The 72,089-nt window shown below is 36.6% G+C and overlaps 1 long non-coding RNA gene across 1 annotated transcript; it reads right to left on the bottom strand.

The window, feature by feature from the left end:
* Positions 1 to 41,382: 41,382 nt before the first annotated feature.
* On the bottom strand, positions 41,383 to 59,526 carry LOC118732208. Its single transcript, XR_004992088.1, has 3 exons — positions 59,516 to 59,526; positions 43,708 to 43,713; positions 41,383 to 41,477 (listed from the first exon to the last, which is right to left on the bottom strand). It is a non-coding gene; the product is annotated as an uncharacterized LOC118732208 (long non-coding RNA).
* Positions 59,527 to 72,089: the final 12,563 nt, after the last annotated feature.

Below are 72,089 nucleotides of genomic sequence, written 5' to 3'. Positions count from 1 at the left end.
TTGACTTTGGTTGGTGGGCAGAAATGTAATATATAGATCATGCACACTTGAAATTTACATAATCTTAATAACCAATTTCACCCCAATAAATTTAATCAAAAATCTCTTAGAATTTAAAAAGCTATGAATATTTAATAAACGATATTCATTTGAAAAGAAAAAACAGCTACAATTAATTTAAAAAATGGAAATGTGGATCACTTGCTGATGCACCATACTCAATGAATCTATATGCATACATTTTTAAGTCTAAAATGCCAACACACACATATACACAGTTTCTTTGCTTTTTTAGTCTTAATTCTTTTCCATCTGGGATTCCTATTCTAATTTATTGCTTACTGATGATTATTATAATATAAAAAGAAAAAACAATTTAGATAATTACTTTTCACTGATAGACCATTCAAAAATGCATATTTTAGGTTTACATATATAAATTATAAATATGCATATTTATAACAAATTTTTTTTGAAGATTTATAAATCTTGTTTGTCCAGGGAGTTCATTTTCTTTTCTGCATTAGCGAGGAAAACTCAGTTGGGTAGGGTTAAACCAGCTTTCTGAGAGACACCAAGGCTTTAGAACGAGGATAACATTCTGAACATGCAAGGTGGATCCCAGCCATCCTCCATTTATAAAACTAAATCCTCAATATGGAAAACTCTCTATTTAGTTCCTATACTGAAAGCATAGGTATACATTTTTTGAATCACATAGAATCTTGGTGTTAGTTCCCTTGGTGTTAGGCCAACCTCTACATAAAACAAAGTGTTTGAGTGAGGCCCTTTCTTTTGGTGTGCTCTTCAGTCTCAACTGGGAGGCCCCCGCCTCCTAGAACCTTGGACGACATCCATATAGAACATCTATGCCCATGTTTTAATACCTTATATAATAAAAGGCCAGAGGTCATAAGTGTCAAGACCACAACGACCAGAGATCAAACCACCACGGCCCCTCACTAGGCTGGCCCTGCCATCAAGCAAGCAGTTAGGGGTGATCAGACAGGCAGTCAGAGTGGTTAGGGATGATCAGGTAGGCAGGCCAGCAGTTAGGGGCAATCAGGTAGGCAGGCCAGAAGTTAGGGGTGATCACTAGGCAGATGCCCCTCATAGGGCTGGCCCCGCCACCCAGCAAAAAAGAGGGAGGCCAAGGCCAGCCAAGCCATTCCACCACAGCCTGTTGCCTGCAGAGGGAGGCCACCAGCATCCAGGGGAAGAAAAGCCCCATAGGCCCTGATCTCAAGCCAGGCCTTGGAACCTTACCCATAGGGTCTTGGATTGTGAGAGGGTGTAGGCCAGGCTGAGAGACCCCTCCAAGTGCACGCATTTTCATGCACCAGGCCTCTAGTGCAGTAATAAGAGTTTTGGGGTGAGCATGAGTCCTGTTGCTTTTCTGTTTGTACTGTCTCCAGTAAAACATATGTGGGCAGCTGGATAGAAATGAGCTGGGGGAGGTAGTTCAGGCCTGGAGGGGATATGAGAGAGATGTGATAAACCAAAACAAACAAGAGCTGCACCATGGGACACTACAGGATGGAATAACACTGTTACATTCCAATATTTACATATTCATATTTGGGGGGGAAACAAACATTTATGTATATATTTTTGGTTAGTTTTCCTACTCTGAGGCTACTATTTTTAAAACTTTCACAAAATAGCCAAAACCGGTTTGGCTCAGTGGATAGAGTGTCAGCCTGTGGACTGAAAGGTCCCGGGTTTGATTCTGGTCAAGGGCATATACCTTGGCTGTGGGCATATCCCCAGTAGGGGGTGTGCAAGAGGCAGCTGATCGATGATGCTCTCTCATCGATGTTTCTAACTCTTTATCCCTCTCTTTTCCTCTCTGTAAAAAATAAAATATTTAAAAAAAAACTTTCACAAAATAATGATAGCTAAGAGAGAGAGGTAAGATATTAATGATGGATCACTAAATTACCCCTTCTCTCTATTGCATTAAATATCAACAACAACAAAAAATCACTCTAGGTTCATATCACATTCTAAAAGACAAGCATGCTCACTTGCTTTATTTCATATGCAGAAATGTTTCAATAGTAACAAATTCTTTAGAGAATGGAAACCATGAGTCTAAAGTAGATGGAGCACTTTACTTTTCATTAGACCTGGGTCTCGCCTGATTGGATTTGTTTAGAACCTAAATAACTCTAGTGAGTTTTAGTTTCTTCATCTGTAAAAACAGAAAATAATTTATGTCACATAAATTAAAGTATAAAAATCATAAAAATAATTTATGGGAAATGTCAATAGTTCTTTGGCATACATAAAATGGTGCTCAGTAATCTATAGCCCTTTATTTTTCTGAATAAATATATGTCAACCAGAGGATTATGAATATAAAAATGTCCACCTAGAATACCTTTGGTATACTAATGCATTACATCCTAATTATTTCCAGCTTGATAATTAGCTTTTTTTCAATACCTGCATTCTAAGAAAGTAAAAAGCTACACAAAATTTTATACAGGTGCTTTGTTATATAATTATCTTGGAAATATATCTTTTTATTGCTTATTGGTATATAATAAGCAATAAATTTCATCAAATCCTAACATAAGGTAGAAAGTTCATTTATAAATGTAAATATGACTTTTAATTGAAATTTTCATTTATATATTTAGAAAATATTTACATCAGTTCTGGTCTTACTCAAGCAGAAGATACAGTGTCAGACTTTAAGAAAAACTTGGACTTTTGAGTAAGAGATGCATTAACTACTCAGTTCAACAAAGAAACCTTCCACTGTTCCTTTAGACTCCGAGTTCAGCTGCTCCAATCCTTCCTCTGATATGTAAAGGATTCAGTCTTAGCTCTACCATTATAGCTAAGAAGGTAGGAAAAATAACTCTGTTAAAGTAGGCAGCTTGATAGACATAAGCTGGGAGAGGTAGTCCAGGCCTGGAGGGGATACATGAGAGATGTGACAAATCAAAACTAACAAGAACTGCAGACTCAACAATGAGGGAGAGGGAGACTTAAAACATCCTCCAGGATGTGGTCTAGCTGTATTCAGGTAGGGTGGCCTTGGAGCTTAAGGAGATTTTTTTCTTTTCTTTTTTTTGAGACATGAGGGAGGGGGCGATTTATTTCTTGCCTAGGGACATTCTTGCCTAGAGGTATACATTTTAGAACCCCCAAACAAGTGGTGCACTGGGTTCAGCTTCTGCAGGCTGAGCTGCCTGCTTAGGCTATATCTGAGAGTATTCCTTTTCTGCAAATAAACAATCTCACCTGCTTTTGCTACTATTTGTTGTTGTCTTTTGTTTGAATTCATTCCTACAAGCAAAGCAAGAACTGGGGACACAGAAATCAACTCTGACATCTAGACCACTTCTGATGGTTTTCCCACCAAAGATGAGCAAGTTCTAATCTATAGATATAGTACACTACATTTAAATATAGCACACTACATTTAAAAAGTGAATTAAGGTTGCAGATAAAATAAAACTGCCAATAAGCTATCCTTGAAATTGGATTTCCCCCGTGAGCCCAATCTAATGACATGAGATTTTAAAAGTGGAAGGAAAGTCAGATATGTGACAAGAGGATAGCTTAGTCCTGGCTTCAAGGTTGTTTTTTGTTTGTTTGTTTTTTGGCTTTTTTTTTTTTTTTTTTTTTTTTTTTTTTGCAGATGGAGGAAAGGAGCAAGGCATAAAGGAGTGTCTGTGAGTCTATAAAGTGAACACGCCTCTTAGGATACAGTAAAGCAAGGAAGTGCGCATTTCATTCCTACAATTACAAGTAACACAGCCCAGATATGTATGAAAACAACTCCTGTAACAGAAAACAGGACTTTAAGGAAACAGGCTGCCCAGCTCTGACTCTCTCTAATTACAAGTTAGCAGTCTGAAGTCTGTGCACAGAAGTTTGAACGCACTTGAAGATTGGCCCTCAACCCATGTCATTTTTCATCCAGAAGATTCTGGGATAAGGCTATGCCACCTGACTGTTTATTCAGAGAATGCTAGTTGGGTTTAATCAGTCCCCTCTTCACCTTTCTCTGTGAAGTTCCCAGCTTGATTCCTTGTTACCTTGCAGCCTCCTTCAGCTACTTGAATAGTCATAAACAGACACTGTAGAAATCAAGGCCGTGAGAGAATTACTGAGCTCACGAATATAAAGTCTCCTCTGTGGCCAAGGAAAGATGGAAAGGATTTCTAGTAATCAGAAAAAAAAAGTTTTACTTCTTCCCTCCTAAGTCCCAGTTTTCTTCTTTAGAGGGCATTAACTGAGCTGCTAATTATAGCCAGGAAATGGTATTTTTTGCTAACTTTCTGTTTTGTGTTTTCTGTTTATCCATTTAGTCAATTCTCCGGAGACTAAGTTGATTTCCTCCAAATCCCATCAGTAAAACAAACTGTAACAAATTCTCCTCTTCCTCATCCTGCCTTCTCTGGCTGAAGTATGAATTATCAATTGTGACATGGGACTTAACAAAACACACCCAATGTTGTCACTAATCTGTGTGCACACCAGTGTTGGATTGTCAGTGTAATCATAGGGTCTTACATCTTGTCCCAAAACAAACCTTACTAGTGATTGAAAGGATACAAGCAAGAAGCAGACACATGAACCACTCCTTTCTGAAGGTGCAAGTCTAAAGATGCAGTTCCCTAACTGCCTTTTTTCCCTACACTGGGACTCTTGGGACTCTTTGGTTTAGGTGTAACTGTAAAACACATGGGCACACACACACACACACACACACACACACACACACACAAAAGAATTTCACTGTGCTTCTGGAGCATTTTTCTCAAAGCATTTTTTTGTTTTGTTTTATTAGTTTCAAGGCTTATATATTTGTCACATAGATATAAAAGTTCTTCATGAATAAGTTTTACTCTCCTCAGCTATCCCACATAAATCTAAAAATTGCCAAAACTTACTAAAGATTAACCAGAAATATGCTATTACATTTTCCCCAAAGACTTCTCAAATAGGAAATAGCATGGGCATGTTTTTAAGGAGAAAGATTTCCTAGGAGGTCCAATGGAGCTCAGCAACTCCCTCATATGATTCCAAAGAGACTAGGGTGTCCCAGGCCTGCTGTGGGCTAGTTACTCCCCACTGTGCTACAGAGAACCTACAGAGAACGTCAGTGACTTACCTAGATGGCCTGCGTAACCTTAACTTAGCACCTGTTCACTTTACTGTATATGTAGCTGCTGCTCATATTATATAGCTAATTTCCTAAAGAAACATCAAGAATGCCAAGATAATAAAGGCAGAGATATGTGTGTGGGGGGGAGTTGTATGAAGCAAGGAAGCATAAGAAACAATAGCTTTCTCAATTTTTCATTGCTAAAACCTAGAGAACTTTCATTTGTTATTACTACAACCCAGGAGAATTTAGGAAAGAGGCAAATCATAAAATGAATTTGAACATACAGGATAAGCCAAGATAATGACAAGTCATGTGTGATGTGCAAATAAATGTGGAACTTTATTCTGCAGGCAATTTAGAGCCATTAAAGCTAGGGAGTTAAATCTTTGCATTTTTATTTTAGAACAATAACCCTGATGGCATTATGGAATATTAATGGAGGAAAAGTAAAAATCAGAGAGGGAAATCAAATAGGAGGGTATTATTAAAGAAAAAAAAAATCTGTGCCATCAACAAAACTAGTGAGCTTATTATTTAGGAAAACAGAATCAATAGGTAATGTGTGAAAAAATATGATATTAAATGTCTGTTATGTTTGAAGAGAGTTTAGAACATACAAATAATGATGCCTAATCATTATTAGATGTATAAGAATGATACACTGAGTATAGGTTTGGGCTGTGCAAATATTTAGGATACCCAAAGGAACAAGAGTTAGGCAAGGTTACACCAATGGAAAATAAATTTGTAAAATTATTTAGAAAGTAATAGAGAACCCAAGGCCAGCATCATGAAGGAAAAGCATTTATTTGAGTGTCTGCCAGTATAACAGGGACCATAAAGAAAAGTCAGAAAAGAAGAAGATGGAACTTGTCCAAAAATAGTCATAAAAACTTGAAATTATCCTTAAAAAGACACCTGCTTTAGGATAGAAATAACTAGAAGAGTGGTGACATACTTTCCCTTGGAAATGGAATTAATACATAAATATAGGTGGGTTACAAACCATAGCACAAGTTGTTATGACTTGCTAACATTTGTTGAGGCATAGGGTGCCAAATGTAGAACTGTGTTTCAACAGAAGTCCACAGGGAAATTGAAATAAGAGTTTATTACTCATAAGTCCTGGAGAAAATATGCGATATGCCTTAATAGATACATGGGAACGCAAAGGCAGTGTATAAGCAGAGAGAGAGGCAGGACCTGGGCATATCTCTTTATTAGAGTCTAGGGGTGAAGTGCTTTGGGGCATCTGGGCTAAGACTGGATTGGTCATTTCAAACTCTAATGAGCAGGGTTTTGGTGAGCTCCACAGGGGTCTTTTTTAGGTATGAACAAGGGGAAGGCCTTGGGAAGAAAAGGAGACTGTTGATTACAAAGGTCCTTGGGGACATCACTTGGAGAACTTACATTTGCTTGTGTAATGCTTTGGTTGGGAGATAGACAGAGAAATGAGGAGTAACTGCCAATGGGTACAGGTTTTCTTTGGAGGTTGCTGACAATTTTCTAAAATGAGATTCTGGTAATAGTTTCACAACTCTGAACATGCTGAAAAACATTGAGTTGTACACTTTCATCTAATCAGTTATATGGTTTGTGAATTATCTCTAATAAAGCTGTTAAAAAGGGAGTGTGGAGAAGGGGGCAGATATCAGACCTGCCTCATACAAAAAAGGGTTAGAAAATGTGATGTCGATAGGAATTAAGATAGCACCTATCTCTTGAGTGTTATCAAGATTTTTAAAAAATTTAGGAATCATACCACACTGATATATATTCCGTATCCCAGAGGAGAGGCAAAAATATAGACCTAAAAGATTTGAAGATAATTGAAAGTAATTTTATTAGTTTTCTTAATACTGATATTTCCTTTTATTCACATACTTTTTATGGTTAAAACAATAGAATTAGAATTAGTATTTTCAAATAAAGTGTTTTATTCCTCTCTTTTACTATTTTTTAATTTACTTCTAGATTTTGATGACATATTTTCTAATGCATATACTTTTACTGTAACTTCTAAACCTACATATGTGAAACAATCATTTTCACAAACTAAATACTTATAACTTTTATTGATTTTAAAGAAGTTGGAAATATTATCTTGGAAATGCTTTTAATGATTCTGTACTGATTTTTTTTTTTTTTTTTAATCCTCACTTAAGGATATGTTCTCATTAGAAGGAGGGGAGGGAGGACAGAGAAAAAGAGAGTAAAACATCAGTTGCCTACCGTATTAGCCCTGACCGGGGATTGAACCAGCAACCTAGGTATGTGCCCTAACCAGGAATTGAACCTGCGACCTTCTGGTGTATCAGCAGATGCTCCAGCTAACTGAGCAACCCAGCCAGGCAATATGAGAGATTCTTCAGTCTTCCTTCTACTTCAGCATAGCATCTCCTACCTAACAACATTATAAGTACCATTTTGTTCTTTAGATGCAAGAGCATAACCAGCTGTAACAACATATTCATGGTCACGGACTCCTTAGGTGGTTTTGACTTTTAATCCGTACTCAGTGATCCTTTGAATTACATTATACACTGTCTTCCCAGTTAAGTTGATAGTATTAAAAGAGGCATTTTTAGGACTGCAAGGCTGCATTGTTACAGCATTAGTGAAACTTAAGATTGTAAATATAACGTGTGTGAGGGTGTAGAATTTAAGATTAATCAAATTTATCACAACATAATTTTGTGTCAAAAGAATCAAGGCACAGAGATATTGAATAGTCCACATTTGTAGACCAGCAGTTTCTAAGAGGGCGAGTATATGAGAGAAATGGAGCAATAGTATTAATAGGCTGAGAAACTGATAAAACAAATTTTTCAACATTCTAATTTTAAAAATCTGCACGTGTATGGATCTCCATTTATAGAATAAGTTCACAGGCTGCAGCATATCTATCTTGACCATCCACAAAATAAGCTGTTCTTTAAGTTTTAGGAAACAGCCAATATGTTTTTCTTGTAAATTAATGAAAATATATTCATAAAATCAAGGAATTACAAAGAACCTTAAAAATGAACTTAGTTACATAGTTTTATAGAATAGAAGCCAAGGTAACTAAATAGATTTTTAAAAGAAAAAGAAAAACTTATTTGCATATGTATGTATATAAAGCAAGTATACTGCTAAAACTGAATTCATAAAACCTATTTCAATCGCACCCATATTGTGATATAAATCTTCCAAAAATTTTTTTTTTGGAATTGGCAAAAGAAATTGCACTGACAAACAATTCTCACAATTTTTTTTTAACTTTGTAAAATAATGTAATCACATCCTATATAATAAAACCCTAATATGCAAATAAACTGAAAGGTGGAATCATCAGTTGCTATGATGCACACTGACCATCAGGGGGCAGACACTCAATGCAGGAGCAGCCCCCTGGTGGTCAGTGCGCTCACAAAGGGGAGACACAGCTCAGCCAGAAACTGGGCTCACTGCTGACAGGCACAGCAGAGGTGGTGGGAGCCTCTCCTGCTTCCATGGCAGTTGGACATCCTCCGAGGGCTCCTGGACTGCTAGAGAGCACAGGCCAGGCTGAGGGCCTCTAGTGTATATATATTAGTATATGGAGCAGCACAAATGCATTGAAAGTCCATTATGGTTGAGAGTTCTTCACAGTCAGTGTGCAAAATCACGGAATCTATTGTACATCAGGAGAAAAACCCAGCCTTTCCATTTAATGCAAAACAACATACAAAGTTTTATAAAAATCACTTCATTACAGTTTTTACCTAACAATCTAGAGGATAGTTTTGGATTTATTTGGAAACATCTACTATTTTACTTTATTTCTGGCGTGGATCAGATCATAGAATTGCCAGATTCTAGTCAAATGGCAACCCCTATAAATAGGAAATGCTCATTAATTTTTGCATGAACATAAAAATGGTTCAGAGCTTTAATGCTTTTGATCTAAGGAAACTTTTAATGTTCTAATAAAAATTCCTAAAATAGAATGAGCTTGGAAATGGTCTGCTAAATGGAATATGCATGACATATATTATTGTGTTTAAAAAATATTTGTTATATGAAACTGCCACATGTCTATTTGCTTTGTGTAAGGCAAAATAAGCAAAAAGTGTATTTTAACTGATATAAAACTATTTTTAGACATATGAGAATACTGCAAACATTCTGCATCACCAAATAGTATTTATATAAAATTAAGATGACTCATTTATTGGAAAAAATAGTTCAGATAAAATCAATGCAAATGTATAAAATGTAACATATTATAACCACTAGATTTTAAAAATAACATTACTATTACTGATTTAAAACATCACTTATAAACTATGAAGTTCAATACATAGAAGTAAAATACAAAAGAAAGTGTTGCTTAATTATAAACTGAGTTGCTATAAAACCTATTTTACCTGAAATAAATGGTTTAATATTTTGTACTTTATGTACCAGCAAATTATCAAATTAGGAGAAGCAAAATAGGTCTATCACTTTCAAATTTATTTTTTCTTATTATTTAATATAATGTAACTTGGCTTTGCAATTTAAAAATAGGTTAAATCTCAATATATATCAGTTAGGAGTTAAAAGAAGTAAATGGTGTAGTGTAGGAGAGTGTGAATTCCTTTAAAATGTATTCTGTCATGTCCAAAGGGAGAGATTTTTAATAGAAACATCAAGCTTACAAATTCAGATAGATTTTTAATTAGACATTAACATAGAACAAGAGTATGCAAATAAAGAATGCTAAGATAATAAAATTATTTGCCAAACTGTAATTATTATGTTTTATTATTGGGAAGATATAATGACGAGCATAATATTTGGAACAGAAAGACAAAGTGAAAGCTTTATGCCAGCTACAACCTCATAGATGACATAATTTTGTTGATTAAAGAGACAATGGAAAAACTTGGCCCTCAGTTGGTTAAAACATCATCCATCCCAATAATACCATGATTACATGTTTGATCCTGGCTGTCAGGGCATACGCAGGAATGAACCAATGAATGCACATATATAGCTGGAATATAAATACTTGTTTCTCTCTATATATTTGTCAGTCTCTTTCCCTTTCTCTCTTTAAAATCAGTTTTTTAAAATGTAAGTGACAACAGAAAAGTTACTGTGAATTTTGGTTCTGATTTGTGATAGGAAGGTATAGTGGATAAGGAATGATACTGAAAATATTGAGAGAAGCAAAAGCAAACAATGGATAAAGTGCTTCATAGAATTATCTGGATGGGATCTGTTATTAAGGAGAATGGAGGAAAGACAGCCATTTTAAGATTGATTTGCTGCTTATATGAATAGTTTAGGGTGTAGGACAAGACAGAAATTACAAAGAATAATTAGTATACTGTTATATCTCTTTTCATCAAAAGATAAAGAAAACCAAAGACTGTGATCTTGATGGAGGGGTAGAATGGGGGAAGAGGACACATCTTTTAAAGGAAGAAATTACTAATTTATAAACACATTAGGTGATGAAGAAAAGGAAACTTAAAATACCTTATATTCCTAGTTGAAGAGAGAGAATATCTGACTAATCTATGGCTCTATGTTTGTCTCACTTTACCATTTACTACCCTTACCTCCTTCCTTCTGGTAACCATCATACTATTGTATGATTTGACTTTGAGCGGTGGGGATATGATGCAATATACAAATGATGTATCATATAATTGTATACTTGAAACCTCTATAATTTTATTAGCCAATGTCATCTTGATAAATTTATTTTGTTTTAAGAAAAGAACATCTGATTAAAATGGTAAAGATTGGGTTTCTGTTCAAAGCTTTCTTCTTTTATGTGATATATTTCCAGCTGTAGATACACTCAATTTGAAAGTTTTTGCTAAAATGCATACATTTCAAACATTTTCAGGAACATTTACTAGTTCTTCAAAATTATTTTAGTAGGGAGAATTCCAAAACACATTATTCTACAAGGAGTTATATTTGTTCTACAATATCAAAATATAATTTTAGTTTAAACATCAGTCCATAGCAACAATTTCAAAACATTCAACAGCGCTTCTCCATAGAGTCAATAAAAAGGAAATGAATAAATAGTTAGCAAATAACTAGATAAGTTGCATATTTGATTTCCTTTCTGAAAAAAGACATAAAATTATGACTATTTTTCTAATTTTTAATATTACATTAACGTGAGCTTATAATGAAATATTATGTGTTACCTGAAATATTATGTGTTACCTGAAATATGGGTATAGATTATGTAGCTTATCTCTTATTTTTATATTTTCTTTCTTCTGATTGATTTGGATGTATTCTTTTCTTTAAAGGTAGATACATACCCCTAGCAAGTTTTGCTAAGTGGATAGAGTGTCAGCTTGCAGACCAAAGGATCTGGGTTTCGATTCAAATCAAGGGCATGTACTTAGCTGCAGGCTCCTTTATTCTCCCCATTTCTTAAATACAGTTATCTGAATATATGTTATATATACATTAAATACTACATTATGTGTCATCATTTGCTCCAACTATCAAATACAATTTAAGAAACTTATTAGAATGACTTATATTACTCTTCTAGTTACCATTTGCTCTTGCTTTATTTCTGCCATGTAAGTCTACTTATCTTATCATTACCTTTCTAATTGGAATCCTTCCTTTAGACATTCTTTAAGGGTAGGTCTGCTAGTGACAACTTATCATAGTTTTTGTTCTCCTGAGTGTCTTTATTTCTATTTTATTGCTGAAGGATATTTTTGTCAAGTAAATTTTTGGCCAGTTCAAAATTACTCTAACACCTCCTACTCATCTTCATGATTTCAAATCAGAAATCTACTGTTACTCAAATTGGTATGTCCTTACAAGTAATATGTTACCTTTTTCTGGTTGCTTGCAGCATTTTTTTGTGTGTTTAATCCAGAATTTTAATTATGATATGTACATTAGTCCTTCCTTATCTGCAGGGGATATATTCCAAGAACCCCAGTGGACTTCTGAAACCACAGATAATACTGAACCCTATATATATAGTACTAGAGGCCCAGTGCACGAAATTCATGCACTTGGGGTAGGAGGCCCTCACCCCAGCCTGTGCCCTCTCTCAGTCAGGGAGCCATCAGACATCCTTAGCACTTCAGTGGAGGTAGAAGAGGCTCCCACCACTACCTCAGTGCTCACCAATTGTGAGCCCAGCTTCTGGCACGGCACTCCCACTGATGGAGTGCACTGACCACCAGGGGGCAGTTCCTGCATTGAGTGTCTGCCTCCTGGTGGTCAGTGCACATCATAATAACGTCATTCCACTGTTCAGTCGATTTGCATGTTAGTCTTTTTATTTTATTTTATTTATTTATTTTAATATTTCCCCCCCTCCCTCCCTCCCTCCCACACATCTCCTCCCTCCCCAGAGTTTTGTGTCCATTGGTTGTACTTATATGCATGTATAAAAGTCCTTCGGTTGATCTATTATCTCCCCCAGATCTTCCTCTCCTCCCCGCTGTAATTTGACAGTCTACTTGTTGATATACTGTCTCTATATCTATCTTTTGGTTCATCAGTTTATAATGCTCTTTATTATCCACAAATGAGTGAGGTCATGTGGTGTTTCTCTTTCATTGATTGGCTTATTTCACTCAGCATGATGTTCTCCAATTCTATCCAGGTTGCTGCAAATGATGAGAATTCCTTCTTTTTTATGGCAGCATAGTATTCCATTGTGTAGATGTACCAAAGTTTTTTGATCCAATCATCTGCTGACGGACACTTAGGCTGTTTCCAAATTCTGGCTATTGTAGATTGTGCTGCTATGAACATAGGGGTGCATATATCCTTTCTGATTGGTGTTTCTAGTTTCTTGGGGTATATTCCTAGAAGTGGGATTACTGGGTCAAATGGGAGTTCCATTTTCAGTTTTTTGAGGAAACTCCATACTGTTCTCCACAGTGGTTGCACCAGTCTGCATTCCCACCAGCAGTGCACGAGGGTTCCTTTTTCTCCACAACCTTGCCAACACTTGTCGTTTGTTGATTTGTTGATGTTGGCCATTCTGACAGGTGTGAGATGGTACCGCATTGTTGTTTTGATTTGCATCTCTCGGACAATTAGTGACTTTGAGCATGTTTTCATGTGCCTTTTGGCCTTCCTTCTGTCTTCTTTTGAAAATGTTCTATTTAGGTCCATTTTTTAATTGGATTATTTATCTTCCTTTTATTTAGTTGTATAAGCTGTTTGTAGATATTGGAGATTAAACCTTTATCAGTGGTATCATTTGCAAATATGTTCTCCCACACTGTGGGCTTTCTTGTTGTTTTGTTGATAGTTTCTTTTGCTGTAAAAAAGCTTTTTATTTTGATGTAGTCCCATTTGTTTATTTTCTCTTTAGCTTCCATTGCCCTAGGGGAGTATCAGTGAAGAAGTTCTTTTGGCATATGTCTGAGATTTTGCTGCCTGTGGATGCTTCTAGTATTTTTATGGTTTCCCGTCTGATGTTTAAGTCCTGTATCCATTTTGAGTTTATTTTTATGAATGGTGTAAGTTGGTGATCTAGTTTCATTCTTTTGCATGTGTCTGTCCAATTTTCCCAACACCATTTATTGAAGAAACTGTCTTGACTCCATTGTATATTCGTGCCTCCTTTGTCAAATATTAATTGAGCATAGTGATTTGGGTTGATATCTGGGTTCTCGATTCGATTCCATTGATCTATATGTCTGTTCTTGTGCCAGTACCAGGCTGTTTTGAGAACAGTGGCTTTGTAATATAGTTTGAAGTCTGGTATTGAGATCCCTCCTACTTTACTCTTCTTTCTCAGGATTGCTGTGGCTATTTAGTCTTTTGTTATATAGGATTTCCCCCCCTATCCATGCATCCCTATACTAAACTTTAATTTACAAATTCACCAAAATAAGAAATTAACAACTAGTAATGAAAGAGGAAAATTACAATAATATACTGCTATAAAAGTTATGTGGAAGTGGTTTTCTCTCATACAGTGTCTTATTGTACTGTACTTACCCTTCTTAGGATGACACAATGCTTACATGATGAGATGCAGTGAGGTGAATTAGGTGACTTTGTGACATAGTGTTAGTCTCAAGATTTTGTCACAGTACTCCAAACAGTGCACAATTTAAAACAATGCTTAATGTAATATTACTCACCCATAAGAAAAGTTGAAATATTGCTATTTGTAACAAATAATGAATGAATGTTGAGAAAATCATGCTAAGCAAAATAAGTCAGATAAGAAAAGGTAAGAACATACGTGAAAAATAAAACTGAAACAAAGAACAAACAAGAAAAGCAGATAAACAAAAGCTCATATACAAAAATAGCAGTATGGTTGTTACCAGAGGGAAGGGGGTGGGGGAGTAGTAAAGGGGGTCAGATATATGGTGATTGAAGAAAAATTTACTTTGGGTGTTGGAAACACAATGCAATGTATAGATGATGTATCATATAATTGTATACTTGAAACCTATCCTATCTAATGAAAAAGTAATATGCAAATTGACCATCACTTCAACACACAAGATGGCTGCCCCCATGTGGACACAAGATGGCTGCCACAAGATGACCAGCAGGGGGCCTAAACAGGCAGTCAGACATCCCTTGAATGGTCCCATATTGGAGAGGGTGGAGGCTGGGCTGAGGGACACACCCCCATGCATGAATTTCATGCACCGGACCTCTAATATAATTTTATTAACCAATGTCACCCCAATAAATTTAATTAAAAAAATGAAAACAAACACTCGGTGAGACATTGTATTTTAGCAGGAGCTGTATCTATTTTATTGTTATAAGGAGAAAATGAAATAGCATGATAAAAATATGAGTCTTAATACAACCATCAAAATCAGAAAAATAAATCTTTATTTCTGGAGTTTTCTATTTAATATATTTCTAAATCTGTAGCTTCATGTCTTCCTCAAATTTGGGATTTTTTTAAGCTATTATTTCTTCAAATACTTTCTTCAGTCTCACATTTTGTCTCATTTCTTTCTGGAATTCCAATGTCCAACTGTTAATTCTTATGTTCCACAGGACCCAAGGCTCCGTTTATTGTATTGGCATTGTATTTTCTTTCTATTGCTCAGATTAAATAATGTATATTGATCTGTCATAAAGTTTATTGATTCTTCTATCTTCTGTACCCTGCAATAGAACCCATCTAACAAGATTTTTATTTTGCTGATGACAGGATGTCATCTTCAGTACTGTAAGCAGAGCTTTTCTTCTGCCCATGGATGTGAGATATGAGTTGGGTACTGTTACAGTTCCACTGTTGATGACATCTTGGGGCAAAGGTTGGCCCTTGTTCTTTAGGCAGATTCAAGACAATGATGACATAGATATAGGTCTGCTCATTAGCCTCTTCCTCAATTCCCCTTTCCTATTCTTTTGGCCCTTCCTTCCTTCCTTCCTTTCTTTCTTTTTTCCTCTTTTTTTTCTTCCTTTATCTCCATCCTTGTTTATTCATTTCTTTGTTCCTTCCTCCCTCCATCCCTTCCTCCCTCTCTCCTTTTTATCTGCCTATGCCTATTTGGACATTCATGTTTGCAGTCACTCAATTTAAGCTATATGGTAGATTTTTTTTAAAAAAAGAGCTCTGGGCAGTGTTTTTAAGTGGCCAGAGCATCAGCCCAAGTACTAAGGGGTCAAGAATTCGATTCCCAGCTGAAACCGGTTTGGTTTAGTGGACTGAAAGGTCCTGGGTTCGATTCCGGTCAGGGGCATGTACCTTGGTTGCAAGCATATCCCCAGTGGGGCGTGTGCAGGAGGCAGCTGGTCGATGTTTCTCTCTCATCGATGTTTCTAGCTTTCTATCCCTCTCCCTTCCTCTCTGTAAAAAATCAATAAAATATGTTAAAAAAAAAAAAAAAATTCGATTCCTGTTCAAGGTCATGTACCTGGGTTGCAGGTTCATTCCCTGTCTGGAGTTTGGGCACTTGTGGGAGGCAACCAGTGTACTGATATGTCTCCTCTCCCTCTCTCCTCTCTCCTCTCTCCTCTTTCCTCTCTCCTCTCTCCCCTCCCTCCCACTCTTTCTGAAAAGCAATGTAAAGAATATCCTCAGATGAGTATTAACAAAAACATAAAAATAAAAAAAAGAACTCACCATGTATTCTTCAATCCTAACATTCCTAGCCAGTCCACCATCTTTCTTTTCCACTTTCAGATTGTTTCCACCTAGACAGTCTCTATTCTGTGCTTGATGTCTGCTTTACTGGCAGGTGCTATGCTTGCTTGTCTTCAACCTGCATAAATCTAGACACAAAAAGCAGGTGTCAGTCTCTATGCTCATATATTTTTCCAAACTACAAAAGGTACATACTATTCTAATCCCCAAACTATTGTATTTCATTCTCCTCTGATCTTTCCTCTTAGTACAAAATGTTACGCTTGGAGAATCCATTTAAAAATGTTTTCTACATGAATCCCCCCACCAGGATTCTCTTTCATGTTCCTACCTTTGCAGTGTTTGTTTGCTTTTTTTTTTTTTTATAGACTATAATTGAGTTATTTCCTAATTGGTGGTGGTAATGTTGTTAGTTATATCAGCGTTTTTCAACCGCTGTTCCGCGGCACACTGATGTTGCCTGGTGTGCCGTAGGTGCAGACAAGACAAGAATTTTATAATTTTTCACTATTTTGTTTACTTAATATTTCATAATAAAGTAATTATAAAATACTTTCTTTGTGTTTATTTGATTCCTATTCAAGAGAATTACTTTATATATAGTCAATATAGGCACAGAGTTAATTTTTTTAACATTTTCTAATGGTGGTGTGCCTCGTGATTTTTTTCATGAAACAAGTGTGCCTTTGCCCAAAAAAGGTTGAAAAACACTGAGTTATATTATAGCAAAAAAAAAAAAAAAAAAGGGGGGGGGGTGAGGGGGGGGTGGAAATTCTGCCTTAATATTTGAAGCATATCTATATACTAATAATGTAATTGCACATATTTGATGGTAATTTTATCAATTGTGATTACTGGCTGGGACCTGGTTTTTTTCATCAACCCAGAAAAGATTTTAAGGTCAATAAAAATAAAAGTAAAGCAAAATGGGGCTTATTGAAGATAGACCTCCCAAAGGAGGAAAGGAACCAGTCTTGAGACAATGGCTTGGATGCTTTAGCTCACTGGGAAGTCAGAGAAAGGGGTACCTTGGAAACAGGTTCATGGGGTGTTCCTGGGACAAACTGCAGCTGCCCATTTCTCCTGTGGTGGCAAGTCTCAGGGGGGTGTTAGAGTTTGGGGAATACATGCCTGTGAGGGAAGAGAAAGGCAAAGGGAATCATAGAGCATGCACTAGAAAGAGCATGGCCCCCAACTCCTGGGCTTAAAAGAAGGATTTTCTGAGTGAAGCCTCTCATTTGAATTCAGGGATGGATGACAAAAACTATGATTCTTTTATAAATGTTCTTACACATAATGCACACAGAAAAACCCATGTGGAGTGGGGTTAAAACCGAAACACAAACTTTATCATAATTAGTCCAGAGCCCTAGTGAGGTCCCGTTGGCATTGAGGTTATGTCTTTTTCCTCTGAGTGTGCACCAACAAGAAGCCGCTAACTTGCCCACTGGCGATCTGCGACTGCTGGGCTGCCCATAGCGAGGTGGTCTGGAGGCAGTTGGTTCCATCCCTGTTCAGGACCTAGAGCAAGCCACCCCAACTGCTCATGTCTAACTGCCCACCTAACAGTAACTTTTTGGGTGTCCAATTTATAGCTTTAAAAACTTAAATTAACAAAAAATTCTGTCTGGGTCCTGGCCAGGAAGCTCAGTTGGTTATACATCATCCAGATATGCCAAATTTACAGGTTCAATTCCAGGTCAGAGAACATTAAAGAATCAAACAATGAATGCATAAATAAGTTGAACAACAAATCTCTCTCTCTCTCTCCCCCTCTCTCTCTCTCTCTCTCTCTCTCTCTCTCTCTCTCTCTCTCTCCTCTCTCTCTCTCTCTCTCTCTCTCTCTCTCTCTCTCTCTCTCTCTCTCTCTCATGAATATAAGCAATTAAAAAAAATCTGACACTTTTTTTGGTTAATAGGGCAGTAAGAAACACAAAGTTCAAATGATAAACTTCCAGGTTTTAATGAAGACTTTAACTTCAAAATGACTTACATTAATGTTTGAACCATCACATCTTAGAATTCCACTGGGAAATGTCTCTTTTTGAATGTCACAATGATTAAAATCCTCACCTGCTTCACCATTCCCATCCTTTATATATGCTTTGAAATGCAATTTTCTGTGACTTTCTTCAGCTATTCTGACTTAAATGGGTTAGATATATTTAATCACTACCTTACTATTAGTGCAAAATAGCAGACTCACTCCAAGCAAAGAATATATCTTTTGTTCTTTCAGTAAAATGTCCCATGGCAGCTGTCTGTTGGCACTAAAATTTACACAAGCTTAGAGCTACAATTGCCAAGAAAAGGAGTTTTCCAATAACTTACAGTCTCAGTTTCCATACAGAAATCAATGCCTTTATGTTAGGGTTAGTTCTTTTATTAAGTTCTGCATATTTAGGAGTTAACGATTTTCATAGTTATAGTACTACTATTTAAGTTTATTTCTGGTATAAACTCTAAAAAGCTGGTTTATGTAGAAGGAGAGATGTTTTTAGATGTTTTGATTTCCTTTCAGTAGGCTTTGTCTTACCTTTTTAACATTAAGGTTAATGCTTTTCTAAAAATATGTTTTCATTGATTTCAGAGAGGAAGTGAGAGGAAAAGAGAGAGAGAAATATCAATGAGGAGAGAGAATCATTGATCAGCTGCCTCCTGCATGCCCCACACCATGGATTGAGCCTACAACCAAGGCATGCAAATATGTTATTTACAAATATGTTATAAAATTGTTCTTACTCTGCCACTGGAAAATGGTATGTGCACAGTACACTTATGCATGATTTATAGCACTGTGCATTTCCAAATCTGGCAAGCATAACAAAGGAAATACCAGTGTTAATGCGTCATTTTTTCCTTTGTGAGCTAGAAGGTCACCTGTATAATTAGTGTTAGATAAATCCAGAGGATATGTGGTGCTAGTATAATCATTCTAGATACCTTCTGTGACTAACAAGCACACAGTTGAAGAAACTTATTTATGAATTATGAAATATTTTTATATATTTTATAGATATTTTGAACTTCCTTAAACTTCAGCACTCATTAAGGGAATGGATGTAGCCTCATTTGATAAACATCACAAAAATTTGAAAAAGGATTATGCGCATCAAATAACTTAAAGTTAGCGATAAGTATTATTAATAGTGTACTTAACGCTGGTATCCTCCAAAATAGAGATTTAAATGATGATTTTTAGTTTAAAATATCTCAGAAATTGTTTTGTTTTTTGCTTTTAATTTATTTAACTTGATGAATAGTCTGAGTAGAACTAAGGAGCTACCTTATTCAAGGTCATCAGTAAGCATTTACCACTCTCTTGAGTGAATTAAACTTAATTATACAATTTTTTCACTTGTATATTAATTTGTATATCATAGAACTATTTATAAATATTTATAGATTATCTAGATTATTTTAGGTACATAAACATAATTAGCATAGAAACCATAGCCAGTTTTGCTCAGTGGATAGAGTGTTGGCCTGTGGACTGAAGAGTCCCAAGTTTGATTCCATAATTGGGTTGCAGGCTTGATTCCCAGTGGGGGGTATTTCTTGTCACTCTCTTCTGACCTGCATAGTTTCTGTTGAGAAATCAGCGGACAGTCATATGGGTACTCCCTTGTAGGTAACTAATTGTTTTTCTCTTGCTGCTTTCAAGATTCTCTCTTTGTCTTTTGCCCTTGGTATTTTAATTATGATGTGTCTTGGTGTGGTCCTATTTGGATTCATCTTGTTTGGGGTTCTGTGCACTTCCTGAACTTATAAATCTATTTCTTTTACTAGGTGGGGAAAGTTTTCTATCATTATTTCTTCTAATATGTTTTTAATATTTTTCTCTCTCTCTTCTTCTTTCACCCCAAAATTTGGATGTTGATAAGCTTAAAAGTTGTCCCAGAGGCTTCTTACATTATCTTCATATTTTTGGATCCTTTTTTCTTTTTTTTCTTTCTGGTTGGGTTTTTTTCCCCCCTTGTATTTCAGATCTTTGGTTTGATTCTTTGGGCACATTGATCTACAGTTGAGTTTCTGCAAATTCTTTATTCCAGACAGTGTATTTTTTTTTTTTTATTCTCATTAAGGTCCTTGTTGGTCTCATCAAGTTTCTCAGCAGTTTTTAGAAAATTCTTGAGTAACCTTATAAATGTGGTACTGAACTCCATGTCGTCCCTTAGTTTGCTTTCTGCCATTGCCCCTTTAACTTAAATCTCATGCAAAACTCTGGATTCTTGTAAACTTCACTTTGTTTCAGGGTCTGCTTCCCACAACATGAAAATTCTCTAACTATATTTCCATGGCTATCTATCATTCCTGTTTCTCTCTTAGCTTCGGACCTTTTAACTATAATAAATTTGCAATGTTTCTTTGGGAATTTTGTATAGCTGGAGAATAATGTCTCCTATGGAAATGCTTGAGATTGGTGGAAGCTGATTTGGGGACTGGGAGTGATAAAGTGACTTGAGTTTGTTCATATTTCTAGAGTTTCATTCCCAAGTGAATAATTAGAATAGTTTGATTGTTTTTACTTTTCAGACTTTTGTCCTAATTTAAAGATTGTAAAAGCATTCAGTAGAGACAGAGGCCAGACTGGTTTAGAAATTTGGTTTCACTGGATTGACCAAACAAAAAGCATGGCTGTTTGTAACAAGCCAGCTCAAGGATAGCTAATAGTATTAGTAATTAACTTTTGCCAAAATGTATGTAATCAACATTAAAATCCTCTCAATCTCAGTGTTTTTCATCAAAAAGCACCTACATTCTATAATGATTAAATCTAGTAATTGAAACGGATCATTGCATGATGTCACACATTCTAAATCATCCCATATAATTTTGGAGCGAAGGGTAAATTCCCTGTGGTTCTGGAGTCTGCATATTAATTTTGTATCTGTCATCATTATGCTAACTTATTATAATTTGGTATAATTTTCTGAGTCCTGCTGTTAATGTTGTCTTCTTTTGGCTTTCCAAACAATCCAAATGCCTTCTCATTTAGGAGTAGATATTTTTCCCACACAGCCTCTTTTTAAAAATTTCTTATCTTGCGTAATAGAAAATTATAATAATTAAAACCAAATATAAACAGTCCAGATGATTGGCTAGAATCATCCTGGCTCTAATACTCTGCACTGAAGCTAGCTTGAGTGAGACATTCTGTGGGAACTACACTCACTGTGGGTTTCCAGAGAGATATTAGTGGCAGGTAGCTTCTATAAGCAATATATTATATGCCAGTAGGACTATAAGAACATAGACATGCAGAGTAGACATCCTTAAGGAACTGCTTCTCAAGTTTCAGTGTGCATACAAATTACTTGGGCTCTTGTTAAAATGCAAGTTTTGATTCAGCAGATCTGGGGTGGAGACCAAGATTGTGCATGTCTAATAAATTCCTAAGTGATATTAATGCTGCTTGCCTAAGGATTACCATATGCTGAAATATGCCTCACATGAAAATAAAGAAATAGTGCTAATTTCTTATCATTTCTTATCATTCTTATAATTTTTCAATCATATAGAAGTAAAATTTACTTTCATTATAATATGTATCCAACAATCTATATCTCAATAATTTATGGCATCTGTCTAAATTTCTGGTTCCTTAACCATCTTTAAACTATGTAGGGTTTATGCAAATTTGAGACTTTTCTCATGTGCTTCAAAAACCTTAAAAACAGTGACTTTGTCTTTACACCGAATGCTCTCATATCTTGTTATTGGGGTCCAGTGCACCATTCATGCACCTTGAAAGGAACTGTGGGCCATGAGGCTAAAGTGGGCACAGGAACATGTCTTGGCTAATCTTCCACGCCTCCCGCCTGATCCCTCCTGCTTCAGCTCCTGGGTCCCTGTGTTCAGGCAGCCTCGCTCCTGCTGCTACCACTCGCATGCACTGACGGTGGCTCGCTCACACCCACTGATGGCCTGGAGCAATTGAAGCCTCCACCAGCAGTGGGTGCAAGTGGAGCCAGTGCTATCAGCAGGTACAAGCAGCAGCTGCTGCTCTGATCAACCCTCAGGAGCAGGGGACGGTGGAGAAGCCCTCAGGGGTGATTCGGGCTGGCACTGGGTGCCAGCACCAGGTGCAAGCAGCGGCTCTGGAGCCACAGGTATCAGGTGCAAGCAGGACTGGTGCTGGCAGCAGGTGCAAGTACCAGCAGGATTCCAGCATGTGGGAGCAAAGAATTTTTAGTAACCATCAGAGGCTCATCCTGATGCTAGTGACTGGCACCCTGCGTTGGTCTGATTCCCCCACTCACCGGCTCCACCATCCTGCCATGTCTGATGCCTGCTGTGTTCCATTGGGGTTCAGTGTCTGATGCTTGCATGCCCCCTAGGGGTCAGTGCACATCATAGCAACTAGTTGTTTGGTTGGTCTGCCATTCAGTCTATTTGCATATTAGGGTTTTATATATCTTTATATATAAAAACCCAGGGTCTGTAATGTCCAAAACAACCTAAGTCTCAACTGAACACCAGAAGTTAGTCCTGCAGTCAGTGATGGGTTGTCATAGCAACCCAGCACTGAATACTGCCAGTTGTGGGTGCAGTGATTCAGTACTGATTGCCGAGTGGGCTATGGATGGGGCCCAGTGAGAGGCCCAGAGAGAAGCAGGGTCTGATCCACAGTCTCCATGACAGCTGTTATCAGATGTTGCCTCTTTTTTTCTCTCCTGGTTTTGCCAGCAGCCTTGCCTGTTTCTCTCAGGGGCTTTGAGGGGGCTGCTGATAAGCACTGCCTCTCTGGTCAGCCCAGAGATAGGCCTGGAGACACTGACTGGTATAGAAACTGACCAATCAGAACCAAATCTGGGTGAACTGTGAGGAGCCAATGGCTGCCTAGGAGGTGGAGCTTTTGATGCTGACTGACATAGAAACCAACCAATCAGAATTAAAGTTACCAACAGGGGAGACCAGTTGGGGGCAAGATCAGGCCAGCAAGGGAGGGCAGTTGGTGGTGAGATCAGGCCAGTAGGGGAATGCAGTTAGGGGTGATCAGGCAAGCAGAGGCAGTTGGGAGCAAGATCAGGCCAGCAGGTGAGAGCAGTTAGGGGAAATCAGGCAGGCAGGCAGAAATGTTAGGGGTGATCAGGCAGGTAGGCCTAGAGGTTAAGGGCAATCAGGAAGGCAGGCAGAGGAAGTTAGGGGTGGGCAGGCAGGCAGGTGAACAGTTTCCTAACTGCCAGCAATCCCAGATTGCAAGAAGGATGTCTGATTGGAGAGGGTGCAGGCTGGACTGAACCCCTCTTCCCTCCCCAGCTTCATGCATAAATTTCATGCACCAGCCCACTAATGCACCAGCCCACTAATACATATGCCTAAGAGCTGCTCAAGAAATTTTGGTTAAATGATAGGTAAATAAAGCAACAGGTGAATAATAAGTTAAAATATGTTTTCTTTGTTCTTATTTCATTTAATGATTGCACCTAAAATTAGTACCTTCTTTCAATTTCTTTCTAAAGTATAGTTAATAAAGTGGCAATATCCAGTGCAGAACATAATAGAATAGTGTAGCAGGAAGGCAGTATAGCTGTCCTTTGAGAGCACAGATTCTGAGACTAAGTTTCTAGGTTTCACCCCTAGTTCCAATAATTACTGGCAGTATGACCTTATGTCAGTAACAATTTGTTATTGTCCCAGATTCTTAATTTATAAAGTGAGAATAAAAGAAATCTATTCATAATTTATATTTAAACTAAATAATACACATAAAATACTTAAGAGAGTACCTGGCAATAGCACATAATTCATATTAACTATTTTTATAATTTAACTATCAATCCTTACATTTTGAAGTGTCTTAATTCTATTCAAGGTTAAGATAAAGTTCACAAGTTATATACCAGTCAATAATCTTCCAGCATTCCCATAGACTAATTATTTCTCTATAAAACTAATTACTATTTTTAGAATATATTTCATTTACAAAATTGTGCTGCCACTTTATTACTTAAAACACTCTAATACAGGGGTCAAAATGTCAAAAGTTAAAGATGCACACTCTTCAAAAGCATTGTAAACTATATTTCTATATCTTAAACATTCACTTTTGCATATACAATTAGTTCAATTAGAACATCTAGATGCTTTTGAATTTATACTGGACTATGTATATGGTCTTTATTTTATGAACTAATTGGCTAGATTTATTATGATGTATTTTTAAGATAGTTACCTGGTGCTGTAGTGCAGAATTTTTCTTTCTTGTGGAACAGTTATTGCAATGTCACAGTATATAACTTACCTGATTGAGCCTTTCTTATTTTCAATTTAATTTTAGCAAAATGCTCATGAGTGTATTATGGAAGAATTATATAACACTTGCAATTTTAAAAAGAAACTAAAGTCTAGCTTGCATTTCTGTTTTAAAATTGAAAAGGGAATGCCATATATAGAGAAGCTTGTGGTAGAAATACATTATTTTCATTTTATGTTTTTACTCCTTACCAATGGATATTATTTTTCCCATTGATTTTTCTTTTCAGAGAGAGTGGAGGGGAGGGCGGATGGGGGAGAAAGAGAGAGAAAAAGAGAGAGAGAGAGAGAGAGAGAGAGAGAGAGAGAGAGAGAGGGGACATTCCACAGGCACCCCAACCAAGGCTGGGGATCAAGCCTACAACTGAGGTACCTGCCCTTGACCAGGAATCAAATAACCACAGAGCCAAACTGCTCAGTGTAGAAATACATCACTTTTATGCATAAATAAAAATATCCTATATAATAAAAGCACAATATGCTAATTAGACCAGTCATCCTTCTGGGGGAAGCCAGGGTCTTGGGTGCCAGAGGGAAGCCTAACCAAGGGAAGGAAGGCCTACTCTTGCACAAATTTCGTGCATTGGGCCTCTAGTTTAGAAATAAGAGAATGAAGCAAACTGTTATGATGACTAAAGTGTCTAACTATTAAGATTATCTAATTTTGAGTAGTGATCATCTTGGCTTTATATATTTGGGCAATTTTTATAATCTCTTTGGATCTTTATGTTTGATTGATTAATGTAGTGATGAATTAATTAATCTAAGAGCTTTCTATAGTGTTTTCCTCTAATAATGTTCTTGAGTTTGCTAGCCCCACTACCTAGCCTTCCAAACCAATTATATCAAAATTCCTTCTGTCTCTAAAACTCCCAATTTGTCTCCTCTACTTTTTTTTTCCTACTACAACTTCAGTTCAACTTTCATCTTAGTTGTTATTCCAGCAACTCTCAATTAATTTTCCTTTACCCCTCTTAATTCAGAACAATTGTTATTCCACAAAACAGCTGGAGCCATTGTTTTAGTATTATTATTATTCTTTAGATATGATAACAGAAGAAGATTTGAATTTGGGTGGTAAACACACAGTGCAGTGTATAAAATTTTATACTTCAAATGTATAAATTTTATTAACCAAAGTCCACCTAATAAATTTAATAAAAATTGGAAAAAATAAAATAAAAGCTTCAAAATCCAGCTATATGCTAACAACAAATTCACTCTAAATATTAAGATTCTGAGCAAGTAAAATTAAAAGAATGAAAAAATATACCATCTAAATATTTCTAAACAAAAATAAAATAGCTATAATAATTTCAGACTTGATATTCATAAGTGGGACAATATTGAAATAAAGAGTAGAGCCTCATAATGAAAAAGGGGTCATTTCTCTACAAAAACATCATAAGTTTAAAATGTAACCACACTTAACAGAGCATCCAAGTATGTGAGGCAGAAACTAATACAACATAGAGAAATAGATCTTCAATCATAGTTGAAACATTGAAACTGTTTCCTATCAGCAATTGATAGATTACGGAGGAAGAAAATCAATCAGTATATAGTTGACAAAAACAGAAATATCAATGTGAAATAATTTATATTTATAGACTCTTCCATTCAATAACAGAGGAATGTACATTTTTCTCAAGCTCCCAAGGAACATTCATTCAACAAGAGAGTGCATATACTGAGCCACAAAACACACCTTAATAAATTTAAAAATAGAAATCATACAAAGTATGTTTTTAGAAAATAATGTAATTAAACTATTAATACCTAAAAGGTAGCTGGAAAAAAATCTCCAGATATTTGGAAGTTATACAAAACATTTATAAATTACCCATGGGTCAATGAATTATCAAGTGAAGTTAAAAAACACTTCACTTAAATGAAAAACTAATTTGTGAGATGCAGATAAAAACCACACACACCTAAAACAATTCTTAGAAATTTATAGTATTAAATATATGTCCTGTAAAATATCTGAAATCATTAAGCTAATTGTAATCCTATGTAATAAAAGCCTAATATGTTTTATTTTTTGTTTTTATCTTGAATCCTTAATTATTTACTCTAGGCATTTAGTTACCACAATTATATAACTTCTCCCAATTCAATCCCAGTCCCAAAACCTTCAGAGCTCACAAGTCAAACGTCTCCAACATCTCCCCATTAATAAACCTTTATATTTTCAAGAACAAATTCCAAAATCCAACAATTAACTTTAAACCCTATTTTGTTTTGTTTTGTTTTGTTTTGTTTTGTTTTGTTTTTCTGTCTGGGGAAACTGAGAAGCAACCTTGTAGCTATTCATATGTAAACTTGTCTGTGGGCTAGCAAAGGTGTAGCCATTCAAATGCAAATGAACACATTCTTTAAAGTTAGCTGCTTGAGGAAATTGGATTAGGTGTTCTGGGGAAGGGGGGAGAAGAGGGGCATGTCCACCCCTTCCATTAAAAAAACTGTAGAGCTTTAAAACCTCTCCTGGCAAGAGACCTTAAACTTTCAGAACTTTAAATTTTTTAGGTAGCAAATCAAATAGCATTTCCCAAATCAATAATACTTTTACATTTTTAAAGATATATTTCAAATAAAACATAAAGCATATTTAATTAATAGGTTAACTTCAATTATCTAGACTTCAAGAAAGGCACATTAGATCAACACTTCAATATCATAACAATTCAACACATTTAGATTTAAGTTTTTACCATTTGATTATGATACTTTCTGCTGGTTACTTGCCTCAGGGCGGGAAATTTCAAAAGCTTCTTTAAAAGCCTTGGGAAACTAGCTTGTGCTGCATGGCATGTGCAGGAAGGCCCTACCAGTGACCACAGAAACGAGGTCCCTCTCGAGTGCTAGACCCATGAGGTTCTCGCAGCGCGTGCAGCAGCAGCAGGTCCCTGTGCCTTGCCCATTCGCACTCCAGGGCGCCCAGGCCCTCCTTGCCCACCGTGAAGCGCACCAACGCGTCACCCCGGCCACCAACGCGTCACCCGGCCACTGCGCCCCGCCGCTGCCAGCCACTTGCCATAGACCACGCTGCACCGCTAGGCTGCCCGTGGCATGGAGGCCACCAGCAATGCCAGGAAGGCGGTGCCTCGAATAGGACTGGCTGCTGGGGGTCCAGGGCCATGGCCGAGCGGCGGGAGAGTAAAGCAATCCACTGAAGAATATAATTTAATCTGACTATTTTCTGTATCCACTATTTTAATAATATTGAGTGAATATTGTAAACTGCACAATTTGTCCTATTATTATACAATAATTACTTGACTTCTATATGTAGGTGTATTTCTTTCTTACTTTCACAGGAATTTTACTTTTTATTTTCTCCCTATCCCAGTCTCAGTTGGTATCTGGAATGCTCGTTGCAGAAGTATACAGACAGACTGAAATTTTGCAGGGGGCATCAAATGCTGCATATGGCTGAAGAAATAAAGCCTCCAGGGAGCAAGCAGAAGCTCTGCCAAATACAAAGCTCTAGTTATGATCCTATTATGAAATTTGTCTATTATATACAGATTTGGTAAGGGGTAAAACAACAACAAAACTCAAACTGCACATTCAACAAAACTCTCTTGAATGTTCTCCCTGATTTTTAATGCTGTTGTATGACTTAAGTGATCAATAGGATTGATGCAGCTCAAGTTATAGCTCCCACTCTTGGCTGACTAAGCATTAATTACAAAGAAACACATTGAAAAATGTTCTGCACTGCCCTGGGTTTTGTGTTTACCTCTTCCAAAACCTTCCTCAAGTACGTTCTATAGATTCAGTAGAGAAGTGTATCTAATTCTTTATATCTGTCATAAAAATTTATCTTAGGTTTTAAGCTGTCATTACTTCCAGGATATTACTGTGGAAGAAACTGAAGAATTCCTCAGATAGCTCTCAAAGACATTGCCATTAACTACCTTCTTTCAGAAATTTTGTTTTTAATTCCAGGGTGATATATGCTTGTTTAAAAGATTACAGTTGTGGCCCTAGCTAGTTTGGCTCAGTGGATAGAACATCATCCTGTGGACGGAAGGGTTCTAGGCTCAAATCTGGTCAAGGACACATGCTCAGATTGAAGGCTTGACCCCAGCAGGGGGTGTGCAGGAGGTAGCTGATCAATGATTCTCTCTCATCATTGATGTCTCTCTCCCCGCCCCCCCCCCCTCTCTCTCTCCCTTCCTCTCTAAAAATCAATAAAAATATATTTAAAAAAAGATTATAGCTGTGTAAGTTAAAAAGTTAGATTTCTTTTTCTCATCTAGTCTTGTGCTATTTTACTTCCCCTTCAGAGAAAACTTAACACCTCTCAGTGTGGTCTGTACACTTCTATATGTACATATGTATATACGTTTATATATTCTATAATTATTCAATTATTTAAATAGTTATGTTATTCAATGCAGTCGAAATAATATTGTGTTTTCAACCATATTTTTATTTAAGCCACTGTACTAAAAGGCAATCACAGAACTTTCCAAAGATGATGGGCTCCCACTACAATTTATTCTTTGGCACCCTGCTCACTTCAAGTGACACAACAGGCCATACTTAACCCCCAACAATTCATTAATAGCTCAGCTGATTTCTTCTTACCAATTCTATGGTGGCCGCCCTTGCTTTGCACACTCTACCAAAGTTCTGGCAGTTAACGCACCTAATCTCTCTTTGTCCAAGCCTATTCCTTTCTATTAGTCAGGGTTCTGCAGAGAACCAGAACCAATAGGATATAGTAGATATAGTTAAATATATAGGGAATTAACTCATGAATCATAAAAGTTGAGACATTCTATGATCTGACGTCTAAAAACTGGAGGCCTGGGAAAGTTGGTTATGTAGGTCCAGTTCAAGCTCAAAGGCCTGAGAACCAGAGGAGCTCATGGTGTAAAATGTAAATCTTAGTCAAAGAGCCGGAGAAGACAAATGTCCAGCTCACCCAGTCAGGCAGAGAGCAAATTCTCCTTTCCTCTGTCTTTTGATTCCATTCAGCACTTAACAGTTTGCTTGATATCCACCACATAATCTGCTTTACTCAGTCTACAGATTTGAATGCTAATCTCATACTCACAGACACAACCAGAAATAATGTTAGCAAAATAGTTAGGCACTCAGTGGACACAGAATAGAAAAGATAACATCCTTTTTGGAATTCATACTTCTTCTTTGATGGGCCCACAAAAACTATGATTTAAGCAGATCATCTTTTGTTGTTGGTGTTGTTATTTCAGGAGCACTCTACTTTCCAGCTTTCTACATAATAGGGGAAAGAGGAAATCCCAGACTGGTCTTTTTTAAAAAGCATAAATGATGTCATGCCCTGCCTTTCAAAATCACCCAGTGATTTCCAGTTATGCTTAGCACAAAATTTAAATGTGTCCACATGGTCTTGAATGCTTTTCTTCTACCTTCTTTTCTGAATAGCTTTTTTTTTTTTCTACTTTTTTTTTTCTTTTCTCTTTTCTGCTCACTTACTTCTAATGCATTTCCTACCTCTGCAGCTACTATCAGTTCTTCAATGTGCCAGAGTAATTACAACTTGATGATTTTGGACATTTTATTCTTTTTAAAATTCTTCTTCTGAGGTTTTAATTGTTTCTCTTTAAAAGGAGAAAGAGAATTTATTGCCATACAATTTTAATTCCTTTAAAGAATAATCCTATCTAATAAAAGAGCAATATGCAAATTGACTGTGCCTCCACTACACCATAAGCCATTCCCACCAGCCAATCAGGAGAAAATATGCAAATTAACCCAATCTAGATGGCTACAGCCACAGAGCAAGCAGGAGGCTTGGGTTTCCCTTACAATGGAGAAAGCCAAACTTCCTTCACACCTTGGCCAGCCCAGGCCTCTGCTCAAGGCTATAAAGTTTCAGTTATAGAAGATAAATAAATCCCAGATACCAGAGCCTCCACTTGGGTTGCCAGGGGGTATGGCCAGCCTGAAAACTACCACAGACCCCTTGCCCAGGCCATCACTCACACCCACCCTAATCTCGGACACCCCTCAGGGCAAACCAGCTGGCCCCCACCCATGTACCAGGTGTCTATCCTAGCTGATAAAAGAGTAATATGCAAATTGACCTTCACTCCAACACACAAGATGGCTGCCCCCATGTGGACACAAGATTGCCACCACAAGATGGCCAGCAGGGGAGGGCAGTTGGGGCCAATCAGATCAGCAGGGGAGGGCAGTTGGGGGTGACCAGGCTGGCAGAGGAGGGAAGTTGGGGGCAACCACACCTGCAGGGAAGGGAAATTGCGGGGGGCCAAGGCCTGCAGGGGGGACAATTAGGAGTGACCAGGCCTGCAGGGGTGGGCAGTTAGGGGAAAACAGGCTGACAGAGGAGCAGTTAGGCATCAATCAAGCTGGCAGGGAAGTGGTTAGGGAGTGATCAGGCTGGCAGGCAGAAGTGGTTAGGGGCAATCAGGAAGCCAGGCAGGTGAGCAGTTGGGAGCTAGCAGTTCTGGATTGTGAGAGGGATGTCTGACTGCCCATTTAGGCCCTATTATACTGGTATCAGGCCTAAACAGGCAATTGGACATCCCTCGAAGTGTTCCAGATTGGAGAGGATGCAGGCTGGGCTGAGAGACACAGCCCCATGCATGGATTTCATGCACTGGGCCTTTAGTCTATAATAATAAAAGCATAATATGCTAATTGGACCAGGCATCCTTCTGGAATTTCTTCCTTCTGGAAAAAGCTGCAGTGGGCAGGGGCTGCAGCAGAAACCTCTGGCCACAGAGGCAGTGGTGGGTGGGGCTGGGCCAAGGCCCTTGCATGACATTCTTGCATGGGACCTCTGGTTTCTAATATTTTTTATATGAACACTTAATTTCTTTGTTTGGCCAAAGCAAGCATCTTGAGAATTGATAATAATTTCGTTTTGCTAAACATTAAGATTTCACATTCTTGAATATTTTTCCCTGCATAATAGGCCATTGACAAATATTTATTGGTTGCTTTTGTAAGCATCAACCTTGTCATTTTTGAAATTTCTTTTATATATTCTCTAGTTTCATTGGAGCCAAGACTGATTCTGAAGAAAATAACTTCCCTACAGAATAATTTGGCATAAAGATTAACTTAAAATACCAAACATGTGGTATAACTTTTGTTTTCTTCTAGCCTTAATAAAGCTTTTTGTAATCCCATATGCTTAGTTGTATTAATTATTCCCTGTCTTATTTTATTGTCTCTCTTGTGTCTGTTTATATTGTATGCATTCTCAGAGGAAAGCACAAATGTGCCAGGTGTGATGCACCATATGGAAAATTGTTAGGCATTGTGCAATAATAATTTCATGGAAGCTATTTTTATGCCAATCATCATAAAAAAGACTAATATGCAAATGATTGTCATGCCACATGCCATCATGCCATCATGCCTTAATGCCAATCAGTAGGGACCTGAGGCTGCCTGGTGCTGGGCCAGAGCAGGGGACTGAGGCTGTGCTCCTCTGCCTAGCAGGGCTTGACTGGGGACCTGAGGCTGCACCCCCTGTCCTGGCACCAGGACGTGAGGCTGCATCTCCCACCCAGCGGGGCTTGTCGGGGGTGGGACTGGCCAGGTCTTGGTATCACCTAATGGGGGTAGGGCTAGCTGGACACTTCTATTATAGAGAAAAGGCAAATAGCAATATTAAAATATTTCCTCCAATTAATTCTCTTTTAATGTGCACTAATTTCATGCACCAGGCCACTAGTATTATATATTCCTCAAAGTTATATTTTAGGACAAGCCAGACAGAGTTTTTTTAACTGTGATATGTGTTGTATTTATATATATATATATATATATATATATATATATATATATATATATATATATATTATTAACTTTGCACTAAGTGATTACTAGAAATAGGAACAATGTAGATTTAGGCAGTATTTTAAAAACCTTTTACTGTTATTTAAAATTTATCATAATATATAACTCTTCCACCAGTGGTTGAAAGAGTGTATACCTTTTATACAGACAAAATCCAAAGTTAATTTTAAAATCCTGGACCTATTAAAGTTTCTAGGCCTTGGCAGTTTGACCCAGAGTTGAACACTAGAAGACGTCCTAAATACCCTTCTTTCTTCTTATTATTAATTTCCTATAATACTATGTAGTTTTTATCTCCTTACTCCATCTCCAAAAAGCAAGATTTGGAAATTTATTAGGAATTTCCTCCCATGTGAATTATACTTTGTTTTTGTATAAGTACTTCTGGTTCTAATCCAATGCATTACTCATGCTCTTCTCCATCTGCACTGCCACAGAATATATTGTGATCAGAATTGCTTATTCACCTTAAATTAGCATCCTCAATGGCTTTCTTTTCTTGAAGATTTTTCAACTTTGATATATTCAAAAAGCTACATTCAGATAGTCACAGAGCTTTTTCTCTCTACTTTTCTTCACTTACTTGGAAGAATTATAACTCTACAGCTTCTTTAGTGAGTGCACTAAATTTAAATTTAGTTCAGAATGCTCTCTATGGACAAAATATTGGGAAAACTATGTAGGAGTAAACTGTTTTCTTTTTTCTTTTTTTCTAATTATTGTACCTGACATCAAGATTATAAAACTAAATTGTTTCTAAATTTCAAAATTTTACACTCTACTATAATTCACTTGAAATTTTTCCATGATTCCACAGTGATATTGATACTTCCATGAGAAAGTGGCCATCTCACAGCAGGGAATGGATGTGGCACACTCAAGAAGTTTGGACTAGAAGACTTGGGGTAAATTATACTTTTACTAGGGTTCTTAAATCAAGTCTGCTAAGTTGAATAGATTTATTTTTCTGTTCATACATTCATACATTTATTCAGTTTCTTTTTTAAATAAACATATGCCAATTGTTTGGCATCCCATTGGTACTGTACAGAATGTTATAGAAGACAAATAAGGTAGTTTGAGGAATTTAAACTTAAGGTTATAGAAACAATTTAAATGATTACTTTTTAAATCAACTTCCTCTTATTCAATATGTGAGACAGGTAGAAGTATAGGAGATTGGAAGGCAGCCTTAACCAATTTGGCTCAATGAGTCAGTGAATAGAGCGTCAGCCCCCAGACTGAAGGGTCTCAGGTTTGATTCTGGTCAAGGGCATCTACCTTGATTGCAGGCTTGATTCCCAGCCCTGGTTGGTGCATATGCTACAGGCTACCTATCAATGTGTCTCTCTCACATGGGTGTTCTTCTCTATCTCTTCTGCTCCCTTCCACTCTCTCTAAAAATAGCCTCATGGAGAATTAACAACAACAACAAAAAACATGGGAAAGCAGGGTTATGTAAGAAAGAATGATAAATTAGTAGAAAGTAGACAAAAAAATCTTACAGTTTTCTTGAAAAGCAATAATGCACATTTTTAAATGGGTAGAAGAGAAAAATCTGCAAGAATTCTATAAAGGGGATCATATCAATGTCACACATATTTTTATGTGTCACATAAGTCATTAAACACTCAGTTATTTAGCTGTATTACTCTCAAAACTCTGCTGAGGAGATCAAGGCCTTGAGTTTATGGATTTTGCAAAACAACAACAACAACAAAAAACACACACACAAAAAAAACACCCACTATGCATTTATGAATATGGCAGTGGTCACAAATAATTTTGAAGTGAGAATATGGGTTAAGTAAACCAAAGAGCCATCACTTCTCAAAAATAATAGAACTTACATGGATTATCATGTAATTAATATCCACTTGATTTTAAGAATTGTGACCATTGTTTAGATTAACCTTTATTTTCTTTGAAACTGTTTCTTTAAATAGTCCATATAAATCAAATGTGAAAAAAATATCATAAATAATAAAGAAAAAATTTAAAATAAAAAATAGAATAAGCCTGACTGGTGAGGCCCAGCGGTTGAGCGTCAGTCTATGAATCAGGAGATCACAATTTGATGAGTCAGGGCACATGCTGGTGTTGCAGGCAGGAGGCAGCCAATCAGTTATTCTTTCTCATCATTGATATATCTCTCTTCCTCTCCTCCCTCTCCCTTCCTGTCTGAAATCAATAAAAATATATTTTTAAAAAATAGAATAAAATAGAGCTTGTATAGGTACAGTGATGGCAAAATTAGCATATTTATGTATATCATGTATGAAGAATCATTAAGATTAATCTTTGATATCTGTATTTGTGAATTTAATTAGCAAAAGAACATAAGAAAAAAAATGGTTTTCTAACTGAAAATAGATTTATATTTATATAGGATAGTTTATTTAAGGTGGCCTGTGCCAGCCTGTGTGTTACATATTGAGTTTTGTCTTAATATGACAAACTACATGAAAAATAATTTTTAATAGCTTTTTAAATCTGAAAATTTTCTGGTAACACCCAAGGCTAGTATATATTTTTAAAATATATTTTATTGATTTTTTACAGAGTGGAAGAGAGAGAAGACTAGATAGTTAGAAATATCGATGAGAGAGAAACATGGATCAGCTGCCTCCTACATACTCCCACTGGGGATGTGTTCACAACCAAGGTACATGCCCTTGACCAAAATTGAACCTGGGACCCTTCAGTTCACAGGCTGATTCTCTATCCACTGAGCCAAACCACTAGTATATTTCTTGATGACCTTCACTTGGGGTCATAACCAGCTTGAGATTTGTTCCTTCTATCTGACCAGGAGAGCATGAAAGACCACATGGCAAACTACAAACACTCTGAAGCCAGGATGTATCTCATGAATCTCAGGCTTTCAACTTGGAGGCAAAGCTGGTTCTTGTGTGAATAAGAACAGATTTCAGGATTTAGCACCTGGATGCCTCTTGGGTTTTCTTTCTTTTCTTTCTATACTCCTTAAAGTATAATTAGATCTAGTCTGGGGGAAACTATAGCCTCCAGCATTAGACCCCAGGGCCTCCCCACCCAATGGGCCCCCAGGCTGGACACCACCCATACACATATTCGGGCACCAGGCCTCTAGTTTATAAATAAAAGTATATTTTTGGCCATGTTATTAAATAAAGTAGCCAGTGATATCTCATTCTGATAATATTTTTTATCAAATTTAAGTGGAGCTACTTTATATTTACACTAAACTGTGCAGACTATATGCAAACATTTATGAGATGTTTAAGTTTAAAATATATTTCTTTTCATCTTAAACTTAATTTCCATGTCTAGATAAGTGATTTTCAACTTGTGTGCCATATGAATTTTTAAAATGTGCAAAGCCCAACTATTTAGTTAGGTGCACTGATTCTTTTCCTTTAGATTATCCTATATAATAAAGAGATAATATGCAAATTGACCATCACTCCAACACATCTTATATAATAAAAAGCTAATGTGTAAATTGACCATCACTTCAACACACAAGATGGCCACCCCCATGTGATCAAAGATGGCCACTGTCATGTGGACACAAGATGGCCAGCAGGGGAGAGCAGTTGGGAGGGACCAGGCCTGCAAAAGAGGGCAGTTGGGGGGAACCTAGGCCTGCAGGGGAGGGTAGTTGGGGGAAACAGGCCTACAGGGGAGGGCAGTTGGGGGTGACCAGGCCAGCAAGGGAGAGCAGTTAGGGGTGACTGGGCCAACAGGGAAAGGCAGTTAGCAGCAACCAGGCTGGCAAGGGAGGGCAGTTACGGATGTCCAGGATGGCAGGGGAGGGAGTTAGGGACAATTGGGCCAGTAGGGGAGCAATTAGGTGTTGATCAGGCTGGCAGGGGAGCAGTTAGGGGGTGATCAGGCTGTCCGGCAGAAGCAGTTAGGGTCAATCTGGCAGGCAGGCAGGCAGGCAGGCAATTGGTTGGAAACTAGTAGTCCTGGATTGTGAGAGGAATGTCCCACTGCTTGGTGGGATCAGGCCTAAACGAACAGTTGGACATCCCTTGAAGGGTCCCATATTAGAGAGGGTGCAGGCTGGGTTGAGGGACGGACACACACACACACACACACACACACACACACCTGTGCATCAATTTCATGCACAGGGCCTCTAATCAAATAATAAAATGATATCAGCTAACACAACAGTGGGCATCTGGTTTGAATGAATCAAAATTATACCTGCTTTCAGCCCTAGTTGGGTATTCCATTGTTTAGAGCATTCTCCTGATACACCAAAGTTGCCAATTTCATCTCAAATCAAGGTATATATAAGAATCAACCAATGAATCCATAAATAGATGGGACAGCAAAATTGATGCTTCTCTCTTCCTCTCTTTCCCCTTTTTCTAAAATCAATCAATAAATAAATTGTGTTGTCTACAAAATTATATCTGATTTTATGTCACACTAGAGGCCCAGTGCATGAATTCAGGCATGAGTAGGGTCCTGAGGGAGTGTGGGGGGCATGGTCAGCCTGCTGGGTGGGTGGTGGGACACCATTGCAGTCCTGGGATCTAGATCTGTCCCACTGACATTTGTGCTGCTTTTCCAGAGACACCTGGTGGCCACTTTTATAGTGTTTCTTCCTTGTGGAGCATATAGAGAGGGGAAGGGGCCGTGTTGCCCAAGGCTGTTCTAGGAGGCCAGCAGCACTGTCAGGATCCTGTGGGCGGTGCTAGTCCTTGATGCCTGGCCCATTCTCTGGAGATTGGACCTGCGGGACTACCAAGGGAGTGAGTGGCTGCCATCGGGCTTATGGACTGCCAGTATGTGTAGGTCAGCTAAGAAGTGCTTCCGCTATGAGAGCACACTGACCACCAGGTTGCAGCTCCTAGGTTGAGTGTCTGCCCCATGGTGGTTAGTGCATGTCATAGCGACTGGTCATTCCAGTAATTCTGGTTGTTCTGGTGGTTCTGTCACTTAGGCTTTTATAAAGATAGATAGATGATAGATAGATAGGCAAAAACATATGTTTTTTGGTGTGCCACAGAATTGTAGTAATTAATTTATGTTCCATAGCATGAAAAGGGTTGAAAATTACTACTCTAGATGATTGATTTGGATCTTTTAAAATATTTTCAATGTCCCTTATTAATGTTCTGAATATTTTCATTACCTTCTTATCTATAAGTTTATAGTGGTAACTATTTTAATGTCTTTATTAACTAATTAGAGTTATTTCTTGATTTGTTCCTATCACTTGATTGATTTGTCCTGCATCTTTTCATGTATGATAATTTTTGTAAATGATAAACATTTTTAATAGTGATCTAATTTTGTGCTAGATATTTTTACATTTCTATGAATATGCTTGAGGCTTATTCTCTGGTGCAATTAAGTTATTTGGTTTTAGTTTGATTTCTTAGGGTATATTTCAGTCAGGGTTCAACCAAAGAAGTAAAAGAACCATTAAGATGAAGAATGAGAAATATATAATATATATAGAATAGAAAGAATCGCCTTATTCCATTCCAGGACTAGCTAAGCAGTTTCTACAAAGCTATTGCTTCATTATTCTAATGCTAGAGCCCAAAATACACAGGATAGGCAGTCAGATGAAAGGCTTAGGTGTTGCCTGGAATGTCACAAGAATTCACTGAAATCCATTCTTTTCTTTGCCTTGGCCCTACTTGAGAAAGGTCTCCTGCATAAACTAATGCCCTTCATCCAACTAAACACACATATTCCTGGCTAAGGAGTCAGAGAAACTGAATGGAAATCCAGAGGGAAGAGTGAGCAACTGCAGGTCAGATGCAACTCTGTGTCAAGGAAATAAGTCAGCAGACCAGCAACAACTTGTGTGTCTGCAACCGAATGGCTGCTCCCATTTTTTTAGCTCTCCAACTCTCAGGAGAGAATTACCCACAGAGCCTATGCTAACATACTATTGATAGAAAGGGATTTCTGGGAAATGTTATAATTTGCAGACCAGCCTTAAGTCAAGTCAAAAGTTGTTTTGGAATTGGAACAATATCTTTCTGATTACTCCACTCAGTATGTTATCAATTCCATGTTCTTATGTTCTGGATGGTAGGAATACAAGTTATTCTTGTTTAAATGTTTTAGTTATTGATGTGAGAGAGAGAATGGGACAGTGGTTGGGAGGAAGGGATGAAGGGGGAGGAAGAAGGGGAGGGAGAGATTTATTGTCTCACTTTATACATTTATTGGCTGATTCTTGTATGTACCTGACAGTGGATTGAACCTGCAGCCTTGGCCACATCAGGGTGATGCTCTAACTAACTGAGTAACCCAGCCAGGGTGAACACAAATGATTAAAGTTGTAGAGCTCCAGAGATAGGTCACTCTCTCCACTCCAATAACATTGAGTAGTTTCTTCACACACAGGTACTGCTTAGTACTCAGCTGTAGGATCAAGGGAGCCATCCTCAGGTATCTGGAGCTCCTCCCCCAGTTTTCCCTTTAACCAGGCAGTCCTCTCCTCTCCAGTAGTCCTCCCCCCCTGAGATCTTTAGCTGCTTTGGCTCCCTGAAATCTTAACACAATTATCTCAACTCAGCCAGGCTTCTGCCTGGGTTTCCCCTTCCTGTGCTGTATCCTGGAAACTGTTCAGTGAGTGAGCGCTGCTGATTGCAGGGCTTGCCTTGTTTCTCTTTCTCTTTCTTTTCTTTTCTTTTATTTTATTTTTTAAAATATATTTTATTGATTTTGTACAGAGAGGAAGGAAGAGAGATAGAGAGTTAGAAACATCGATGAGAGAGAGTCATCGATCAGCTGCCTCTTGCACACCCCCTACTGGGGATATGCCCGCAACCAACGTACATGCCTTTGACCGGAATCGAACCCAGGACCTTTCAGTCCCCAAGCCGACGCTCTATCCATTGAGCCAAACCGGTTTCGGCTCTTTCTTTTATTTTGATTTTGTTTTATTGCTTACATATGAACTGCACAATAGATTTTTACATTTCAAAAAAAACTCACTTTATTACATTTATGACATTGCAATGAATAAGGCAAATAAGTTCCATTTTCAAACAGAAAGAATAGAAGGAATATTTGAGGAGGGAAGTTCACTGCTGGTGAAAGTGTGGCATTCCTGAAAATGAGAATGGGTTCAGAAGTATTAAAGGGTATGTGTGAGCACATGTGTGTGCATGCATTTGTGCGTGCAACAATGTGTGTATGTGCATGTTAGGCTAATTCTTAATTACAACAAAACTCTGAGCATTCAGAGACCACACAGTATATAGAAGGAACATTTACATGTTAACTATTCACTGTCAAGAAAATATGACATAAGCACCTGTCTACAGCAAAAAGAAAATGATGAACAGTTTATAAGAATTTTCAGTATCTACAAATATATGGCAGTGCAGTGCCTTCAACAAATCCTGCGCTCTCCACCGCAGGCGTGGCTACCAGGCAGCATGCTCCTCCACGCCCTGCAGGACCTCCTGGAAGGCACAGGCCAAAGGGCAGGCCTGCTTCTTGGGAATCATTGTTAACAAGACAAGCCCAATAACCAAGGGTCCACAGGAGTCTACTGTGCTTTAAAAACCAACAAAAATCCCCCACAGAACCCAACTCAACAGCTTACACACAGACCAGGAGAGAGGTGAAAACCATGAACCAAAGTGGTTGTCCTGCGTGTGCACTGACCACACAGAGACCCGGGATCCTGGGGAGCAGGAGTGCAGCTGAGCACATCTTCCTTTCTCAGACTCTTATGTGACACGTTTCCATACAGAAGCACACAGAGTTCATCTGAAAAGTGACATCTGAATGAATGGGTATTGTTTTTGCATGTCCCCTACTCTGACTTTCAAATGCACTGTCAAAATTTACTATTCTTATTTAAAAATACAGAAAAAGAAAAAGAAAAATTAAAAAAGACAAATTTTGGCTTATTAAATGGCGCTGCATTTTAGCTGATCAAGAGGCAAATACAGCAACAGCTTCAATAAGATCATGACCCCCAGGGTGACCGCACTGTTACACAGAAAACAAGGGTTTCTTCATGGGCATGAACTAAAGTGTCCAGGACATGTGAGTGTCATTTTATAGATTTAAATGACTACAACCTTTTGCAAGGTGTTTCAAGATGCCATACTTTGGTTTATATACTGAAAAAAATTTCGAACATGAAGTGTCTACTCTGTTTCTTAAACATTTACACAACTTCTTAAGTAGCATTTTTGCTTTAGTTTTTGGCTATCTGCAAAAGCAAAAATGTGAATATATTCAAGTCCTGGGGCTGCTGAATGCTCTGGCTTTTATCCCTGTGTTTCAAATGTTGCAACAGGCATCCCTTCATTCTTTTACTGTGATTGTGAGATAGATTTTCTTCCACTTGTTAATGGTAGTGACATATCCTATATAATAAAAGGGTAATGTGCACATAGACCAAATGGCAGAACGACTGGTTGCTTTGACATGCACTGACCACCAGGGGGAAGATGCTCAATGTGGAAGCTGCCCCCTGGTGGTCAGTGCGCCCCCACAGTGGGAGTGCCACTCAGCCAGAATCTGTGTTGATGGCTGATAAGCGCAGTGGTGGTGGCAGGAGCTTCTCCTGTCTCCATAGCAGCACTAAGGATGTCTGTCTGTTGGGCCTAAGCAGTCAGTTGGACATCCCCTGAGGGCTCTTGGACTGTGAAAGGATACAGGCCAGGCTGAGGGAACCCCCTCTCTGAGTGCATGAATGTCATGTACCAGGTTTCTAGTGTTGAATAATATTCCTAGACTATGACCCTAAAATCAATCACTGTATTTTAAAGTCTCCGTTCCTTGTAATACTGTATTTTCTGCTGAGAGTTTGAACATTCTACTTGAGAAGCTTAGAGCTTGGTCTCGGGATACTGAACTGTGCAATATTTTTTACATCATAAGATGTATTAGTTTACAGATAATGCTTTGAAATTATATTATAGTAGTATTTTGCTGTGGCTTGATTACTTATATATAATAATTATACGTATATAATAGAAATACATTTAAAACAGCTACTAGTTTGCCTGCGAAGAATGTGTATTTTGATTTTTATTAAGAGCACATTAATTTGAATTCTTATGTTGTTCATTATTTTTAATGCTCATAGTCAGAAAATTCCTAAAACATACTTTTAATTTTCAGGATTTGAACTATAGCTTGTATTCATTTGTGTTTAGGGTTTGTTATCTATCTACCTACCTGTCTATCTACCTATCTATCTATAAAAGGCTAATATGCAAAGTATCCCCTCAGGAGTTTGACTGGGAGTTCAATCGCTCACTATAACGTGTGCTGACCATCAGAGGGTGGTACGAATAAAGGGAGGCCTGAGCTGGCAGCCAGAAGTCAGGGAAGGAAGGCCCCAGTCTGTAGCTGGAAGGCCCTGATTGGCCCTGATCACTGGCCAGGCCTAGGACCTTACCTGTGTATGAATTTTGTGCACTCGTCCTCTAGTATATTATATTGAAAGGATGCCTACAGTTGTAGTAATCAAGTATGCTAAGGATCTTCATTGTAAGCTTCTTTCAGTTTAAGCCATGAGTCGGAAAACTCATTAGTCAACAGAGCCAAATATCAACAGTACAACGATTGAAATTTCTTTTGAGAACCAAATTTTTTAAACTTAAACTTCTTCTAATGCCACTTCTTCAAAATAGACTCACTCAGGCCATGGTATTTTGTGGAAGAGCCACACTCAAGGGGCCAAAAAGCCACATGTGGCTCGGGAGCCGCAGTTTGTCAACCATGGGTTTAAGCCATCAGGAAGATATGTACTGACTCTATTCACCTGCTGACAGACCATAATGTCTTCTAAAAGCCACAGACATTTCAGTGATTCCATTTTCTCTTAGTCTAAAAATTTCCCTTAGTCTGATGTCAAAAAAGAATTGATTTATCATTGTTAGCAGTGGAAAAATCACTGCTGACAATGATAAATCAATTCTTTTTTTTAATATATATTTTATTGATTTTTTCCAGAGAGGAAGAGAGAGGGACAGAGAGTAAGAAACATCGATGAGAGAGAGTCATCAATCAGCTGCCTCTTGCACGCTCCCTACTAGGGAGTGTCCCCTCAACCAAGGTACATGCCCTTGACAGGAATCAAACCTGGGACCTTTCAGTCTGCAGGCCAATGCTCTATCCACTGAGCCAAACGGGTTTTGGTCCTTTTTTTTTTTTTTTTTTTTTTTTTTTTTTAATATATTTTATTGATATTTTACCGAGAGGAGGAAGGGAGATCTAGAAACGTCAATGAGAGAGAAACATCGACCAGCTGTCTCTTGCACACCCCCTATTGGGGATGTGCCCGCAACCAATGTACATGCCCTTGACCGGAATCAAACCTGGGACCTTTCAGTCCGCAGACCGATGCTCTACCACTGAGCCAAACCGGTTTCGGCAATCAATTCTTTATATATCTCCTTTTTGCTTTGTTATTCATCCAGTTTTTTTTAATAATTAAAATATTTTCAAAATATAAATCTAAAAGTGTTGTGAGTTTTTGAGACTTCAACTCACAGAATGTGAGAATATATTTGCAAATCATATATCTGAAAAGAAACTTATATCCAAAATGAATAAAAAAAACTCTATGACTTAGAATGTTTTTAGAATAATTAGTACATTTCTAGAGTTACCCTAAAAATCATAGAAAACTTGTCCATTATGCACATTCAGCTTTTAAACTTTTTTCCTTTTTATTGATTATATTAGAGTGACACTGGTTAACAAATTATACAGCTTTAGGGTGCACAATTCTACAACACATCATTTGTAATTTAAAAAGGTGCTGCAACAATTATTCTTCTGACTCTGGGCTTTATATACTGTATGCAAAATGATATGAGATGGTGTAGGCTTAAATATGCATTTTTGATACCCCAAATTAGATGAGTATTGAAGGTTCACTGCACAAAGTGCTTGCTCTTTAGAAGGGTAACATCGGATAATAGATGAGCAAATGCACAACTCACAAAGAGGTGGGAAAGACACGTCTGGATTCTAGAGTTTTATAACATGTGTGCTAGGGAGGTCCCTTAGCTCCTTTGAGTATAAATAATAACTATAAAATTATTGTGATTTGTACCTTGTCTGACTTACAAGCTGTTGTGGAAAGTGAATAAAACAGGGGCTATGAATTCAATTTATTAACAGAAGAATATGAAAACATATGTAATATATTCATTCAGGAAACTGAGCTTTCCAGAATCACATTTCACTTAAGTAGGATGATTTTTGTTTTCAGTAAGCTAAGAGCATTGGGGATAGGATGTTCTCTCATATAGTATTTTTGTTTGGGGATAGAACTTGATAAAAGTCCATTTCTTCCAGACTAGGTGGTTTACAAAAATTAAATATTCATATTTATACAAACATTAAATAGTGATATACTTGCCTATTTTAAACTTCCAATAACATTACCCTCACAGCTTTTGAAGAGGGCCTATTAACTAGTTTTGCTTTGGAGCCATTTGGAGCCAGGGATTAGCTGTGAGGAAAACCTGGACACATGCCTATATCCTGAGAAAGCAGCAGGAGTAAAAATATGGATTGGTGCCTTTCCCCAAAGACAAAGGTGTCAATCTGATAATGGTGGATAGAAAAAAAAAAATCAAAACTTTGCTTTCTTAGTTTGTTTTGGATTGTGTGGTATATAGCCCAACATATCTTGTTATGGAATGAGTATTTTTTTTCATGCTGAGTACTATGACTCAAATCTCATAAGGCAGATATATAATAACATGACATGCTTCTCAATATCTTTGATCCCATTTGATAAAAAACTCAATCTTCAATTTCCCACATTTCTAATAAAAATGCAGCTGCTTCTGCACCAGAGATTCAGAATTCTGAAAGATCAGGCAGCTGGGAAAAAGCTCTCTAGCAGACTCACTGCTATATCCGTGCTCTGAGAAAGAGAATGTTTGAAAGCAGCAGGGCTTACCTGGGTTACCTCAGTTCAATAACTTAGAAAAGTACTTAAGTAAGAACTAAGACTTTAGCTCGGGCTACATTTTGAAAAGGTATTTTTCTCCTTTAACATCTTCTTTGATTTAATATTTCTACTTACATTCTCAACTATGTTTGTAAATAGTATATACAGCTGGTTAAGAGTTCTGAGTTCTTGGTGTCAACAAACATCGTCCATAACTAGGCTCTGCCAACCATTAAGTTAGATATTTTAGACTAAGACTTGATTTCTAATGGTGGAAAATAAAAACAGCTACCTCAGAGAATTCATGAAATTGAAATCATGTTTGTAAAGTACTTAGTACAGTTTGATGCATGGTATGGATTGAAGTACATCGTTGATCAATGTCATACGTAATCATTATATAACTATGTAATTAATATTAATTTTAAAAATACAGTATTCTGGGATCAGTTGTGGGTGGCAATAGCAAAGACATTTTATGTATTGTTAGGTGTATGAAGGATTATAGTGAATCTTTTGGGCACTACTGATTGGATAGGGTGAATGAAGAAAATGATTTTTACCATTTGAGTCTTTATAGAGAATGTTGCACTATTAAAAAGATGGTGTCATTAGACAAGGATTTGTCCTAGTTTTTATAATGACCCACATATTCTTCACAATGTTTTCAGATTATTTCTAAGGTTTTCATCTAGACAAAAATTCTGGTCTATTTTGTTCAGGTATGATCCTCTATTCCTACTTTTCTTCGAGTTTTTATTGTATCAATTGATGATATGATTACTATGTGATTTTTGTCTCTCAGTTTTTTTAAGTGATATATCATGTTTATTGATTTGTGGATATTGTGCAAGCCTTGCATCCCAGGAATAACTCCCTCTTGGTCCTGGTGTATGATCTTTCTAATGTAATGCTGGATCTGATTTGTTATAATTTTGTTGAGGGTTTTAGCATCTATGTTCATAAGAGATATTGACCTGTATGACAAACCTACTACCAACATCATACTCAATGGGAAAAAACTAAAACCATTTCCCCTAAGAAAAGGAACAAGACAGGGATGCCCACTTTCACCACTCTAGTTTGACATAGTACTGGAAGTGCTAGCCATAGCGATCAGACAAGAAGAAATAAAAGGCATCCAAATTAGAAAAGAAGAAGTAAAATTGTCATTATTTGCAGATGATATGATATTGTGCATAGACCCAAGCCATTATGCTTAATTAATAGGCAATAAAATAGCAGACATTTGTCATAATGGTATCTTTACTGATACAGCTCCTAGGGCAATGGAAACTAAAGAGAAAATTAACAAATGGGACTACATCAAACTAAAAAGCTTCTGCACAGCACAAGAAACAATCAACAAAACAATGAGAAACCCACTGTATGGGAGCACATATTTGCCAATGTTATCTCTGATAAGGGTTTAATGTCCAAAATGTATAGGAAACTCATACAACTAAACAAAAGGAAGATAAACATCCAATAAAAAATTGACAAAGAACCTAAATAAATACTTTTTGAAAGAAGACATACAGAAGGCCAAAAGACACATGAAAACATGCTCAAAATCACTAAATCTAAACAACAATGAGGTGCTACCTCACATCTGTCAGAATGGCTATCATCAAGAAATCAACAAACAATAAGTGCTGGAGAGGATGTGGAGAAAAAGGAACCCTCTTGCACTGCTGGTGGGAATGCAGACTGGTGCAGCCACTGTGGAAAACAGAATGGCATTTCCTCAAAAAATTAAAAATGGAATTCCCATTTGACCTGGTAATCCCACTTCTAGGAATATATCCCAAGAAAACAGAAACATCAGTAAGAAAGGATATATACACCCCTATGTTCATAACAGCACAACTTACAATAGCTAAGATTTGGAAATAGCCTAAGTGCCCATCAGCAGACAAGTGGACTTAGAAAACTGTGGTACATCTACACAGCAGAATACCAAGCTGCTGTAAAGAAGAAGGAATTTTTACCATTTGCAACAGCATGGATGGAACTGGAGCGCATTATGCTAAGCAAAATAAGCCAGTCAGAGAAAGATAAAATATCACATGATCTCACTCATATGTGGGATTTAATGAACAATGTAAACTGAGGAACAAAAAGAGAACCAGAGTCATAGATGCATTAAACATACTGTCCAACCTATGAGGGAAGGTGGAGAGTAAGGGATTAAACGATCGACCAAAGGATTTGTATGCATGCAAAGGAGCATAACCAATGGGCACAGACAGGGGGTGGGGTGTACAGAAAGAGGTCAATGAGGGGAAAGAAGGAGACTTATGTAATACTTTAAACAATAAAGAATTTAAATTAAAAAAAAAATAGAGAGGAACTATAATAATAGCAAAAAAAATTCTGATCTACATTATAAAGAATAATTTTTCATTTTAGACAATATACTTAAATTGACACTTCGGTTTATTTGTTGTTGTTGTTGTTGATGTTTTAGTTGCAGTTGATAATACTGTCCTCTATTTTTCAGTTTTTAAATTATTGGAGAGCAATGAGTCAACATTTTCTTAAGGTAAAGAACCTAAAATTCAGGAAGCCATTTTTTATGATGTTTCTAACAAAAAAACAATTATTAAATTTATTCACAACCATTAAGAATTTTTGTGAATCCTGTTTGTGTATATGTGTATATACATATTTGACATATCACAAGTAGAATAACATGTAAATACTAGTGTAGTTTCATTGAAAATTAATTATTTTATTGGATTATTAGGTAACATGCTTAAATTAAAATTTTGATTTATTTTTATTTGTCTTATTTAGTTTTCTTTTTTCTGAAGTATTGTTTCATTTATTTTGGAACTTCCTAACTTAATTTAACTTAACTTCTATAAATCACATTTTTCACTATTTCATGTCTTATATCGGGATATATTTTGGGAACTTTGCTGTATGTACTCTTTGGTTCATTTTGAGATGAAGCAGGAAATTATGACATTTTTCCAAAAATGAAAATAGGCTGTTTATTAAGAGATGTCCAAATAACTCAAAATTCATATGTGTTAGCTATATATAATAATATATTGAATATACATTGTAAATCTTAAAATTAATAAAAACTGCTGGTCATAAAAGCTTAAAAACAAAATGTTTTAAGTTTGTTTTCCAAGTGTCCCAAAACATTAGTTATGGATTAAACAATATCTGTTTTAAAAGATTGTAACATAACCCAGCCTTAGCTCTCCATCCTCTGTAGAGTGTAAGAGGCTGATATCTTTCTCTCCAGTTCCATCCATACTGTTGCAAATGGTAAGAATTCCTTATTCTTTACAGCAGTGTAGTATTCTACGCCAAATATATATAACTTTTGGCTAACTTTCTTCATAAGCATTGCATTTTAACACATAAAAATATATTATATTTCCTCTGAAGACAGTATTTATTTTAAATATTTGTTTAAGTCTTTGAACACTAGAACTCCTTGAACATTTTGTACTGTCAGTAATTGTTAACTCTCTTAAACTTATTCTTTGCCTAAAATAAGAGAACAAGCAGCATCCATTTTTATGATTACATATTTCCTGTCATTCCCATCCCTAATTTCACAATAACAGAGTAAAATTCATTGGTAACATTTTACAAACTGTGGCTGGTTTTTTTTTGTCTGTTTTTGTTTGTGTTTTTTTCTTAAGAGAAACTGTATCTAAATCCCAATTATACACATTGTTCTAGCAACAAAATGTCATGGAGTTCATGAGCATCTGAATTAGATACAGTACACATCAAACTATCACACAGAAAGTACGTTAGAGATATTCCTACACAAAGGCCAAGTTTGTGACTACATAATTGTCTGGTGGTTACGTAGAAAATTTTCAAGTGTTTAGGAAATTGCAATGAGAAAGGAGATAGGGCTCCTGGCGGCAGACAGAGATGAGTGGCCCTCCCATACCCTAGCTGTATTTTAGGGTAGTTTGTTCTTTGAGACTTAAAATTGTGGAGTGGGACTCAGGGAAGTGAAGTAGAGTACACTCACAGCCAGGTGGCATCTGTCCTGAGCTGTATCTCCCTCCACTCCAATCTGAATACTAGTTATACTTTGCTTTTTGTAGTGTGGGATCCATCCCGCCATTATTGCAGCAGTTACCAAAAAAGGGAAACCTCACTAGTTTCTGTGTTCCTATGATTTCTCCAAGATCTATTTTTGAAGCATTTTTATATATTTTTATTTTAAATATATTTTTTATTATTGGTAGTATTACAAATATCTCCCATTTCCTCCCCCTCCTCCCAGCCCCTACCTACTCCTCCACCCAGGTCTTCACTACCCAATTGTCTATGTTCATGGGTTACTTTTAACTTTGTTCTTACATTAAATATATTTTTGGACAATTTCATTCATTTTAAATTCTTCAAATATATTTCCCCCTCCAATATCTCTTCTTAACGCCATAAAAATATAGCCAAGACCAGATTGTCTGTCTCTAATAGGGTCTTCCATAGGCACTAAAAATACAATACTGAATACATTTAAATGTGCAGTTTTTACATCAATCCTATCACAATAAAGCTATTAAAAAGTCTAAAATAGCATCAATAAGGTTAATAATATGAGTATATAGCAAGCTGTAAGTCATAGTAAAAATAAGTCTTCAAAAGAGAACTGGCGAAGGTTAGAGTAGAAATGGTTGCATTTGCTATGTGAGTAAGTATTGCCTTCATGAGAACAGCTGTTGGTCACTCACAGTTTTTATGTGAAGTTTATAGTCAGACAGATTTTTCAGAGAAGTCAGCTGAGCCACATCATAGAAAACGAGTTACATGACAGGATAGCTTTTACCAAACTACCCAGTCGGAAATCTGTTCCAATTCACATGTGAAATGCTTGAGTCTGCACCAAGTCACAGGCCACTGAGACAAAAAGAGGATATGCTGAGAAATATTTAGGAGACATACTTTACAGGACTTGGGATTTCATTGCATTTCTGGAATATGTGAGGAGTCTAGAAAAATAGTGAATATTTATAAATATAGTATTTATCGTTTCCCCAGAAAGGACCATGTGACAGCTTAGTTCCATACATAGCAGCCAATTGTCATAATGATCTTCCAAAACCAGTCTTATTACTATATTATAGTTGATGGGACAGAGACTCAATGAGGTTCATAGCTATCCATGCATACACACGACTGGTAAATGCTAGAACCTGTTAGATATCATAGCCCATACAATGTCCACTAAATATGAATCTTTCTGTCTAATTGGGGGCTAATGGAACAGGCAAATGGAGAGACATTTCATTAGATTATGGAATACATCAAGAGGTACAAATTCTCATAGGAAATATGGTTGGTTAACATTTGGACATTCTCCATTTCAGTTGCTTTTGGGAAATAAAAATAAAGAACTGGAGTATTTGTTAAAAATGTGCGATTACTGAAATTCTCTGAGGATAAGTCATTGGTCAAAAGTCATTCAGAAAGTGGAAGGGTCAGAATTTAATTTTGATCTGACTCCAGGTCCTTATTTGTTGCTTTGTTCTTTTCCCCACTCATCAGCTTAGTCATTAATCTTCCTAGGGACATGCTTTTCCTTACCCCTGATCCAGCCAGATAATTACTTTTTCTATTCTCAGTAATTTGTACAACCTTCTACTAAAGCTTTATTCTCATTATAGCCATTTTTTAATGGTGTTTTTTTTTTTTTTTCTAAATAGTTTGGAAATGTCTAGAATTTTGGAGCAGTAATATTTATTTCAACATATACACTGTGCACTTCCAGTATCTCTTTAAATAATACACTGATGAAAGAGTTGAAAATATAAAGTGGTCAATGACCAGGAAAGTGAGCTATTTTATAGGATTCTTTTTAAAATAACACCATTATGCTTTACCGTTTAAAGGACAGGTTGAACTATGTGAATTCACTGCACTGCCCTCGTGTATGTAAGCTTTGCCCTGCAGAGAAAAAAATATGTCTTCAGAAGGCTGTGCTGAAGTTCAGCCTCTGCCATTCAGCATCACAGCAGGAATATCACAGCCCATCACTTTTAAAAGTTAATGTACCATCCTTCACAGGATCCTCTCTCAACTAATATTGCCAAAGGTTAAATGACATTAATAGAGAAGTTCATGACTGCATAATGCAGTTTATAATCCTGGGGACATACTTTCACAGCAACAACCATCCTTCCCCAGTTCTCCTTGTCTTTTAGATATAAAAATTGCTCTTGTGGAAAATTGTCATTCCCACATGCACAGTTCTTGGTGATGGGGCTACATGGGGCACAGAATAGCTAAAACCTGAGTAAAGATAAAAAAAGTAGTTAAAGCAATTCAATCTAAGGACAGCACAATTCTAATAATGGGCTTTCTCATGTCCTGTCTTCTCTACAAAACAGAGAGCATAAAGGTTGTTTGATTTTTCTCTGTGTTTCTGTGGGTGCATTCTGAGTTTGTCATGCTTATGTTTGTGGGGCTATGTCTTACTGTTTTCTAGTTTATCATATTACATTTTACCAATGATAGCAGATATTGAGAATTTCCTAACTGACCCAGGGCCCTTGGTACCTACCCCGTGTCTTCATTGATACCTACATTTTAGAGAGAAATATATGAGGTACTTAAGCTTCCTTAAATTTATTATTCATTGTTTAAGTTCTCATGTACTTGATACTGTTTTGAACTAAGCCAGATATATTAAGTTTTCAAGAAAACTTTGTACTAGTAGCTCTGCTTACAAATCCTAGATTATAGTCAGGAATAAAGAACTATTTGGGATTCCATGTCTCTGGATGTTACTTGGCCTTGCAGTGAGGAGCATATTTTATTAACAAATGTTCTATTCATTAGTTTAATAGCTGATAAGAAAACAGAACCTTCTGCTCCATAAATTATTTGTTCTTCTCCTAATAGCAGCACACTCCAGATTAGCAGCTCTAGTTAGCATCATATATATGGCTAATATGCTAAGTGTCCATTCGACTATGACACACACTGACCACCAAGGGGCAGATGTTCAAAGTAGGAGCTGCTGAGCTGCAGTGACTTGGCAGTGGCAGTTCTCTGGTGATGCACCCTAAAACCAGAGAGGAGGGAGCCTGATTCCTTATGGGGCTGCACCATTCCACCTTCGGCCACGGGTTATGTTGTTACTGGGGCCCTGTTGGCTCCGAACCGAGTTTACTGTGCCCTTGCATTTGCATTCCACACCCTGTATGACAGCAACTTTGCAGAATGTCCTCTTCCATTCTGGGATGCCTCAGGGGATATTGGACAGCCAGTTTAGGCCTGATCCCTACAGGCCATGCCGAAGGACCCCATCTGTCAGAGGGACCCCCACTCACTCTGCAGATGCTAGGGAGAGACTGTGAGAGGTTGGCTCCAGGGCATGTTTGACCCATCTTGCCCAGTCCCGTCCCACTGACCACCTTCTAATTAATTTCCTTTCTATGTGCACGAATCCATGGACTGGATCACTAGTTATAAATACATTAAAAATTTTAAAATACTATAGTATATGTCAAGTTGCAGTTAGAAATTCTCTCTAAAATATATCTTTTTATGTTTAGTTCAAAAATCATATTTTCTGCGCTGGTTGCTGTTGCTTAGTGGTTAAGGCATTGGCCTGAGCACCAAAGGGTCATGTAGTGAGTTCAAGTCTCAGTCAAGGGCTCATACTAGGTTGCAGGTTTGATCCCTGGGAAGCAACCAATTAATGTGTCTCTCTCACATCATTGTTTCTCTTCTCTTTCTCTTCCCCATCCTCCCTTTCTTCTACTCTCTCTAAAAAGCAATGTAAAAATATCCTCCGGTGAGGATTAACAAAAAAATAATAATAATAATAATAATAATTTCCAAATCAGATCATGAACGATGGTCATAAATTATAAACAAGTGAATGATATAAATTCAAATTAAGGTAGTATTTAAAAAGAAATAGTGGTCAAGCTGCTTACATATTCTAGAAATACTCAAATTATTTTAAGATAATCTTTTCTTATTTATTTATTTATTTATTTATTCATTCAGACTAAGCCTCGTGGAATTCTGTTATGTCAAGAGTATTAAAGGGGCCAAAACCAGTTTGGCTCAGTGGATAGAGTGTTGGCCTGCAGACTCAAGGGTCCCGGATTCGATTCCGGTCAAAGGCATGTACCTTGGTTGCGGGCACATCCCCAGTAGGGGGCGTGCAAGAGGCAGCTGATCGATGACTTTCTCTCATTGATGTTTCTAACTCTCTCTTTCCCTTCCTCTCGGTAAAAAATCAATAAAATATATTTAAAAAACGAGTATTAAAGGGAATGCTTACAAAAATGTTACTTGAAAATAGAGTTCTGTGCTCAATTACTTTAGAAAAATCTAGATCAAATACAGATTTGATCTAGATTTTTCTAAATATCCCATGGTGGGTTAATAGTATGTTCAAGATCCTTTGCTATCCTTCCCTTTAAGAGGTGGTGCTTATACCCCTTCTCATTAGTGTGGGCTTCTAATAAGTAGCATATGGCAAAAATGTGTAACTTTTTAGACTAAGCTATGTTTACCTTAAGCCAGTGGTCGCCAAACTCAGTCAACAGTACAGCAAAGTGTGGCTTGCAAGCAGCAGTTTGCCGACCACTGAATAGGGGATAGAAGAGGTAGATTTTCAATCAACTAGTTTTGGGCATCAGTTTTTTTGTTTTTGTTTTTTTATATATTTTATTGATTTCAGAGAGAAAGAAAGAGATAGAAATATCAATTATGAGAATCATTGATCAGATGCCTCCTGCACACCCTCTACTGGGGATCAAGCCTTCAACCTGGGCATGTACCCTGACCAAGAATAAAAAAAGGTGACCTTCTGGTTCATGGTTGACGCTCAACCACTGAACCACACTGGCTGAGCTGGACATCAGTTTTTTAAAGTTGAATAGAGGTGGCTGGAATTATTGGTATGTATGCTCTTTTAATCACTAAAATTATATAATTGTGCTCTATGATCTAAAAATTAAAAAATAATCTATTTAATGAATACTCAATGTCAGTTAATATAAATATTAAATTTTAAAATAATTTCAGATTTTGCCATGGAAAGAACCTACTAATTTTAGTCATAGTTTTAAATTACTGTTCAACGTTTACTAGCTACATCAGATGATTATATTGGCAAGTACAAAAACTTTTGTTGATATGTTTAGAATAACTATTATCTCAAATAACCAGAAATTCATAGGTAACTGTTATAGGGTGATTTAATACAATGACTCAACGATGCAAGAGTCTGATCAACTTCTATGTAATTCTCTTGATATGTCTCTTATGAGTGCTAGTTGGATACCTCAACTTTCAACATCATATCTTACACGAATAATTGCAAATCCTAGGAGATCTTTATAATGTGAAGTCATAGGGGCAAAGAAAAACAGGCCAAGTATCTTCTTTCTACCTCATCAATTTAGAATCTGTCATTTCCACATGCCTGATCAGAAGAACAGAATGACTGCCATTGGATTATAATTAATATTTACCCTCTAGCTCTTCCTTGGGACCATGAAACATATATTTTCTCAATTCTGCACAAAATTAGTTTTAATTTTTAAAGAAAAATTAGGTGACGGAATCTTTTAAGTTAGGCAACCAATATCTGCATGTATGTATGAAAAAATAAATTTGGACTTTTTACTAATGCAAACTGGCTTTCCCTTCAATTGTTCTAAAATCCCTAAAATTGATTCGACTGGAGATATTAGGGCATAACAAACTATATGGTAATTTTCTGAATATATTTCCTTAATTTTCAATTCCTACTCTTTGAATAATATCTCCCTTAAAAATCCCTGAAAGACAAGTTTATCTACATATCAAATTCTATTCAAATCCTTTATTTTGTTTTGCAACAATTGTGACATGAAAGCACAGGTCACAATTGCTGCCGCAGTCCATGTGAGCATAGTTTTATTATCATCTGTGAGGACAGGTGGTTTGAAAGCAGGCTGACATTTCTGTACCCAGAAGAATGCTCAGTAAATGCTCCATCATGTGCTGAGTGGAACATGAGCTGAGCAGAGAGTGCTGCCAACCTCAGAAAGTGGCTGCTGTTGCTATTAGAAACACCATTATGAATTCCTGCCTTGAATAATAGAATTGCTATTTCAAATCTAGTACAGCTAATGAGAAGCACTGCATACATGGTATATATTTAATTCAGGGAAGAAAAAAGTTGTGACCTTAAATCTTAAGGGATTTGGTGAAGGATTGCGGGAGTTACAATGTGAGATTATTGTCACTTTGCCAGGCATTTGATGGCTATCTTACTGTTGAGGAATGAGGAGATGACCTTTAATCTAACTGTTTCTATTTTTCTTAGATACACTTACATAGCAAAACCTAGAAGTAGTATTTGAACTCAATAATTTAAGGACATAGATATAATTGATTTAGGCGAATTAAGTCCATACCATGCAATGAACTAAATATGACTTAGCAAGATATCTCAAGAACATATAAATATATATCCAATTAAATGTATTTAGGAAGCAATAAGTGTTTAAGTTGGTTTTGCTCTATCAAGTCTTTTTTTGAATATGATTCTTTTAAATGCAGAAACATGAATGACTATGAGATTATATTTTCAAATGTATAGAACAATATGAAAAGAAAAGGCCTTTTTGTGGTCAGAACTCTTTTCCTATTTGTTTCAGAGAAATTCCCAATTAAAAGGTATCTTTAGGCTTATTCGTAAGAGACATATCCAATATTATTTAAGACAGCATTGCTCAAACTCACTTGAAAAATCAATACTTTATGTACAAATCGACTTTAACTTCCCAAAAGAACCATTTATATTCCCATTCTCTCCAATGAGACCATCAGATTTTTTGTATGAAAAATTATCAGTGATCTTCAGGTTACTGAATTTCATGGATATTTCTCAAGTAAAATCCTCTATGACACCTCAGCCTTATTTGATAACGTCACTCTTTTGTCCACGGGGAGAAAAAAAAAAAAATCCTTCACTTGGCTTCGGGGACCTATTCTCCTGGTTTTCTTCTTACTCCCTGGTAGCTCCTTCTCAGTCTTCTTTGCAGGTTTCATTTTATCTGATACCTTAAAATTGGAATGCCTGGCCCTCAGTTGTTGCTCACTTTGTCATTCTATATAATAAAAGGCTAATAGACAAAATGGCAGAATGACTGGTCACTATGATGCACACTGACCACCAGGGGGCAGATATTCAATGCAGGAGCTGCCCCCTGGTGGTCAGTGAGCTCTCACAGGAGGAGAACAGCTGAACCAGAAGCCCTGAGCCGGGCTCATGGCAGTAGTGGGAGCCTCTCCTGCCTCTGAGTCAGTCGGACATCACCCAAGGGCTCCCAGACTACAAGAGAGCACAGACTTGGCTGAGGGACCGCCCCCCCCCCCCCCACTAATGGCCCTCCCCCCTGAGTGCAATAATTTCATGCACTAGGCCTCTAGTTTATTTATAATCATCAAACATTCCATTTATCTGTTGATTTTGATAGAATTTATCTCTAGTCTGAAATCAAGAGAGTTTGTTGAACTGTCTTCTCTTTTGTGCCTAATTGATATTTCTAACTCAACATATTTAGTTGAAATAATCTTGCCCCCATAAACCTGCTGTACCTGCAGATTTCTGAGGAAGTCATTGGAACATCACTATCTTGATGTGTAAATTGAGGAATGCAAACACATCAGTAGTTTAAACTCTGTTTAACAAACTCGTAACTGATATAATGAATCTCCTTAGCTCCCAAGAAAGGTGAAGTGCTTGGTAGAACAGGTTGAAAGGGTTAGCTTCCCCTGCCCCTGACTTCATCTAGACCACATGTGTCAAACACAAGGCCCGCGGGCCAAATCCGTCCCGCCAGGCCTTGCAATGTGGCCTGCACCGCGCTGTCATCACTGCACTCCGCTGCGTTTCCATCACAATGACAGTTTATGACTGTTCAGTAAACCATTCGGCCCGCGATTTAGGCTGGATTTTAGATTTTGGCCCCTTCTCTGATTGAGTTTGACACCCCTAATCTAGATAGAGTTTGCTCTTCTAGCTACGTTAGATCACCTTTGAAATTTTCTTTTAAGGAAGCTGCTAGAATCTAAAGTTTGGACTACAATGGTTGTATAAAACATAACATACCTTGCTACTTAAATATTTTTCAATGATTTGATTTACCAAGAGCCCACAATGTTCAGCAAATAACACTTAAACGATGTAGGGAAAATATAGGTGTCGGAGTGAATTTCTTCAGGTAAGGAAATTCAAACCTAAAAAGTACAGCATTGAATTATAGTTTCACTGAATGGTACAGGAAGAAGGAGACCATCATTCACTGCCTCCAAGAAAAGCTGTGCTCTTTTGTTTTGGCAATCAGTCTTTTCCTAGGGAGAAAGGAAAGGCCAAGAGCTAGCTAATGTTATAGAATTTAAGGAAGTGGAACCACTCAAGGAATGGCAGACTTTGAGAAGTGAGAGTGTTTAGGGATTGGTTGAACTTCAGCTGTGAAAGCGTATTATCAAGTGGAGATTTTTTTTTTCTGATTGACTGATGTTTAGAAGCCTGGACAGTGAAAATAGAAAATAGAAAATAAAAATAAAAAGGCTGTTGCTGCTTGGCTGATTTGAAGAAGTATGCTACCTAAGAAAGCTGTCATTGATCAGATATTATGGGCTTCTACTGAATCCAGTGGTTACTTACTGTGATGTCAAAAACAGCAGTCTTTTCCTAGGAAGACAGGAACTTATTATTCTTGAGAGAAATAGAAAACATGTTTTCTTCCATGTTCAGTCATGTGCCCAAGTCATGTTTTCTCACACTTTCTCCTTTTATTAAAACTAATATCCCCTCCCCAGCCTGGACAGTGTTGCTCAGTGGTTTGGTGCCCACCCATGAACCAAGAGGTCACCAATTCGATTACAGGTCAGGGCACATGCCCAGGTGGCAGGCTCAGCCCCTTGTGGGGATGTGCAGGAGAGAGCCGAACGGTGTTTCTCTCTCATAGATGTTTCTACCTTTCTATCCCTTTCTCTCTTTCTAAAATCAATAAAGACAAAAAACAAAACAAAACAAAAAACTACCTTCCCCCCCCAACAATCTATTATAATAGAATTCTGACCAAAAGTAAAAGTGCATTTAGTGAATGGTGTGAATTAAGGAGTTAACATGGTGCTGGTTCAGATTACTTGTATTCTTCACACATGGGAGATAGATAAGAAGGGAAAAGCATAGGTCTTGCCAATAAGAATGATGCTATTTTCAAAAGAATAAGCAATTTGCAAACATGACATAGCTTTGGTAATTGCCATATTATAAAGCTTTGGGTGTGAGTATTTGAAATGTTCAAAAAGACTGGAATCTTGTTCTAGATGTTATACGCAGAATTTTAACAATGGACAAACATTAAATTGGCAAATATAAGAATTATGTTGCATTGCCCTAGCTAGTTTGGCTCAGTGGACAGAGCATCAGCCTTTGGACTGAAGGGTACTGGGTTTGATTCCAGGCAAGGGCACATGCTGGGGCTGCAGGATCAATCCCCAGTAGGGGACATGCAGGAGGCAGCCAGTCAATTATTATCTTTCATCATTGATGTTTCTGTCGCTTTCTCCCTCTCTGAATCAATAAAAAATATTTTAAAAAAAGAATTACATTGCATTAACCTCAAAATGGCTTTACAGCACTGATAAAAATGTAAACAAGTATAGAATCTATTTGTAATTCATTAGGAAGTGGAGATATCTTTAGAGAACATATTTATATTTAATTCATCATGTAGAGCCACTTTATGGAATGTTATTGATTACACTTTTGATCCCTATGTAGATTGTGTAGGCCTAATTTATTTATCTACAAATTTTTAGTATATATTTTTTGTAATAAAGTAGATATTTTCCCTTCAAGTCCAATCTACTAGAAATACTCTCAGGCTATGTTATTTTTCATTTGTTTTGTTATAGTGTTTTTAAAAACATTCTTCTTTATTTGTATGATCAAATGACTTGTTATAATTTTGGCACTTCAAAAGATATGCCAGGATACATATAAATGTACATGTACACATATATACAAATACATATGTATTTATACACACACATATATGTATTTGTATATATGAGTATATTTATATACATATATACAACATTTTATAGATATATATGAAGAAAAAATTGCTTAGAAAACATAGGTGTTAGTAATTATATATTATTTAGTACACTTTACCAGTTTGGTACATCTTAAATATTACACCAAATCTTAACTGTAACATTATTTATTCATTTTCTAATGAATTTGAACTTTGTTTTGTATTTTATGTTATGCGTTGATCATATATTTAAGATTCTATAATAATAATTCAGTTTTATTGTCTCCATTACAATTATAAGATTAACCTTATTATGTTTTCTTTACTGTAAAAATATAATTATAAATCAATGAAATAAACAAATAAATATTATATTAAACCACCTATAGTTTTCCACCTCTCCAATGGGTAACAGTTTAAAAGTTTAATAATAGTGTGCTAGAGAGGAAATACTAAGACCTTGCAGTTGATAGTATAAATTGGTTGAGTGCAATATAATTCATTCTGCACTAACAGCAGAAAATACTTTATGGTAGTTTACTGGCTATCTAACCAAACCACTGGAAATGTTGAGGGTAAAGGCTACTCATCATCAGAACAACAAGCAACACATGTCACAGAATCAGCCCAGGGAGCACATCACTGCTCAGGCCTCTGAGCACTAGATTCAGCTGCTGCAATATTAAGGACACTTATCATCTCCGCTGTAATTGTGACAGTGCTTCCAGACTTGACTGACATGATATTGCCCTATAGCCTGTTTTTTGCTATGATTCATTTCTTTTGTGTGTTCTGCATTTTTGCATCATTTACGTATTTCTGATTCAAAGCCTAGCATAGGTCACAAAGCCTCATTTAAGTCTCATGAAAAGCTCAAGAGTGAATATTTATTTCCTCAGAGGAAGTTCCGTTAAGATGCACCAGGCACTCTCATTTCCCTCCTTAGCAGATTTGCTTATCTGTGAGCAGCAGAGAGCAGTCAGACCAAGAGGATACTAGAAGCCTCATGCTTTTAGTAGTATTGGAAGGCTCGAATGCACACAGACGTTCAGAGGCAGGAAAATCTGAAGAAACAAGACTAACAGAGGATAGCTTATTATTCCATACCACTTCTCCTCTTAAGGCAGTTTTATATTTTTATCTATATGGAAGAAAAGACCAAGAAAGCAAATAAGAGCTGAAGCTGAGTCTGAAAACTACAAGAATCTTTGGTTTTCTTACAGTATTTAGACTTTAAAAGGTGGAGGTCAGGACATGACCAGTCTGAATAACTCTAGTTGATCCCCCTATTTTTTTTTTTTTGTATGCAGTAACTCTCATTACATCAAAAACTATAAAACATATCTATCGATAAATATAATACGGAATTATCTAAAATAAATAAATAAATAAATAAATAAGATCAAGATTTGGATTTACTAAAAACATTAAAACAACTGTAACTAGCTATTCCTAACAAGATGAAAATTTTCATGAGAGAATTCAGAAGAAATCATATATGGGATAATCCAGAAATAAGAAAATAAAATACAGAAATTGCCAACTCAATAAATGGTTTTTACTGATGACTGGATAAACACACACATACATACACACACACAAAAGATAATCAGGAAACTATAATATAGGGAAGTAAAAGCTGAACAGAAAATTGATGAAAAATGGAGAAAATAACATGAGAAAAATTTGGGACAAAAATTAATGTGTTGGTTATCCTAAATAAAGTACTTAAGAGATACTTCTAATACTGGAATGAGGCAGGGTGAAGGGAAGAATGATATCAGTGATTCAAGAGTAGCTTCAAACATTTAATATAATGAGTACAAAGGATATCACACCTAGGAAAATCATTGTAAATTAGAGGCTGGGTGCACAAAATTTGTACACAGGGATCAGGACTAAACACAAAATTTGTACACAGGGATTGGGCCTAAACAGGCAGTCTGATATCCCTCTCACATTCCAGGACTGCTGACTCCCAACTGTTCACCTGCCTGCCTGATTACCCCTAACCGCTTCTGCCTATGGCCTGATCACCCCTTAACCACTTACCTACCAGCCTGATCAACTCCTAACTGCTCCCTAGCTGGCCCAGTTGCCCCTAACTGCCCTCCCCTGCTGGCCTGGTCTCCCCTAATTGTCCTCCTCTGCAGGCTTGGTTGCCCCCAACTGACCTTCCCTGCAGACCTGGTCACCCCCAACTGCCCTCTCCTACTGGCCTGGTCATCCCTAACTGCCCTCCCTTGCCAGCCTGGTCACCCCTAACTGCCCTCCCCTACTGGTCTGCCCCCCCCCCAATACCCTCCCCTACAGGCCTGGTTACCTCCAACTGCCCTCCCCTGCCTGCCATCTTGTGGTGGCCCTTGTGGTGGCCATCTTGTGTCTACATGGGGCGGCCATCTTGTGTGTTGGAGTGACAGTCAATTTGCATATTACCTCTTTATTATATAGGATTGCTGAGAAGATCTGAAAAGCAACCAGAGAAAAGGCAACTTTACCTTCAAATGACCAATAATATGATTAACAGACAAATTTTCAAAAGAAACCTTTTTATATGAAGTTATTCTTGTGTTTTACTTAATTTATAGTTTATTAAATATTTAGATTAACTTATTTAAGGCAGTAAATATTTTTTTTAGCAGTGTAATTGTCTTGAGATAACAATGCCTTCATTGTTCTTCAAAATACTTTATTAGCCCAGTTAATGTGATTGCTATTGCCACCCAGCCCTCAGCTGTCAACCCTTTTCAGAGATGACCTCCATAATGTTTCATGATTACCTCAGCTGAAGGTCATCACCAAAGGTCATGAACCTGTCCCTTAGTCTCATTCAGTGATTGCTCAGCACTTGAGTAAAAATAACCTACTTTCTCATCTTGTCTTTGAACAGCTCGGACATGTCATCACACATTCAGCACTCCCTGCACAGATGGCTCAGCTACTCCAATGTAAGTGTATTGCAACTTGACTTCTTCCTCGGACTGACTCAGCTTCCTTCTTTGCTCATTTCCTAAATGAACTCCTACTCTCTGCCTCAGAGTTTTCTACTCAAAGAAACTGACCATAATTGTTCCATAATTTTTTTTTTTAATTGAATTTGTTGGGATGGCAATGGTTAATGAAATTATATAGATTTTAAGTGTAACATTCTATGATACATCATCTGCATATTGCTTTGTGTGTCCACCACCCAAAATCAAACTTTCTGTCACCTTATCCTTGATCCCTTATACCCTTTATTACTCCTTTACCATTCCCTCTGGTAACCACCATACTATTGTCTGTGTCTTGAGTTTTTATTTGTTGCTTTCCATTTTATAACACCTATATAAGTGAAATCATATGCTTCTTATTGTTTTCTGTCCTATTTTGCTTAACATGATATTGCCAAGGTGCATTCATGTTATCACAAATGGCAAGTTTTATCTTTTCTTATGGCTAAATAGTATTCTATTGCATAAATGTACCACATCTTCTAAACCATGTCATTGGTTGGTTCCATATCTTGGCCACCATCCATAAGGTTGCAATCAGCCTAGAGATGCATATATCATTGTGAGTACATGTTTTTAAATATTTAAGGTAGGTGCCCAGAAGAGGGGTTGTTGGGTTATATGATTATTTTTTTCTTAATGTCTTAAGGAACCTCCTTACTGTTTTCCATAGTAGCTTTAGCAGTTTACATTTGCACTGCAGTGGATGAGGGTTCCTTTTTCTCCACAACTTATCAACACTTGCTGCATTATTTGTCTTGTTGGTAATAGCCTTTCTAATAAGGAACAAAATAAAAAGTCACAAATTCACCATAATTTCCCCCCCCAATAACTAAGGCATATTTTTGTTTTCAGTTTAATTAAAGTTTGCATCATGTTTTCCCTCTAAAATTATTTATGATATTTTGTACTAAATATTTTTATAGAAACTAGAATAAAATTTCTATAGCTAGGTGATAATATTAAGTCAAATCGGAATAAAAGAAAAAGTATTAAAGTAATAGAGATGAGAGAGAGAGAGAGCTGCAAGTTGGAATCTCCATTCAACTAAGTTCATTGGCCTGGTACATTCTAGTAATTAGTAAAAATGTATTAGGTACACAATAAAAAGATGATTTGCAAACCAGGAGCACTCAAAGCAAACACAGAATGAAGATCAGGGGATACTGTTATAAGCAGCTCATGTAGTGAGGAGCAGTGGCTCGTTATAATATTAGAGTTTTCTTAAATAATAGTGGTGAGTGGTTATATCAAATGGTTAGTAGTTATCTCACTTCAATTTTGAGAAACAAGTTAAGTTTTGCTTATGATTTCCAAAGGCACAAACAAAACAAATTTAGGTCAACATGATTATAGTTCATCAAGACCCATTTCAGACTTCTGCCATGCAGAACCGTAAGATAATACAGTTGTGGTGCTTAAGTCATTAAGGTTTTATTATGTTTATAGTAGCAATAAGAAATAAATAAAATGAATAAGAGTTATGCAGGAAAGTCTGGCACTGGTAGAGAAATTGCCATATGCCAAAAATATAAGAGAAAAGAGAACATGCCAATTTTCTATTTTAGATGTAGTAAAATAGAGTTGGAGCATGGAATTTAAATCAGGACAAGAAGTAACTTTAAAGTAGAGACCAGTTAATGAGGACTTTTGCAAATCTTGTAGGAAAGTGAACTTTTATTAAGAGCAAGAAGAGCCTTTGAAAGCTTTTCTAAAAATATATTTTATTGATTTTTTACAGAGAGGAAGAGAGAGGGATAGAGAGCTAGAAACATCAATGAGAGAGAAACATAGGCCAGCTGCCTCCTGCACACCCCCCTATGGGGATGTGCCTGCCACCAATGTACACGCCCTTGACCTGAATCAAACCAGGGACCCTTCAGTCCACAGGCCGATGCCCTATCAACTGAGCCAAACCAGTTTGGGCTTTTGAAAGCTTTTAACACACGGAATAACTTAATCTGATTTTTGCTTTATAAAGTTCATTCTGAATTCAGTATGGACTCATGGTAGGCTGAATTACATTCAGTTGTTGTTATAATTTAGCCCACAGGTATTAATGACCTAAACTAGGGTATTTGCTGTTGTCATAAAGAGGATGGGAAAGATTAATAAATAAAATAAGGAGAAGTTGGAGTCAACTAAACATAGTGAAAATGGTGGACAAAGAGAAATAAGTGTTAATATCATGAGGTTCTTCCTTGCAAAATTGGTAGGTGGTAGAATTATGAATGATATACTGACACAGAATGAGCAGGCTGGGAGAATAGCAGGTAAGGTCAATTAAGTAATAGGCATCTCCAAGTTGAGATACAAATAAAAGTTGGATATGTGTGGTTGGCCAACAAAAGTGATGATATAGGACTGAATACATAAAGGTAACTGAAGCAGTGAAGAAATTGTATACTTTGCCACAAAGACAGCAAAGAAGAGATGGATCTCGAATATAACTCTGGGAACAATAACTTTTAAGAAATTTTTTCAAACCTTAATTTAAATCTAATTGTGCAACTTTTTGCTGTTTTTCTATAGCAGGATTTTGATTCTGAGAAAACAAGATATAAACCATGCCTCTACATTAATAGGTCAAGTTCTTTAATTACTTTGAAACTGTTTTTCTATTTTCAAATGGTTATAATAATTTCCAGTTTGATGTTTGTCTAAGGACAAAATAGGGGATAGTATGTGGAATGCCTAGCAAAATGATTAATGAACTAAGGATTTAGTGACCATTTTGTCATAGTAACTAAACAATGGCTATTATTTGATCATTAATTAACTATTAACAATGAACAAATCATTAACAGTTAATCTGATTTAATATATTTTATATATAAATACAATTTTCTTGTTCTTAGACATAAAAAAATTGATTTAATCTATTGCTCATAAAAATGCAATTAGTGTCCAAAGATTACAGCCTCATAATCTAATAATTCTTTTTTTTTTTTTTTTACCATTTTAATATTTTTCTTAAATGAGGGTTAGAAGAATTACTATATAACTGTTTCTTCAATTAAATGACAAGATCTTTGAGTGTAGCAGCATGCTTTCCAATTATGTGATATGATTTTTTTTGTAGCAAGCATAGGGGTATATGCATAACATGTTTTCAGTTTTTAAAAAATGTACATAATCCACCGAAACCGGTTTGGCTCAGTGGTAGAGTGTCGGTCTACGGACTGAAAGGTCTCAGGTTCGATTCCAGTCAGGGGCATGTACATTGGTTGCAGGCATATCCCCGGTAGGGGGTGTGCAAGAGGCAACTGGTCGATGTTTCTCTCTCATCGACGTTTCTAGCTCTCTATCTCTCTCCCTTCCTCTCTGTAAAAAAATCAATAAAATATATTTTAAAAATAATAAACAAACAAACAAACAAATAAATAAATAAATAAAAATGTACATAATCCCAGATATTATATTTATTTAACCAGGTATAGTAATGCATATAATTTATGTTCTCATTCTATTTATTCAATTTTCTTATAGCTGTATAAGACTGATTATCATAGACATTCAAACAAACAGAAATGGTTGACATGAAAAATAATATAAAAACTATTTTAAAAGTCTGTATCTTCCCTATGGTCTACAGCTTTTTTTAAAAAAAACATATATTTTATTGATTTTTTACAGAGAGGAAGGAAGAGAGATAGAGAGCCAGAAACATCAATGAGAGAGAAACATCCACCAGCTGCCTCTTGCACACCCCCTAGCAGGGATGTGCCTGCAACCAACGTACATGCCCCTGACGGGAATTGAACCTGTGACCTTTCAGTCTGCAGACTGACGCTCTACCACTGAGCCAAACCGGTTTCGGCTATAAAAACTGTTTTAAATAGCTATGAAATAATTGTATCAGTAATCCAAACAAAGTAAAATCTACAAGAAATGATAAATTGTGGAACTGGAATCTGTGGTGAATATACACACATACAACTATATACATGTATATACACGGAGTGGCCAAATTGTTATGATCTCTGAATGTATAATAATCTGGCTACTCAGTGTATATTCTATATAATAAAAGGTTAATATGCAAATTGTCCCCTCTACCAGAAGTTCAACCAGCAGGCAGGCTGGCCAACTGCCCATTTCCCCTCCCTGGGCCAGGCTGGCAGGACCCCACCCATGCACAAATTCATGCAGGCCTCTAATACCAGGCCTCTAATACTAGATTTGAAGATTTCAAGTCCATTTTTGAAATAAAAATTTCATATAAAAGCATGAAATCCATTTTTAAAAAAGGGATTGATCAAGTCTTTATTAATTCACAGTTGGGTAGAACATATTATTTTATATGGTCTGACAAAAATTAAAGAATGCATAAAAATGATCAATTTTTAATAATACTAAAATTGCCATTCTAACAATTATAAAATATACACAATCTCCATTAAAATACTAATGGCATATTCACAGATCTATATCAAATACTCCAAAAATGTACATGGAACCAGTAAAGACTGAATAGTGGCAGCGATCTTGAGAAAGACGAACAAAGTAGGAGAGATCACAATATCAGATTCCAAGTTATACTACAAAGCCACTGTGCTCAAAATATCGCAGTAGTGTCACAAGAACAGGCATATAGATAAATGGAACAGAACAGAAAGCCCAGAAATTGACCCAAGCCATTATACTCACTTAACTTATATAAAAATAAAGGAAATATGTGTACTTGGATGCAAAAAGAGTCTACGTATGCAAATCAAATGAACAATTTATACAAGAAATTAACAGGTTGGATAAAAGATTGAATACTAAAATAAAAGTTATTTAAAACAAATATACTTGTCAAGAGAATTATAAATTAAATTCTCGATTTCCCTGATATACAGCCATTCAAAGTTAGCCTATTTTTAGCTTACCTTGATTCCATTCATAATATCTTTTACACAAAATACTTTGAAAACTAACAGGAATATACAAGAGCTATTATGAGTGTAATGTAATGAGTAAGATTGCTGTTTCTGTAAGGCTGGATGTTGTGTTTTACTTTGTCATTTCATATTAGGATGAAGACATTTTAATATGTGTCTTCACGTTTGCAATTTGATGTGTGAGGTATTAGAGCATAATATTAAATTGCAGTTTTCCCATCCACATTGTTCTTGTCTCTTTCTCCTTTTCTGTCATTTATCATCCTGCATCTTCTTTTAATATGCTAATTTTGGTTTATGTATTTGTTCTTTCTCAAGATGAAAGTTGTCATTAGCAGGGAGAAAGTATTATTTTTGTCATTTTTGTCATGTTGCCAATGTACCATGAAAATGGTTCATCTAATAAGGATAGACAAGAAATATAGAGAATGCATTCTAGAAAATCTATTTAAAGGATCATTTCTTATTTACTATTTGATTGTAAAACAGTATTATGATATTATACATCATGTCAGAATTATAGTAAACAATTCAAATAACAACACTATTTTAATCACTTTCTTTTCTTTACTACTTATTATGAAATTAAAAAGTAATTATCCTTCAAGCCCATTTGGCTCAGTGGATACAATTTTGTCCCTCAGGTTCAATTCTGGTCAAGGACTGGCTCAAGGACAAGCCCTGTTCAGGACAAATGTGGGAGGCAACCAATGGTTGTATCTCTCTCACATCAGTGTTTCTCTCTTTTTGTCTCTCCCCCTCTCTTCCACTCAATGGTTTTCAAAGGATTAACAAAAAGAAGTAATTATCGATTAATATGAAAATAGAGATAATTTGCTGTGAATGATGGGCACACAACACAGTATAGTACAGATCATGTCTCATAGAAATATACACTTTAAACCTGTATAATCTTACTAATCAATGTCACCCCAATAAATTTAACTTTTAAAAATGTAGTGTGTCAGTATTGCAGCTTAATAGATAATCTATAATAATAAAAGCATAATATGCTAATTAGACAAGACAGAGGGATGACTTTCCAGATGACCTTCCGGATGAAGCCGGGGCTGCAAGGACCAAGGCAAGCTGCCACAGCTGCCAAGGCTGAGCCCCTTCCATGGATTTTGTGCACCAGGCCTCTAGTTTACTATATTAATGAATGTATGATATTCCTTACGTCAGAGGTATCTGAAAGTATGCACATCTCCAACACATCACATTTTCAAGCACCATACTTGAATGGATTAGAATTAAACACATTCTAGAATTAATTGGGAGGTTGGGGTTAGGGGAGGTGTGTCTTTAAATAGCAATAGTTATGTTTAAAGCTAGTCATAATACAGAAGAATGATATATGCCTCTCTCCCACTTGAGAGAAAATCAGGATACTAGAATCTCATGGCGATAAGCCTTTCTCATTATTTTTAAAATAGTCATCTACACACCTATTCTGACCCTCTAATATATTAACCATAATAGCGTTCTTTTATTGGAGAAAATATTATTTTAAAGATTGGTCTTACTTTCATGGTTTTTAAAAAATCCATGATATTTCAAGAAATGTCAGCATTTCAGGTTTATGATTACATCCTCATGTCTAGTTGGAGGGGCTTCCAAATGTATCATTATTATTAAATTTATTGAACAGTTTGGGTTTTTTGAAACATTTTTATTGATTTCAGAGAGAAAGGGACAGGGAGAAAGAGAGAGAAACATCAATGATGAAAGAGGATCAGTGATTTGATCAGCTCCCCTCTCCATGCCTCTCACTTGACTGTAATCAAACCCAGGACCCTTCAGTCAGAAGGCCAAGGCTCTATCCACTGAGCCAAACCAGCTAGGGCTATCATGAACAGTTTGAATCAAATTTTCACAACCTAAATTTGAATATTATATTCAACTAGATGAAGTTTTGGGTTTTGCATTCGAATGTTTGATACATGCTTTAGAATTTACCGTATTTTTTGGACCATAAGACGCACCAGTTTTTAGAGAAGGGAAATGAAGAAAAAAAGATTCTGAAACAAATAGTGTCCTAAAATATTTTATGTGCATTAAAACCCAACATCACAGTCATAAACACATGTAATCAACCCTGTAAAGTAAACAGCAGCATTTAGAACCATTTTAGAGCCGGGCAAGTAAAAAAACTTTTTTTTAAAGTATATGTGTAGGCTATATTTAGATCATAAGATGCAGGGACTTTCCCCCCCCACTTCTGGGGGGGGCGGGGGAAGTGCGTCTTATGGTCCAAAAAATACGGTAAGAGAAATTTATTTTACACACTTATTATAAAAATCAGGAATTGTTCACTAATATCCTGTACTAGCTTTCTCTGAGCATGATTCTAATCTGTGATAAAATTTCACCTTACCTTGTACTTTTAATGAGTATCATAAACTAGTGATTAGTAATACACTCACAGAACAGAGCATACCAGCATTACTCTTGGAAAGGTTATAGAATAGAATATAAAATGGTGTGAGAACCTGTCAAGTTTCATGTCAATCTAGAGCTGACACACTGGGAAAACACTCGCCTTCTCTCCACGGTTGTATACCCCCAGCACAATGTCTAGTGTTCTTACTGGAAGGGTCTATCTTCACCGTGGTGCAAAGGTAGAAATGCGCTTCAGTTACTTGTTGAAGCCTCTTCTAGATCAGTTTAAAAGTTTCTCTTCAGACCCTCCCCAAAGAGCTGGGCTCTGTGCCTGCACTGGTTCTTCATACGAGCCCACTGGCAGGAACCTGGAAAGCAAAGAGCCCAGCTGTGCGCCTGTGCAAGGCCGCTCACAGGGGCAGCGTGTAAGCAAATACATGTATTCTGCACCTGTGGGAAGGACCCAGCCCCATAAGCCTGGCCCCCCGCAGATGGGGAGCCATGTTCTTCATTAGTGTGTGCACCTTCGATGTGCAAGCTTCCTTTCTTTCTCCTTTCCCTCCGCCTTGTTTCAGTAAACCTCTTCTTCTGAACCCATTTTCCTCTATCTTGAGTTCTGTCTTGAAGTGGGGCAAGAACCCCTTCACTGGAATATATAAAAAATGGAAATTTATTTGAAAGTCAATATTCTAGTGAAGTGAGAAATATGTTAACTCCTTTTATCCATATTAATGAACTCATTTTTTACATTTGTTTTGTAAATAAGATGCTTAAGTAATTATTCTAGGGTTGTTTGTGAGCATTTTAGGGGCAATGGTATGACTCTTAAGATGTCTGTTTTGTCTTCTTCAAAATTAGAAAACATTCTGAAAAGGAGAGGAAAGTGAAAATGTAGCTAATCTGTTTCTCATCATAATAAGGCAGAGGGGATTATAACCACTCTGGTAAATACCTACCTTGTTTACCAATTCTGGTAAATGAAAAGCACACCAATTCTGGGATAACATTTATGTGTCTGTTTTTCCTCTTAATTGTCCTGTGCTTTACAATCAATGTATGGATTCCATTAAATCTATAATCACAAAAGCATAATGTGCTAGTTAGGCAGGATGTCCTTCCAGACGACCTTCCCTGGGTGCCTGTCAGGGGCCCTAGGGAAGCCCGGGTCTCGGTGCCTGAGGAAAGCTGGTGCAGCTGCTGGTGGAAGGAAGGCCTATTCTTGCACAAATGCTGTGCATCGGGCCTCTAGTATCTTATAACTTTGGCCAAGAAAAGCATAAGCCAAATTGTTATATTTATCACTCAGCCTTTTTTTTTTAATTTTAAATTTTTTATTGTTTAAAGTGTTACATAAATCTCCTTTTTCCCCCACTGACCTCTCCCTGGCTGCCCCACCACTAGCACATGCCCTCAACTCCCCCCACCCCACCCCACCCACACTGTCTGTGTCTATTGGTTATACTCATATGCATGCATACAAGTCCTTTGGTTGATTTTTTTATCCCTCCTTCCCTCATAGGTTGGACAGTCTGTTTGATGTGTCTACGAATCTGGTTCTATTTTTGTTCATCAGTTTATGTTGTTCATTATATTCCACAAATGAGTGAGATCATGTGAATATCACTCAACTTTTAAAGAAACAAAAGAGAAAAATTACAAATATAGAGTTTAAATTGTAGAAACCTTTCTAAAACTTGTATTATAGTGTTATTTCTTACATCTTATTATGGCATAGATATTACAAAATATTAATAAAAATACACCAATTTATCTAAAATTAGTGTCTTTGAGAAAATAGTGTAGAAGATCATGTAATCCAGAATTATATTTAACCATGCATTTCTGGGAATTTCTCATATGTAGTTTTAAGAAGAGCCGCAGTTCTGAAATTGCTTTCTTTTCTGAAATTCTCCTCGAGATACAAGCAAATAAATAATAAAATTTTCTTTTAAAAGAATAACTCAAATGCTCTAGGGAATTCAAGTCAGGATTTATTTACAATAAATATGAAAATATACATATTTAAATGTCCACAAAAGTCTATGACTATAAAATCCACATGAAAATAAGTATTACAGCTTAGGTGGAAATAATTATAGTTGAAGCATCTGAACTTAAATAATATATAAATATCATACTTAAGAAGAATTGGAGATATAACTAAACATAATATCAGAGATGATCAATGCTAACCTGATTACCCCCATTATATTTTTGCAATTACATGTGCTGGGGAGTGGGAGAGATGTGTAATACTGTATGTAATACTTTAAACAATAAAAAATATATCTTGGTTTCAAAGCTTTAGTTTAAAATGCTCTTGATAACAGCTCAACATTCACACAAAAGTTTCCTAAAAGAAATTCTATAAAACATCTACCAAACTTTTAATTGTAGTATTTCTTTAAGTTTTCTAGGGGAAAAAAAGTATATTTAAAAGTTTCTAACTTAGTTTTTGAAAACAGAAAACATTAATAATGCATCTATAATCTCATTAGAATAAGAAAATACTAAAACCAATCTCACTATTAATAGTAGCATAAAATCATTACTAAAAATACCCCCCCCAAAAAAAGGTTTAATCCAGAACTGTAAACATGGTTCAATATTAGGGAATATATTAATACAGTTTGTCATATTAATGAATCAATGTAAAATCCAAACAATAATTTCTTTTAATATTTATTTATTGAGGTTTAAAAATGAAATGTATTCTGGATTTACAAGCCCTTAAATAAGAATGTAAATAAAAAACATATTAATTCATAACCTAGGATCATGCATAATATATTAACATGTGAATTACCACTAACGTCAGGAAGACTAGCTAGGGTTTTTATTATTAATACCGAATAGTCTATTGAAAAGTGTAGTCAATGCAATTAGAGGAAAGAAACAATAACGTTCAGATTTTATATATAAACTAGAGGCCTGATGCACAAAATTGGTGTAAAAGTAGGCCTTCCTTCCCCGGCTGCTGGCAGTGGCTTCCCTTGCAGATGGAGGCCCTGCCCAGCCACCACAGCCCACTGGTTGGTGGCCTGGGCCTCTCTCTGTGGGGCAATCATGGGACAATGGTCGGGCACCCAACCAATCACATCACACCCACCTTGGCTAGCCAGGCACCAGTGGGTGTCATAGCATGGTCCCGGAAGGTCATTTCGATGGTCATTTTGCTGTTCCACCATTCAGTCAATTTGCATATTATGCTTTTATTACATAGGAAGTTAGCTTCAAATATGTAGACAATGTGTTAAAAGGAAGTCATGAAAAGATAGACCTCATATATAATACAAGATATAAATGGAAGCACCTTTTAAAATATTTATAATGAGAATGTAAAGATTAAGTATATGTATTTTTAAAAGACAATGACTTTGGAGATAAATAAAAGTGATATTATTGATAGCAATAAAATGTGAATACACATTGAATACTCTAACAAGAAATCTCAAAAACTTCTGTGATGAAAACCTATAAATTTCTAAGTATTATAAAAAGCTAAAAAGAAGACAAATAAATGAAATGGCTTGCCATATATCTGG

This window comes from Pipistrellus kuhlii, unplaced genomic scaffold, assembly GCF_014108245.1.
Source record: "Pipistrellus kuhlii isolate mPipKuh1 unplaced genomic scaffold, mPipKuh1.p scaffold_m20_p_36, whole genome shotgun sequence".
Taxonomy (NCBI): Eukaryota; Metazoa; Chordata; class Mammalia; order Chiroptera; family Vespertilionidae; genus Pipistrellus; species Pipistrellus kuhlii.
This window is presented reverse-complemented; position numbering and strand designations above follow the sequence as displayed.